This window comes from Dermacentor andersoni, chromosome 7, assembly GCF_023375885.2.
Source record: "Dermacentor andersoni chromosome 7, qqDerAnde1_hic_scaffold, whole genome shotgun sequence".
NCBI classification, from domain to species: Eukaryota; Metazoa; Arthropoda; class Arachnida; order Ixodida; family Ixodidae; genus Dermacentor; species Dermacentor andersoni.
In genome coordinates, this window is record NC_092820.1 from 160,818,355 (window position 1) to 160,879,302 (window position 60,948).

Below are 60,948 nucleotides of genomic sequence, written 5' to 3' on the forward strand. Positions count from 1 at the left end.
AGAGGCTGTTTCAGAGCCGTTCATCTCGTGAGAACTTCTTGTGGAAGTCTGCATTAAACCAACAGCCACGCATCCACACAGGCGGGCGGTCATTTCAGTGCCCTGCATGCCCTCAGCAATCCTCAAAAGTCCTTACTGAAGGACCACGTGTGCATCCACTCAGCGAGAGGCCATGTCAGTGTTCATGTACTCGGATGTACTCATGGAAGTTCGCACTGAACTTCACTTCCACTAATGTGAGAGGCTGTTCAGGGTCCTTCATGTCCTGAGAACTTGTGGAAGTCTGCACTGAACCGACACCTGCTCGTCCACAGTCCGTAGCGAAGGATCACCTGTGTATCCACTCGGGGAGACGCCATGTCAGGGCTCTTCATGTCCTCAGTTACTTGCAGAAGTTCACACTGAACTGACACATGCACAACCCACTTATGCGAGAGACCATTTCAGTGCCACTTCTACCGCCAAACCTTTGGACATAAGAGCCACCTCGATAGGCACCTTGCCACCACAAGTGCACGTGACATGTGCGGTGCAGCAGCGCAGAGTTGTGTGCACTCCTCATTGTTCCTTCTTGCTTTTCATGTTTTCCTTATTTTTGTCATGGAAACTCAGCATGTGTACATGTGTAGTTCTACACTAGGATAAACATAGTAAGTCTTCACTTTTCATTATTATGTTTAAGCTCTTTGTTGCAGACAAGCACTTTTCTGATTGAAGCGTTCAACTGCTCTTTACTTAATCAGTTGTGAGAGTTCGTTTTGTGCACTAAATAAAATTTCGGATTGGATTTTGTTAATTATTGATATTTCAATACTTGCACTAATAGCATGTAATGTTTCATTCGCATTTATTGTGCTGAACACCCAAAAGAGAATTTGAGTGGCTATTTACTATTGCTATGTAATGCAGTTAAAACAACCTTTTCTCAGCAATTGAAAGTATGCAGTTATGTGCTTTTTGATTCCTGCTATGATTCAACTGGTTTCAGTGATACTAAATGTACTGGTATGAAATTTTTTTGCTCGTAAAGATCTGTGCAGACGTTTGAGAACTTTGAAAATTGCTTCATAATAAAACATCGTTCTCATGAATTGAAGGCCCTTTAATTTTTATACATCCTTAGCCCTTTCAGTGTTGTTTCTTCCCCACCCCCCAGATAACATACAATACATGGATAATGGCACATGCACTCTTAGTATGGTCCTCACACTCGTTTTCATTTCTATAACCTACTTAAAAGACATTTGTTAAATGAGAAAGCCAGTCATTCTAGATGCACTGTTTGACCAAGTGGTCACTGGTTGGGTGCATAATAAAAAAGGCAAGCAATGGAGATAAACACGACCTAGTGCTCACCTTAACCGAATGTGTTTGCATGAGAGTCAGCTTAGCTTCCCTCAGCTGTCCAGTCAGGCTATTCATTCTGAACTCAAGTAGATATTTCAAAACCCAGCGATATGGGCATAGCTCACATTTCTGTCATGGGAAACTCAATGTGCAAAGTGCTGATAACATCAATATAAGTTGGACAACTGTGCAATTCACAAAGTGCCATGACTACAGCAGTCCCCATGCAGCCTACTCTGGATCATGTGTAATATAAAAAAAGGGACAAGGTAATCTAGGTAGAGCTTTAAAAAAATTGTCTCGTAGTGCATAGAGGACATGCGCAGTTTTCAGGTGTTAACTAGGGCGATGCAATTCACTGGTGCTGGTATGCGCTATCTCTGGTTGATGCGAGATGTTAGTATGGCCTTGCTGACCCGACCCTGTCCTGCTGCAAATGTATGGCTTGGTACAAGGAATATTCGACAAAAACTGTGCTGGAAATACAGCCACCTTCTCTGGCTCCGGACTCTTCCAGTGCTACACCTGAGCCCATGGAGGTAGGCTTTCGACACTGGTGAGCAGTGCCAGCTGAATCCCAAGGCCTTTTTGACCTGTGAGGTCAAGATCAGCTAGCATAAGTTGAAAATTGTCTGTCCGCGATAGCGGACAGCCGATCTTATACACCCCTGGCATGCGCAGGCCTCTACGAGCCCCGACCCACGGACCAGTCAGAGTTCTAGCTTCGGTGTCCTGGAGACGCTGCCAATAATGCGAAATAATGACATGTTATACTTGGTAAAAAACACGATTGAGTAAATATAATTACTTCCAGCCGCCAACTTGTGATGCTAAGATCAGCACTACAACACCCTGTGACTTGTGCAACGTCAGTCAAAACTTCACTTCTGAAAGTATGTCGGACAGGCTTTCTTGCGCCTGCGGCGCTAGTGCCGAGTCAATCATCATCACCGGCGGCCTTTCACCCACTTGCGTTCAACCGTGGTTACGGTTAACGGTCCAGGCTCTACTGCGGTCGCTACTGCTCCCACAGAAACATCTGTGATGTTATTTACAAATTACAAGGCACATTGCCCCGAGGCGCAAGAAAGCTATGATCCACCATGATTGAGTTAGCACGAGCGCTGCAGGTGCGAGACGGTCCGTCCGACACAGCGGTCGCCAAATCGGCCGTCAGTACCCACTGCTTCACCTATTTTACCACACCAGCAGCCAGCGTCCGAGCGTAAACAAATGACCCCTCTGCAACGCCGGCACGCCTAGGGACAAACACCTGCATAAAAACCTCCTCCGTAGTGCCTAGGCAGTCATATTTCAAGGAGCAAAAGCCCCCAGATTTTCTCTCTCGCGTCCGCTCTTACTAACGCCTGCGCACAAGCAGCTGGTGATCCCTCAAACGAATGTCTCGTCGGCGGGTGCACACCGTGGGCGAGTCAAGATGGCCATGGAGCCATGTACGCCATCTTCCTGCACGTTTCATAATAGAGGCTGCATAATCTGGCAATTGTGGAGTTCACTTTATTAATCAAGGGCAAAAGTTTGTTGACACAGCTGTCTGACATCATACAAAAGAAAAGAAGTTAAGCCTAGAGTTCAAATTTTTGGATTTACGGAGCATGGTATGCACCATACACCGGTGAGTCAGGATGGCACTTTCTAGCTGCTCTTCGTACAAATGCACAGCAAATCTTCTTGTAGACCAAAACTTTCATTGAGGCCTTTTAAGTAAATCAGGGAAAGTACACAAACAGCTGGTACATACATGTCTATTAGTAGAATTAAGGAAAAGCTTTAACTCCAGTTTTAAACGCAGCGGAGAAAAAAATGCTGCCAGAGGTGACTCAAACGTAGCACTGAACCCTGAAAAAAACCAGCTGTGAAAAACACATTTCCCAAATAGCTTACGATTGAGTCGATGACATATGCATGGCTGCACAATGCGGCTGAGGCGGGACCAATTCGCAACAATTACCCCATAGCTCTACTGTCACATCCTTTGGTTTTTCCAAAGTGCTACTTTTCAATTAATTGGTTGCTGCTCATCAACGTGCAGTTTTCGCATAGTGGCAAGAGAACAGGGGCAATAAGGGGGAAAAAAACATTTGATGCACTCACAGGCCAAAAGTTCTCTAGCACACATTAGCACAGCTCGTATGACGTCCCCATCACAAAGCATTTCTTTCTTAACACTTTCTGTGATGGTGCTCAGTTATCGTCCCCCTTCCACCCCCTTCCCGACCCCACCCCCACTGGCAACACAGGGTCACTCAGTCAGTTCACTTCACAAAATTCATCTCAGTCCACATCTTCTCAGTCCTGTAAGGCTAGGAGCCAAAGCTGCGCTAATCCCAGTTGAGCGCCTTTCGAAGACACCTCAGTAGTCTACCAATGCCTTGGACGATGACCACGATGATGACGATGTCGTCGGTGGTCGTGACCGGTAGTAATCTTGCGGTGGAGACCGTGATCTTGATCGGCTTCTGGATAGATAGTAACCGCAACTAGATTAGAAGCAGTATGAAATTTACTGTTTTATGACTTAAAAAAAAAGAACATCACCACCGACCTAATAATGCTTACGTCCACTTTCTAGATTGCAGCCAAATCTTTATCGCTCTTTTAGCTGACATATTAATGGCTATCTCGCTTTGTCTGCATCATTATCTGACTATATAGTATGGTCGAAACCTAGCTTGCAACAAAGCCACTACAACTTGAACAGTTCTGCACAGTCACAAGAGAAGGTACGATAAGATGCATTAGGCCGTCATGTAAACATTAAAATATACTGTAGATGACAACTACATGCCTCTTGCAGCTGCAATCTTATACTAAGTCTTATACTAAGTGGGTGTTTCTTATAAAGGTGCACCGTACTACTGGAGAGGCAGTGCTCCAAATAAAAATCTACAGTCACCACAGATCCACGACTTCCACCCACCTTCGTCGCGAGTAGTAAGCTGGATTTCTTGTGTGCTCTGGAGGGGTGGGCACGTATGACGACTCGCCTGGGGGGCGGGGTTCAGGGCTTAGACTTTGGCTTCGCGAGCGGCTGCCAGAGCGACTGGAGTAGCCGTCACGGCCGTCTCGGCTTCCATCGGGTTCGTAGTCATAGTCGTCCCTTTCCTTGTGCCTCTTCTCCCGTTCCCTAGGTGGCAGCATCGCAAAAACTAAGTCAGCCTGTGGACACAGGCTCACAGTGAAAGCAGCATCATTATGCATCCCAACTGCAGCAAGCTCCAGTTTACTCCAGAAAAAGAATGAAGCTTAACAGAACTCCCTGAAAGTTGAAGGGACACTGACGGGAAATTATCAAGCAGAGTTAGGTCAATAGACTATTCATCTGGAAGTCCATCATCACTTCCTGTGTTACAATATATAAGACTTTGTTATGTCGACAAATGCCACTGAAGGTCCAACTACTGATCCTCAATTTAAATCTCCCATAGCAAATAGCACGAGCTGACAATCGGCCACATGACCTTGCCCTTTGTGGCTCTCTGTGAATCGGCCAGTACCGATGTCATGCGACAGCTACCACAGTCCAAACTACTAGGCAGCACGACTCAGGGTTTCCCATTTTCACCATTTTCTCACTTAGAACTGTTCACGCTACAAATGACTGATTTGTTATTACAGAAGCTTACTCTTTCAATTCAGCTTGACTTAGTAGTTTTCTTAGTATCCTGTTAAGGGCACCAACATGACTGCTGAATTATCAGAATAAGGGGGAACGTGTGGGTACAAACACTGCCAGTGATATAAAGGCCAGGAAACTCTGCCAAAGCAAGTTGCCAATTGCCAAGACATATGTTGATCAGATAAGTAGATATGTGAGGTATGGAAATGTGTGTTGACATAGATCTAATGAATTGACTGATTCTATCCTGCTGATTTTTTCGACAAATGCTATTTCTTACTACTTTCCAGCCACCCAGACAAAATTCCTTCTGATCCATTAAAATACCCAGCACTACCAGTTCCAATTTCCGAGACCTGAGTGGCTTTTTTCCCCACTGTGAATCTCTCCTAACTACAGCTGAAGCTCTAAAGAGAACATGGATCTATATCACCAGTGAACATGGCATATCACATGAAATGAACATGGAAGTCAATTTAAAAATTTTTTCGCTACTATCAGCACGCAATAAATGTATGCTTACAACACATATGTGGATATAAAAACACATTTTTTGGTTGTTGCCTTTGTTATTACTATGTTGCACTATATAACTTGTACGCATCTCCTTTGAAACTGTCATGCTAGTCTGGTCAATGCCCAAATGTTCCTTTTCATGAATCTTCCTATATCAATCATGACACCTAGGCTATATAAATTACATTGAAGTTTGCCTTCAATTGCTTAAACCTATGTATCCTGCCAAGTAGGTGTTTGGAGGTCAGTTCTGGCCATGAAAAACACGAGCACGCGGAAATTGAATATATCTTTCAGTTACTAGCATGCACACAATCTTCTCTATGCCTTCTTTTTGATATGACAGCGACAGAAGTGCATAATTAGGAATGACTGGGCCTTAAAAGTCTGGAAATCATTCACACACGGCTTTTCACTCTCCTACCAGCACCACAGCCCTCGATTTTCCAGAGCAAAAGTGCAGCCAACTACTCAATGGTACTCGAGTGCAGCGTGACAAGCATGTTGTGCAGTCATTCTAGTATGGTGAGGCGACTGCATAATGGTGTATTGCAATATACCGCTCGCCAAGACAATGTCTGCAGAAACAGCAGGCGTTTTTGGGGATGCGTGAAAGTTTTTTCAGAACTTGCAACGCTTCTGCACAGCTGGCATTGTCTCGAGCGCTTCAAAAGCTGTTGCAGGCACTGTTTACAGACTGAAACGTTTTGTTATAATGCACATGAGGTTCGTTCAATTACTAAGGTTCGTTCAATTACTACCATCGTCTGACCAAGCAAGCTCATGGCCAAGCACTGCGGATGTGTTTTTAAAGATGCACTGGAAACAGAAAAAATACACTTGAGCTAAAGTAAAACTAGACTAAATTTGTTGCAAGTGCCAGGCCAATGAATTGGTGGTCCTGCCAAACGCATGACACAGCCTCCGCATAGCATGCACATAGCTGGCCATGGACTTGGCACTCAACCGAAAAGGAGCATGCAACGCTATCCACTAGCATTACACGAAGCACATTAAATAGCAGTGCCATGAATCGTACAGCTTCCTACAAAAATCAATAGAAGGAACTCTGATGCTAATGCCTACGCGAGCTAAAAGTGTGGCAGTCCAGCCAGCACAGGAATGACGGATAGTGTAGGCCGAGATATGCCTGAACTCCATACTTCCAGCTTCAAACAGCCTCGCGGTGTTGCAAATTGCTCATTGTCAACAAAGGTGGTAGCCCATAAATTGTGGAAGACGGTGTACCATTAAAAAACGAAACGAAGAGCCGCAAGAATGTTCGAAGCAACAAGCACGTAGATTATACAAATCTATGTACTACCCCCGTCATTCCCACGGCAGCTTAATGATATCAGTGACAGTGTTCCTTCTAGTTTTTTTTGTCAGAAACTCTACGCCATGTTTAGCCTTTTAACACACAAAAAACACAGCAACAGTATAAAATACATACCGACTGTTTTCATAATCTTGTGGCTCAATGATTTCTTAAGGTGGTTTTTTTACCGTAAATACCATTTTCCTTCTTGCTTGTTCATGTCACAATTTATCAAGTTTGTGCAAATGCACTTGTGCAAGCTTTTTTCTCTGTCCGCTATGTGACGCTCGTGAAAAATACAGTTAACAACCGATTTCCGGACGCCAGATTTTTTGGACATGCCCGATAATTCGGACGGCTTCTCGGCACCACCATTGTACAACACAGAGTCAGCGTGTAAGAGCGTCTAAAATTTCGCACGCTAAACCTTTCACCTACGATTCTTGCTGTGACTGTAGGTCCGAAATGGCATTAATCAAAGCCACCACCGCCGCCATTTTGATTATCTCGCCACTTCGAACCAGTGTTCTCGCACGCTGCAGCCGTAGCCATCGCCGCGGCAATGCTACGCCTAGCTGCTTCGACGTTCGCTATTAAGCTTTTGAGGTTCGGTGCTGTGCTTTTCATTGAAAGAATTCGCCATTGTCTGCAATGGCATCGACTACACCTTTGTAATCCTCGCCCTTGACTTCGAAGCTCGAAAAGCACAACGCGTTAAATAATGCCAGTTCCCGAAAGTCAGCTTCAGCTCCATACAGCAATGCTATGCGGTGAAGCATACCAAGAGTGGAAAGGGACAATTGTCACAGGACGCAGTATGTATACCTTAAATATACACGCGTGTGCCCACCGTCTTCCGTCACAGTACGAACACCGATATGCCTAATGTTAAAGTCTACTAGCAAGTATTCAGAGCTTTCTCGGGAGTGCCTGCGGCGATTTGAGCCCTCCAGGGTAAGAAAGGCATGCATTCATTTTTTCGGAGTGCGAAATTTTTCGGATGCTTTCGCAGCCCCTAGGGAGTGTGAAAAATCGGATATCAACTGTAAATGCATTGTATGTGAAAGCGTTACCAACGTCTTTAATACTGCCTCTGTGTTTTTCGTGCGCTAAAAGGCTAAAATGTAATATTGGCATACCCAAACTTGCATTCTTTCAAGTTATATTTCAATGCCATGATCCATGCGCAGATCTAACGAACCTCATAACAGGCTCGCGTCATAAGCAGAGTTTAAGAAGGAGCCAACAATTTTTTCTAAAGTTTAGGATTCCTTGATATCCTCAAGAACATCAATTTTGAGCCCCCTAAAAGGATGCCCTCTAATGCACCCCTACCCCCTCCTTCGGCAGTGAACGTATGAACTAAAATGCAGGGACGAGATGATGTGGAATGACAGCAGTGGTGGCAGCACGCAGAGAGATGGGGCATGGCTTCTGCACTTGGCACAGAGCTGTGGGCACAATTACCATCTCTGTCATCATTGGATCGGGCCCGTCCAACGGGAGATTTTCGGCGAAGGAGGAGCAGTTCGAGAAAGACGCCGGACCTACCTCTGGCGAAGACGGAGGGCCATTCCCCGCAGTTCCTCAGCCCGATCCTGGTGGAGCAGAGAAAATGGTGGGATGCAAGCATCAGATTAACTGACTGTATCATCGAGCGTCCATACAGGTATGTCGATCAGGCTATCGCGAAGTGCCTGACAGACTGATCAAAATAAATAAATAAATAAATTTTGAGGCGCTTTGTGCCAAAAGCACAACCTGATTATGAGGCACGCCATAGTGGGGGAACTGAAGATTAATTCTCACTATCCAGGGTTCTTTTATGTGCATGTAAATCTAAATGCCCACAAGCATTTCTGCATTTTCCCTCCATCGAAATGCGGCTGCCCCGGCGGGGTAGAACCCGCGACCTTGAGCTTAGCAGCTACCACAGTGGTCAAGTGTCCGACTGGTTGAACTTATAAGACTCGATATAACTGTTTGAACCAACTCCTGGCTTGATAGAGACGCTACTCTCATATGACTAAGCCGCCGAGCATTTCTACGGGGGTTGGTCAGTTGATTGAGCTGAATTGCACAATAGAAACCTTCTTTGATAGGTGGTGTCCAAAACATGATGCCTATTTTGTCATTATTTCCAAAGCCTGTTCTGGCAACCGTTATCCCTGCTAAAGCTGGTAGCAGAGGGCGTCAACAAAGGCAAACAGGCTATGGTGTGTAGTTAGGAGATTCACTGTAGTTTCAGCACAAAAGCCTCAAGAACAACTAGGATTTATTGTGCCTACCCATCCTAGACGTTTTCGAGCAAGTGTTTACGGAGTTTAATCATGACTGACGACTGACCACCATGCCCTTTGACACTGCATAGAAAAGCTCATGGAGGCTGCATCTCGCTCATATAAGTGGGAACAATCACGTTATACAGAAAACCATGGCATCCAAGATTTCAATGCGTCACATTGTATGCAACAGGGGCAAAATTTAGCAATCACAGAGGGCCACGTGTGAAACTATTGCAGGTTTCAGCAAGAAGTTTATCAACGAAATGGCTGCATACTGCTTCCCGACCTTATTCCACAAACAAGCAATTCCTTAACACAATGCCAAACCTTTATTTGACGTTACCAAAACTTGTGACATCACAGGAGGCCGGTGCAGAAACATCTAGGTGGCATCGCCACCCTCCTTTTGTTTATTTTTCATCATTTCTGGCTTGCTGAACTTTCACCTGCAGGAAGAGGCTCACCGATTTCCAACTCCGATAGTAGTACAGTTGAACCCGGTTATATCGAACTTGCAAAAAAACACCTATCAGTTTGATATAAGCCTGCTAAACTGGTCGTCGTAAAGTCACATACGAGCACTTTGTTAATAAAACTAGCTTAGTTCCACATGAAATGGTCCTGTGCCTGCTTGGGCAACTTCGCTGCCCTGCGGCAGCGTGCACTTCTCCACACTGCCTAAGAGTTGGAGCAGCTGAGGCCACAACCTTCCACATTCACGCAGAAGTGCTGGACTAGCGCGAGTGCAAGAATTATCTCGGAGGATGTGGGAAAAGGATCGTCGCTGTTTTCCTCATTGTGCCCGCTTTCACTTGTGCTCGGTACAATGTCGGCAACGTAGTTTTCGTTTTCTGGCTCTCCCGTGGTCCCGGCACCATCATCCGCACTCACAAACTCGTCGCCTGTCGATTTGTCAAATGCTTCCGGAAATTCTGACAGCTAGCTCCAAGCTTCGGCGACACCAGAAATGGCTTCGTCACACTCATAAGCATTTTCAGAGTAATCACAAGGCCCACGGAAGCTGGCAGGTCTGAAGCAGTTTCGTATGAACCACTTGTACACAGCCGCCTTAATGTCTTATACATGGCTGTGCGTACATGTCGGATGCTACAGGCACAGTGTCGTTTGTCCGCCTTAGCACCTAATCTCGCTTTTATTCTTCAAGATTGTGCTGAGAGTGCACCTCAGAATCTTGCACGCCGTGGTGACATCAGACTTCGTACCACGTTCGACTCGATTTATGACTTCGAGCTACATGGGCCTGCCGCTTCGCGCTAGCCATCATGGCAACACTACAGGAGAAGGCCCATAAGTCACAAACACAATGAACGAGAAAAGCAGCGAGGCATCCATCTTGCACAAGGGCACAAGAGCCTCTGATTGGCTGTCTGAGCAAGCGCTACGGGCGGGCCAGGATCACATTTTGCAGGGGGAGTCGCCGACTCACCCGATGCGGTGCGGTCACGGTAGGGAGAGCATGTGGATGGAGACGCGCCGCTGGGCTAAACCAATTTTGGCATGTCGGTGGGTTTCCCCGCCGCCACAAGGGAAAGCGAACTTCCAGGGCCACTTTTGCTCTATACGACGTTCAATATATCGGGAGTCACTGATATTTTTGTTCAATGTAACCGTAAATTTTGCTATATATACTTGTAACTATACCTTGTTCAGAAATTGTTCGATATACAGGATAACTTGATGCAAACGGTTTCGATATAGTCGGGTTCAAATGTATAGTAATCCTACACATCTCAAATTAGTGTGTATCCAGGGTTCTCCCCAGAAGTTTTTGAGGGTTGGACATCTTGTGATCAGAGGGAAGGGAGGTTACACATGCAACTGAGCCTCTGTCTCTCTAGTACTACCATTCTACCATTTTGAATTGTAAATTGCCTAATTTTACATTTTGGATGTATTAACAAAACTAACAAGCCAGCAATGCAGTTTATCGCGGACGCCAAGCTTCACTGGGACAAAGAAATTCACAGCTTGCCGCTGTCAAAAGGTGCCCGAAACACACGCCGGTGCTTCAAATCTGCATGAGGCAATCAGATCGAGCACTTCCTGTGCCCACGTGGCAGCAGTAACGAATTGTGATGCTAGTTTCATCATTTTTTTTCTCTTGCTTTTATTTCTGCACGGCAAAGGCTCTGTGGCTATCTGAAGCCCAGATCACTCCTGTTTAAGAAGAATCCGAAACAGGGGTGTTGCATCACCGGAAAGTTGCACAATCAGTGGGGCGATGGCACCTGCTGATGGACAATTTTCGAACAGACTTTTGTTGACAGCGCACTAAAAAAAAAGTGATCTTTCAACTTTGACATGACTTATCCTTTTAACATTTCCCCACGTGATAAAGGAACAGCCGAGGATCACCCTCCCCCAGAAATAAAGAATATTGACTGGTTAACTGGACCAGTGGGCAACAAGTTGCACATTTCCACCACGACATTTCCAAGCTCTAGCTCAGGAGCTCCTATCTAATAAATGGGAACAGAGAAATAATTTCTTTGGGCAACCAATGCACTGATTTTGATGAGGTTTGCTGCAGTTAAAGGAAAAAGTTAAAATATAGCAACAGTTGGAAGTAGTTTTTCAATAGAGAGTTTTAGAATAGGGGCCCCAAACGTTTTGGGGCCCCAAAGAAATAGCGTCGACGCCACTGCGCATGCGCAATACGCAAACTGCCTTTGGGTTTTGCGTTGGGAACGCTATTTCACCGATTTAGCGGGAGCCCAAATAGCGGCCCCAAAAGTGTTGCGTCGGCAAACATGGCGGCACCCATCGAAGCGACGGCTCTAACCTAGCACCAAAATCGGTTCGATTTGCGGTAATGCGTGAAGTTCGCAAGCTAGGAGAAGTGACTGCGGTTATCACTTTCTCTCATCTAGCATGTGTTATGAAGATTGACTCATTAGACGCCGCTGATATTGAATTCGATTGTGGATTTTATGGCTCGTAGGCCTAACACGGCTAAGCTTGGCTGGTGAAGGCTAGTAAAGTTGGTTTGCTCAAAACTAAGCGCAACTAATTGTTTGCTGTTTACAGAATAACCTCTAAATTGTAATGAAATGCTAATACACGAAAGTCAAAATTATTATTCCTATCATAAAATGGTACATTTTATTTAATTATTTCTAATAGCTTTTCTTTGACGCCGTAAAGGCGCTGTCAGCGCAAGACGCTATCTGCAAACGTAAAACCCTATTCTAAAACTCTTCACTCCTACGTGCCCCAACGCTAACACCCGCAAAGCTCTTTGGGGCCCCAAACTTTTGGGGCCCCTATTCTAAAGCTCTCTAATGGCACTGCAACTCTCCCCACAGAAGACAAAAATAATGACAACCGAAATTTTGGATCCCTTACAGCAGCGTCGTTCAATAATTCCGTCTCCCCCTACACGACCATGTTATTAATGACGCAAAGTGCTTGTAATTAAGCGTCGTGTACGTGCAATGTATTGGCATGGCAAAATATCAATGAATTGATCAAAATCAATAGGAAACCCTTTGCTGGTCTGCAAAAGGCATCAAGATTGCGTTTCTTTGACACAGACCCAAACAATTTTTTTTTGCCAATGTCAGCATGTACGTATAAAAGAATATTGAATATAATGAACCCATCCTCATTTTGACATTGACTTCAGAGTATTGAAGTTCAACTTACCGTATTTACTCGCATAATGATCGCACTTTTCTGTCAAAAAAAAAAATTGACGCAAATTCAGGGATGCGATCTATGCGGGTTAAATTTCCCACAAAGGAATTTTTTTTTTTTCATTTCGCATTTGCTGCGGGATGACAATAGGTCAACAAATAGGCGGCTGCCCCTGTATGTAGTGCGGGGCACGAAAACAAAGGTGGCGGCCGGCGGAGCAAGCCGAACGCGATTTTTATTCTTCTCGTGAGTACATTACGTGCATTGAAACAGTTTCTTCCGTATCAGTAATGAATAATATCATTAATATCGTAAGTTTACAGCAGTAACATAGCCATGTCCACTTTGAGGGGTCAGAAACAGATGGGCGCGTTTAGCTGCCAGTGACATCAGAACACATGGCGGGCATGCTGCGGAAACTGCGGCATTTGTCTTCACTACTATCCTAATACGGCCCGTTTCCGCTAAGGGTGGGCAAATATCTTAGCCATGTTACAAGCGTCGGCGTATGAATAGGGTACACTTCTAACATATCAGTGTAAACGTGGCTGCTATCGTTGCCGCTCACGATTTGTTGCGTGACCACGAGTGCAGACGAGAAGAACCGAAAGGCACTTTTTTTTGTTGTTGTTGTTGACCACAGCCATTATAAAGCCTACACATAATAAAGGCGAGTTTGGTTGTAGCCTTTTTTTTTTTTGTCATAAAAATGCAGAAAGTGATGAAAGGAATGAAATGGGGCATCTGCTTGAGAATGGTTGGTGCATGCAGACACCGCTTGGTTTGTCTTGAAGAGTCGTTCGCGTAGCATTCGACAGATAGCGCGATTATTATTAGCTAGACTTGGCACACGACATATCGCTGCGGCAAGTTCGGGGTGCGATCATTACAAGGAAAATAAAAAAAGAGCAAATTTTGACGACAAAATTCAGGGGTGCGATCATTACGTGAGTGCGATCATTATGCAAATAAGTACGGTACTTGGCATAAAGCTAAGTGGTACAACTAAGCCTGCACATTCAATAGCACACTGTACTCAACTAGGAACGGGAAAACAGCGATAAGACAAGTTGTCTCAGAGCGTGCTCACCCAGCGTTCCTGCTGAATCTTGTCCTGCTTCTCACGCTCAGCCCGCTTGTCGGCCTTGTCTGTGGAGAGGGGAGAAAGTTAAAGAAAAAGGGGAGAAAAACATTAAGTCAGAGGCACGTGACAAGAGGTGTTGTAGCACATAAAACAATGTCTTCAGAGATGCTCACACAAGACCTACACATATGCAGGGTGTTCCAGCTAACATTAGGGAATGCGTTGCAATGAGCGTAGTTATTTCCTTTTTCAGTAACGGGTGTTACACCGTGCAGTTGCATAATCCCGCTGTAGTTTTTTTGTAATACGTTCACTATGAGTAAATCGTGCAGGAAATAATTACACGTCACATACTAGCATGATGAAAACAACGAAATACCATTATTCAGGACACTACAACTTCCCTATTGAAACACACACACACACACTTTATTTATTTATTTGCTTAATCTCTAACTAGCCAAGTAATTATCAATGAAAGCTCGTTAATTTGGAATTTCCTAATTCCATCTGACAATTCGGATTGTTCTGTTGGTCCATGCAAAGTCTTACGCATTTGAATAGAAAAACTCCAAATTCAAACTCCAAGAACTGTGCAACAGTTATTTCGAACAAAGGTTCTCACTCCCACGGGCTGCTCTTCAGGCAAACCTGAGCCAAAGGTGAAATTTCGATGTGTTGCTAGCTACCTTAATTAATATCACGTGCCGTTAAAATGGCGAAGGATGTTGGACACGTGGGAGCACGACATGCATCCCGCCTCCATAGCTCACGGTTCACCTTCGCAAGGTCACCCTCGCACCCACAGCAAGGCACACGAGGTGCATTCTTACCGCACTTGTACTTTATATGGAACCTAGGCTTTTTCTAGCACGCGCTGATCGTGGAGAGATAAGAACTTTTCAATGTGAGCCCAGTGGGGGTGTTAACACGGTTTTGTGTGCCATACCGCACAATCGATCAGGCAGTATATTTAAAGGGGCTCTTTTTAGTTGGAACTTCGTTTTATTAGAATAAATTTCTGGTCCCCTCGACGATATTCTACTATACAAAAAATACTCCTGGTGGTGGAGGACTACTGATGACCGAACACTGTCGATCCCATGCTCATATATACAGTGGAATCTCAATGAACGGAAATCGCTTAAAGGGCCACTGAAAGGGTTCGGACAAATTTTGTAGACTCGTAGGGTACAGCTAAGGTAATCATTCGCACCACAATTTGTGTGAAGCATTTCATATTAAGTAAGCTATGGACGATTACAAGTTGCCTTCCTTCACAATCATGCAATTTCTCCTCAACTGATTTGCCGAGTGATCGGGGCTAAGCTCCACCTTCACTGGCTCTGCGTTATGATGGCCACATCGTGTCATCGACTTCCGGTTCTCTAGGAGCGCGCGCGCGAAGCCTCTCCAAACTTTGTCAGCTGCTTGGCAGTCGACCCCAAGCGAGAGCTATCAAAGCAGTGTCCGTTGCGAGCATTCTGTTGCAGCGGCGGACATGTCTGGTATTCCAGAAACCAGAGGCGAGCTGGGCGTTTCGATTGATGGGTGGAGGCATAAACTCAAGCTGATGAAGGAACTTTAGTGTAGATGAATGTGAGCAGCCTGATCGGTCTGCACAGTCCAGCCACCTGGTGGCACAGAGCTTACCCAGCCAAACACAGAGCTAATATTGCATTAACCAAGTGTAAAACATTTTAAACAATTACAAAAAGAATGTGTTAACGATTACATTCCTGTGAAAAATTTGCACCAGCAGCCAAGAAGAATGCACTTCGTTACTGCTACTGTGTTTGGTTGAGCTCTGTGCCACCAGGTGGCTGCACCATTCACGTTTGCGCTTCTCCTTTACCCGTGAACCGGCTCGGTCAAACGGCCAGGCCTAGCCTCCTTGCACTTGCGTTTACCCGAATACTGGACTCACTAAACGCTCTAGTGGTAGTAATCTACCAGTGTAGAGTGACGACCGCAAACGCGCAAATCCTGGCGCCAATCGAATAGCGACTGTATGATGCACTGCAGCCACTCCTCTCATCTGCTGCCTTGTAGAGAGGGACACGATGTCGCAGCTTGACATTTTGCCAGTCGCTATGTTTGCAGCCTACAACGGAACAAAGGCAAATCACGGTCGAAAAGACTGAGACTGACACTGACTGTGGAGCTCTTGTCAACTCGGAGCACATGGTAACACATGCAGACGACACTTGCTGTGTGCCAGAAGTGCTCAAGTGCAGTGAAGGCAGAGTGCATTCTCTTTCTGTTACTTTCTTTTTACAGAAACAAGTTAAATAACATTCTAATTATTATGAGCAACATTTGTTCACCATAAAGTTGGAAAAATTATTGATGATGTGCCCTGGGCAGCCAATCGAAGAGCTCGCCCTACTAGCATCATTAAGGCAATTCAAGTCAAATGGTTAGGGGCGGCTGAATATTCAGCCGAGCGGTGTGCTGCGATCAGCAGCGATGTAGATTTTCAAAACCTTACAATAAATTACACGCTTTATGTGGAGCACTTAGATGCGCCAATGATCAGACAGACCTACTCCAACGACTCGGTATGTTTGTACAAAATCGTCAAAATCGTTACAGGGTCCCTTTAAACTGAACTGCCTCTGACGGAACACCATCCTCATGGTTGGTTGGCTTTTTATTCATGCAATGCTCAAGCTTTGTCTCTCAGTAAATCAAACTCCTGATAAATGGAACCAATTTCCCTGGACCCTTGAGGTTCCGTTTAAAGAAAGTTTACTGTACTAAGTTTTTTTTTTTTTTTCTTCTTTTTGGGGCTTCCACTAACATTAACTGGGACACCTGTAGATAGATTGATTGATTGATTAATTGATTGATGTTGAAGAAATAAAACAACGCAGAGCACTTACACTGCTTGTTGAGAGCAGCCTGCATCTTTCGCTTGAGCTTCTCCCTCAACGTGAGACCTCCCGTTCCTCCACCAGCTGCTGCACTGGCACCTGCTGGTGTCTAGAAACAAAGAACGAGCCACCAACATTCAGTCAGACAAGAGCACCCACCAGCAACACACACTGCAGTCACTCACGCCGCTGGCACAAGCGCAGAACAAGCCACAAGCTTGAAAGAAGTATGAAAGGACCACCTGAAGCACAATCTTATTTTACCACTAAATACAGCAGCAGCTGTTGCGCAACTTGGCTTTAATGATTTGTTTTTATGTCTAGTAGCAATTGCTTGTCACTATGACTACCTTGTAGCTACAGCAATGTCATGAGCAACTTGAAACCAGGTGCATGTATTTGGGAGTCGGGCATCTCTACTGTTAGCTGCAGCATAGACGTTCCGCTTCATTTGCTTTTATTTCTGCTCCAAAACTGGCTTGCTACAACACATGTATGTGATATGGTTAGAAAGATGCATCTATGTAGTGTGGTTAAACAATTAGATGTAATTTTAGTAAAAACTCACATTAGTATGGTAACAAATCAGTAATTGGTTTGATGAAGTATCTACTAATAAGAACTTGTTTGAGAATATCAAGTACACTACTTCAGACTATGCAAGAAGTTTCCCGTGGTTAAATCAAAATTTTGACATATAGAACTCTGCACAGGATAAATGATACATTGAGCATTACAGAGTTAAATAGATTATCCTGCCTGGCACAATAATACAGCAAGGAAACACAAATGAATTGCACGTTACACAAATCTGATCGTAAACTGGGTTTGAACAGCAATTGAAGTACAGCCCTTCAGTTTCAAAGTGCAAATGGGTCCAAGCTGTCACGTGCAAATGTATAAAGAGACCTGTATTTGCATTGAAAAGATGGTTGTGGCAATTTAAGCCAGGTGTGAGCTTCAATACTACCACTTCACACATTGCAAATATGTACAGTCACAAGGTAAATGTGAAGATATCATCAGCAAAAAAAATTTATTTCTTCAAGCACCATTGCACCAAGTGAATTCTTTTTCAGAGTACTGCATCACTCGAACACGCACATATGGGTTGCATCACGACTTTAGTCTGCATGACTAAGCTCTGAATAAAAAAGGAAGAAGGGACAACCAAGTGTCAATGCTAAAGAAGACAAGGTCAACATACATGCTTGTTCAAATGATTAAATGAATGAATTTTAATTATACGGCTCTATTCGGTCTGTTTTTCATGCTTATTATTATACTTATTTTGTACCATAATCGTACTGCATTTGACAGGTGCCCTCCTTCGCATCGTGCACGGTGGTACAAGTGCATCAAAGCACCCTCCCTCCGCGCCATCTGGCGGAGGACGTAGCAGTTAAGTTAGATGGCACTTGGCGGCAGCACGACAGAGGGTGACAGCGACATCCTGTTTATGACTAATTACAGTCGTTTTTGATTATATGCTCGGTTGCCAATTATTTCTGCGTGTTCTCAGCATGACGAGGCATCTAGTAATGCCATTTTCTTGTTCATATGACATGTACAAGTCACCTAACGGACAATTTTTTTTTCTTGCAGTGGTTACAAGATACCCAGAACCTACATACACCAACTCTATCTTAACTCAACTAAGACCTCGGCTTCAAAAAAATTTATTTCATGCTGGATGGGGTCTCTAAAACCTTTGCTTGCGACTGTACATATTTAGGCATGAAGTACTACCTGCAGTCTTCAGTCTTGTAACGCAAATGGCAAACAGAGGAGTTGAGAGCAAAAATAAAGTTACCCAATAACTAATCAGGTCTTCACACAAACAGGCGAGCACTATTTCTTGAGAAAGAGTTAAGCTGCTTTAGTTTTTTTTCATTGTCCAGGGCACTTGTAAAAGCAACAAGACAGCGTCCGGCGTACATGACATGCCATTTCTTGCTTACCACAACATCTTTCCAGTGGTCAGAAACATACCATTGAACAAACAAATATACACAAGGACATGATGACACACATTAAGAAAGTAAAGATAGCCAAAATGTGACACACAGAGTTCTCCTACCAAGAGGAGGAAAGATACTTCCTTTAGTGACTATCCAAGAAAAACATTTATCTCCCCAAAAAAAGGCTTGAGAAAATGTTTTCACACTGGACGGCAGTTCCACATCAACATCAGCGAGGGCATGGTGAAATTTGTAATGCGGAAATTCAATAACCAAACAAATAAAGTTTTTCATTTTAGAAATGTTAGAAAAAAAATATATCTGAGGGTTTTTTTTCGTAGCGCAGAGGAATGAATCCTGCTGTTTTTGTAAACTTGGTTGTGGGGGAGAGGAGGTAAGTAGAAGAGAAAGTGAGACCAAGAGCTTACTGACTTTGGAGGCAGGACCTGGTTTACCCACAGAGACGTTGGGTCTGCAAGAGGAGAGAGAGGGCAAGAACACTTACTGCAACGAAAGATAATTAATGTCTCACTAAAGTTTGCATTATTTCATCCACACATGCACAGAGATGCTTCACAAGTCGTCACTGACGAATGACAGGGCCATCATTTAGTGCATGATGACATTTAAAGAATTCTTCACAGATGCACGCCAATCCGACAATTGACACATCAAAGACACCAAAGCTATATAAGTGAGCTCTCAACACTTTAGAAATACTAGGGATCTGTCCGCTGGCTCATGACCGCACTCCAACACAGCTGCAGCATAAAGCATGATTAGGGCTAGCTGTTCTTAGCGACGATCCCCCCAATTGCAGCACCATGGCATCAGCTTTCACCATTGCAGCTGTACAACCTCCTAGCTGACCTCCAACATGGATCCTCTATAATGCGACCCAGGAAACAAAATTACTGATTAACAAAAATTGGGTATTACAAGTGGTCCATTTGAATGAGATGTACGCAAAGTAACTTTTATGGCAAATCAGTTCTGTGGAATTCCGCAAGGTGGAGGAAGGTTCATGAAAGGAAAAATTGATTTACACCCGTATGTAGCACGAAGCTACCAAGGAAACCCACTCAGGTTTCACAGAAACAAAGCTTCAATTTTGAAGAAAACTCTCTGGGACCAGGATGAATTTTTCCTCCACTATGAAGCTTTGTAACTGAGGAACCCGTGTGGGTTTCCTTTGTAACTTCATGCTACATACGGGTGGATAGCAATTTTTCCTTTCATAAAGTAACTTTTAGTTTAAAATCATTGATCATTGCATTTTTAATCAAATTTGGGGCTCCAACACCTGTTGTATTGCATTTGTTATCGACATGCACCGTCGCATGTTGGGCTCCGCGACACAAAAAATGTTGCGGAACTGCTCTTAACAGCTTCATTGTAAAATGTGAAGAGCAGCCCTGAAACACCTTTGTTTGTGAAGGTAAGCAACACATTGGAATGAGTGCGTTGCCTTTCAAGGAGTATATTCCCAGGTAAACTTTTTAAGAGGACCTAACCTGAATGAAATTACAAAGGTGAAACGTAGACATAGCCTAACCCCATTTCGTCTCAACTCGCCAATTCATATCGGCTCGGGCGATGCCAACCGCAATGCACCGCCTATTGTTCCTACGAACTACTACTAACGCTGCATTTCTGAAGCGAAAGTGCAGAATTTATATGGTATTTCGTGCATCTAAATGACAAAAGAGCCAAAGAGTGAAAAAAAAGAAGACATTCTCAGTGCAGATTTTAGCAATGCACCAAAGGCTTTTTGATGACGTCAGAGGTAGCTTACGATTCTTTGAATTTCTCATTTCATTTCACAGTCATAATGACGTGAAGTGTGGCCAAGAAGATATTTATAGACCAATTTTTTGCCACCCTGCACAATTGATAACGTAAGGCAGCACCCTCCAAAGATACCATACGCAGGCCTAACTTCAGCATGACAACGCATGGACATTCGCAAAATGTCAGGGAGACAAGATTATCGGTGGCACCAGATTGTCAAGTCATGCCATTAGAGTGGCTGACACTCGCATTTCCAAGATTAGTTTTGCTGTTTGCTTTTCTCCACGTCGAATACCTGTTACAGAATGTTACGGTACCTACAGGAATCACTGAACCAGAAAGGGTTAAACTGCTTTGAGCTATGTTAATGCGCCAGTATAACTCGCCAGTGTAACAGCAATCCATACTGCTGATTTTTCTATTTGTGGTGATCCTCTGTTAACCACTTGATGCCGGCATTCGAGAAAAGCACCTGACAACAACAAAGCAGTTTTGACAGGACAGGTGAGATGCAACAACAACTAAGGCTACTTTGTTCCCTAGAAAATCTGGAAGGGCATGCATGCATATGACCAATGGCTGGCGTCTATGAGCTGTCGCACTGTCGTATGTCATCGCAGACATGGCGCAGAGGGAAAAGGATGCAGGAGCCTAGAAAGTCGTAGGAGCGAGAGCAAACAATCTATTACGCAAGGTTGCAGGCTCTCTGCTGCAAGTGGCAGTGTGGCACTTGGCTTGCATGTTCACAGCAACATTGTCTACAGATCGACGTTTCTGTTTTGTTTTTAACTGTGTTCAAAAAGTGCTTCGTGCGGCTTTAAAACACACACCAATGCATTTCCATAACCGTATTAAACAGAGAGAAGCAATTAGGTCACGCAACTGCACCTAACTCCTTAATACAACAGGTGAAATAAATCATTTCAAATACTAGTCCCTAAAAAGGGTTGAATCATGTGCAGTTGACAGGCAAGCATCACGGAACAAAGGACAGATAAAGCATTTTTTTTTTTCTCTTTTGGTCTTACAATAACAGCTGGTAAAAACCGACATCTGCTTAAGGTTTCGCAGCGACAGCTTAAGAGTGCTTGCGTTGGTTTTCTCAGCGTGTATTAGTGGTACACAGGCAATGGCAGATCATTCAGACACCAATATTTAAGACATCCTTGATTACTTGGACAGCCCCCATGTACAATGGGCATGGAGGAAAGGCTGCACGGCTTATGAAAATTATTGTTTGGGGACAAAATAAACCCCAAAGGGTGTGAACTTTCTTTAGTGTGCTCACAGAATCATTCTTGCAATAACCATCACATCTTTCTTGCCACAGGAGGCCTGCGCTTTGTTTCTGAATGCATGAAATGAATTCAATGAATGCCTTTGAAATGTTCTTAAAATAAGCAACAATTCACCAGACATAGGCACTGCGTTTAACGAAGAAACAGCGGCTTTACTACAGTTCTTGAAGCAAGCAAGTACGCTGCTGGTAGCATTGCCACTTCAGCTCGTGCAGCAACAGCCAACCAAAAGGAGCTTAAGCTTGTCGGTGCACTCAGCCAATAGGAGGTTCGCATTCACCGAAAGCTTTGTCAGGCCAATCCCCCAACAATTTTTTGTTTCTGCTTTCCTTATCCTGTCACTGTAATTGAGGGAGACGAAAACAAAAATGTAAGCTTCAAGCTGTCAGTTGACACCAAGATTCGCGATGCTCGACAGTGTTGGAAAGACAAGACTGCTTCGTGAAATTCAGCATACTTGCTCTGTTTTCGCTGTCTGATCTCGCTTTCGCGCCTAACCTGAAACTGAATGCAAATGCAAATTCACAAGCATGGTGCCATGCACAACATGGAGAAACAGACCTCATGTAGCAATAGAATCAGCATACAGGCCGGCCCATGCTAATTAGGGACAACGATTAACTTAATGCAGCATTACACAGAAGGTCAGTTTTACTAACAGCACATGTCCGATAAATCAGAAAGCAAAAAAAAAAGAGAGGACAAGTGACAATGCCCCTTCCATTACCAGGAGCAGCTCTCTGTTACATTAAAGACTGCAACAACAGATACCTGAGGCTAGCTCACTATCGCCTATCACTACATGAAAAATTACTTTGCAACTGTAATTGGAGGAATCCACCAAGTTTTACCACCTTCTACTACAGGCAGAAGTGCTAAGCTGCAAAGATGCACTAAAATGAGCAAAATCCCTTCTTGCTCATTGATTGGCCACCAACCAGCAAGACACTTTGCAAAAACTCCGGCACAAAAAAATTGCGCCAATTTGTAGAATCATTAGAACAAAGTCTTGACACTGAAAGAAAACTCCGGGTTAGACTGCAAACATGGAGTACACAATCTTTTATCTCTCGTCATTTACTTTCTTATATTTATTTATTGCCCCCCCCCCCCCCCCTAAAAAAAAACAAGGGTGCTTAGGGTTTTTCAAGAGGCGGCCCTGACAGCAGCATCACGATGCAGAGATTCTGTGTACTTTGTGCAATAAACATGATGTCAAAATTTATTGTGCAATTTACGTTCGCACGATACTGCAAGTACTAAGCAAAAAAAAATGAAAAATGCGGCATTACATTTTACTGTAACCATTTCAAGTACTGCCTGATTATCACACAGCCATGAGCGGAGTGTTGCAACCACGGGAATGAAGCTTCGCAACATGCTGGCCACATGGCACCACTACAGCTACCTTGGGAAAGCTGTTAAAACCATACAAGCGAGGGGATAGCCTCCGAGATCAAACCGCACAGATCGCAGAAGGCCTGGGAATGCCATCAAACAGCTCAGCAGGCTCGGCAACCATGGCGTGCCAACTTTATGCAACATTGATGCTCTGCAGCTATACCTATCGGGCATCACCTTGTGACATCATAAAAGAGTGAAATAACTAGTGCCCCAAAAATGCAAGCTGAGGGTTATTCTCATTTAGCTTGTATTTTGAACATTCTGTGACTGATAACTTGGGTTTGCATGCATTGATTATTGTAATCTCTTTTGCTGGTAGTTCTTTTACATGCTAAGAAAAGGCCCAGAGCAAAAATGGTGGCCTTAGAAAAGTGTTGCAGGGCCCCTTAAAAGCACACAGCATAAAAAGGCAAAGTGCAATGCAGAGCAAGGCAGATGAGAGAGACATCACTTCTAAAAATTATTTTCTTGTCTATACAAAAATTGGCAGTTTCACTCAAAGAGCGAAGCATTAAGAGTGACAGCAAAGTTTAGCATTGTGCTCGAACGCTTAGGATGGTGTTCTAACAATACGCGCAGTAAAGAAAATTCAGCGTGAGGACATTGTGAGCACGTTGTTAGCACGCCATTCAAGGAGCTTGAACGCAATCCTAAACCTTGATAATGCTTCACCCATCGCATGCAGCGTAGTTAGGAAAGCCAATATCAGTATTGCAGGCGTAGCACCTCAACGGTGCTCAAGACGAGACCAACGGAAAACTGTTGGCATTTGACAGCACTAAATGAAAAGATTGAAGGGACACTAAAGGCAAATACTAAGTTCGCGTGGACTGTTTATATACCATCCCAGAAATCTCGCAACGCTTGTTTGATGCTAAAAAAAAAGACTTCATTCACGAGAAATTTGGATCTGAAGGGTCCAAATAACTTTTTCGTAATTCAATTATCCCGCCACCTAACTGGTGGAGTGGTGACGTTGCATTCGCCATCACCACCCTTTGCTGCTCTCAGTGAGTAAAACGGCACCCGACAGACGGCGGTACCGAGCCAAGATGCTCCGTGGATTTGCCGCTGCAGCTGCTTTTTGGTCAAGTGGCGTAGACCGTTCAGGCATCCCTCGACATCACATGGAAGCTGAATTCTCTGCTACTTTCAGTTTGTGCTAGTTTCACGAGCCAGCAGAACTAGCGCAGCACTACGCGATAACGATACTGAAACGTGAAAGCGTGGGCAGCACGGAGTTGGGCGAAAGCGAAATCTTTAGACCGCCCGCGTCGTTAACGGTAACTTCAATGAGTTCTTTTTTTTAAGAATGAAATATAACTTGTGGACAAGTAGCACTTTATTTCATCTTATAATACAACACAAGCATGTTTTTTGCAAGGGGTAGTTGAGTACCACTGACAGAATTTAACTGAGGGGTGCTTTTGTCATCAGGAAAGTACTTGAATGCCCTGGGGCAGTCTCTAATCATGTCCTGCATTTACCTCAATTTCTCGATTATTAAGGCTCTGTTCGCGATAATATTGACGCCTTAGCAATTCTCGAGCACTGATCTATTACCTTAGTTGACTTAATATTTGCCTTTAGTGTCCCTTTAGCTGGACGTTTACTGTCCGTTACCCTCATACCAGTATATGCACACAACTGCTCGGTGGAAACGCTAATGTTTATGAGCACAATGATCATGCCTGCAGCGGAAGGCAGAACATTGCTTCCCCGTCTCTGCTGCAGAGCCAATTGAGCGGGAATGACATCCACCTTGCTGCATCGCTTGTGCAGCCTAAAGCACCGCGCATTGCTCGCGTCTCTGAAGACCTAATGTGCTTATCAAACAAGACGCCAGCAATCTCGCCATCCTCACCGTCGCGCACGCAGTAGATAGCACACTCGGCATGCGGGCCTGCGCATGCGCCATCGAAACCAGGACAGCACGGCAACGATATGTACACACCTCAACTGTTTGTATAACTGCTACACAATAAAAAGTGTTAATCTTTCAGAATTAATCATTGTCTTCTTGCCTAAAGAATGCGCTGAATTTGAATAATTTTACTGCACCGCCTCATTACGCAATTTGTGAGATGATTAGGCAGTGAGCCTTTCTGTTTATACATTAAACATTGTTCTTGCACACTTCTTTTCCGAGAAGCAACATTTTTTTTCTGCTCATTCGCACTCATCTCATTCACAAAATGTGTCAGAAAAGAATTTAAAAGAAGTGTACTATGAACAAGCGCAGTAAGCATTGTTGATTTTGTGCCTTTTCTTGCCAGTGTGAACCATTAAAAAGTCATACACTGAGCCATCAGCTCAACAAAGAACGCTTTATCAATCATTCAAGTAAGTGAGCGCAATGCACAACAAATTCTGTACTTTAAAATTTTATTTTACCCCCTTAAAGGAGCATTTTCAACACCTCTGTCAAAACAAAATGGCAGCCAGAGACTGAACAAAGTCAGCCAGAAATAGCTAAATACTGTCATAATAACATCAATCCCACTTTTTTTATAAATAAATCAGCAATGGTTAAGCTCAATGTCTGGCGCGATTGGCAGGAAATAATCCTAATCTAAAAAGTGGCTAGCACCATGTTTTGTACATCAACACCAGCAGGACAATGAAAATTCCTTTCAGACAGGCCAGAATCTTGCCTCTTTTGCCAAAGTTGTGCCACGCTTTGCCAAATGTGAAAGCAAGCTCACCTCACCGCGTCCGCCGACGGCCAGTTGCGGCGAGTGCCGTTGGAGGCACCCGCCGAGCCCTGCTGACCCTTTGACGTCTCACTGCTGGTGCTGTTGCTGCGTGACCGGTTCTTCTTCTTTTCCTCGTCGTCGCTGCTGCTCAGTGACTTTGACCGCGACCGCGACAGGCTGTGACGGTAGTAAGACTTTCGGGGTGGGCTCGGCAGCTTGCGTGGGGCAGGCGGCGGTGACGATCGCGACCGCGACCTTCGCTCCCGCTCATGACCCTTCGGCGACCTCGGAGATGAAGTGGAACGCTTCCGGCCGTGCCCCCAGTGCCTGGACCGCGACCTGTATCGTCGACATCGTAGTTATTCACCAGCCTATTTTCACACCCACTGCAGGACGAAAGTCTCTCCAATTACCTACCCGCGTCTCATACTAGCAAATTCCACATTATACCTGTAAACTTGCCCATTTTGTTACACTAACTGTAGTAAACCCACGTTTTAAGGAAATCAATTATTCAAAATATCGCTTTACTTGTAGTCTTCCATGTTTTTGCGTTTCTATGACTCTCCTTCACCACATCTGCTTTTAACGAAGTACTCCTTATAATGAAGTAAATTTTGTGTACAGGTTACTTTGTTACAATGAAGGTTTAGTGTAGTTCTTTGCCAATCCTGGTCGCGCTTCCTTTTGCTTGGCACTCATTCCTAACTCTTCCAACTCCATTCTGCAACCAGTTGCCTGCCTCGCGTACTACATGGCCTGCCCAACTCCAATGGTCTGTCTTAATCTCAACTGCTTAATCGACTACCTCTGTTTTCTCTCTCATCTACGCCCCTGTCTTACTGCCAAAGTTCGGCTGTAAATTTACATTCCATTTCTCATTATTAGAGACCGGATGTTCACGCACTAAAGAAGTTATGTTTAGGTGCCTATAACAGTCACTGAAGCTGTCATTAAAGGCATATATAGGTGCAAAAAGCTTAGTTTAGGCCTAATTAATATGAACTTCAACTTTGCATCTAAGTATAAATTATGATTTTCTAAGGAACACAGCCTACTAAACACTGGTTTCGTGACATTCAATTTATTTTCTCAATAAAATGGGATGAGGCAAGTTGTGTGGGTTACAATATTTATCTGAAGTAAATCCAGTGTGACTACACACCATGAGAAAAGTTGTGAAAGCAGTGACAAAGAAGCGTCATCTAAAAAATTTCTGGGTTCACATTGTGTCTGGAGAAAAGCAGAAAAGGAGCACTCTCAACATCTACAAAAGTTAGCCGCACATACTTGTACTTCGAAACATTCAATGGTCCACTGCCCTCTTCCGGTCAGAACCTTCGACATATTTGTAGTGAAAGCCAAGAAATTTTGACCGAGACAGGTTGAAGTTTCGAACAAACCCTCAGCAGCAGGTAAATGTAGATTATAGCGAACGTTTCCTGAACGCCCAAAAATTAGCTTTCCATTCCAGGTAAGAGCTGCACCAAAGCAGTCAGCTTTTTCGATTACGTCGGCTAAATATGTGAAGTGAGCAGACAAGTATGCTAGGTCACCTTGAAGTCTATCATTGTGTAGAGCACTTTGAGCCCTTAGAGTATCGAGAATAAGCATATTTAAACAGAACATGCTTACTGCAACAGGGCCAGTGGCGATAGCTCCGAATTTGGTGTGCAACAACCAGGGAGGAGATTTGATGGTAGCGGAATGAAAAGCCAAGCGTGTGCCGACGTTTTCACATGAAATGGGCGGGCAAGTATGGCGAGCGGCTTCGGTTGTCGTCGCACACGCCTTGTGCCTTTTCTTGCTTACATGGGGTCTAGTGACCGGAAAACGTATCATACAGTCACATTTTGGCAATGTACCAAACTTCAGTGCCAAAAAATCGTGTTTTCCGAGAACATTTGAACCGGTAAAAAAGAAGAGTAACTGTATTGGGTTTTTTTTTGTGCTTCATTAGAGAATGTTGGCGCCAGAAAATTGTAGGTAATGGGATCGTATCAACAAGGTTCTACTGCATAAACAGGATAAGACTAGGGTAAAAGATCGAAAAAGACATTTTGAGGCCCTGACAACCCAATACAGTAAAACCTTGTTAAACTGTACCCGCTTAAACAGTAGTTGCAGTGAAGTCAAATCCCCAACTCAGCAGCCATTGAACATAATGCGTTTTGTACCCACATAAAATGTACCAGCTTACTGCGTACGTATCGGTTAAGACGTAGTGCTTCCACTTTTTGTCAAGAAATCATGGCGGTACGGCGGCCTGGCAGAACAACGAGCCTTGGAGATCGGAACGACCTCCAAGCGCAAACGCAGAGGGCGCTTGGAAGGGTGAAGCTACATCAACATCAGCATAATTTCGGCGCCATGCCAGATTTAAAGCGTTGTGGCCCAAGTTGTGGTGTCATGCAAGCTAGGACAAAAACTGGGTGCTCACCATAGAAGAAAAAAAAAAATTTGACATCGTGCTGTCAAACGTGGCACGCAGAAGTCGGTGCTGGCATGCGAGAGGGATCTACCATTGACTATGGTGTGTGGAAATCGGAATGCGAAGGATAAGTCGGTCGGCAATGCTGCTGCGACCATGATAATACGTCAGCTACAAGGTTAGACTTTTCGAGGTTTGACTTTTCGCCATCGTTGCCTCTGTCACTGCCGAAGTGTCGCCTAACGACAGTGATGAGGACGACATGGAAAGCAACGGCCCGAGCTATTTAAGCCTGACACGAGCAGATGCTGCATTTTATGCCAGCCTCGTACGGGTGTTTGCCGAGAAGACGGGGCTGGTGGAAAAGCTCGCTCGTAGCTCGGGCGAGTTTGAGGCTGCTGTTGTCGCTGCTAGCCCGCCGCGGCATCAAACGAAAATAGCATGCTTTTGTCGTGCAAAGTGAATAAATACTGCACGTTTTCTGCTCTTTCATCACACTCTCTCGTAGTTCCGTTTCCAACAGATAAGTGGGCGATGCCACACTATTTCGGTTAAGCGGTACTACCGCTTAGTACATACTTTTTCTGAGCACCAGCCAACTACGGTTTAACGACGTTTCATTGTATAGGCACCAACATCAATGGGCATTTAGAGGCACGATAAAGGTGCCACTCAAATGTTTCCAGATTGATAGTTCACGCTAATGTATTGAATCGGCACAATAAGGATGCAAGAAAAAAGGCATTTTGCCTGAAGTTCTGGTCTCTGCTGATTACACAGTGCTTAGTTCCTTCTCGGGATCTTTTTTTTTCCACTTTCTTCTTTTTTTTTTTCTAGATTTTCATCCCTGGAGTGTGTCAGTTGCACAGATTAGTACAGCTGGCTTTTATTAATTTGACCTTGATGAAGCCAGTGGGATTTACCGAATTATCCAGCAAGTCGAACTATTAAAGACAGAAAAAAAAAGAACATCCAAACACACTGCAACAATGTCTGGCAGTATTCACCCATTTCCAAGGGCTCCTAAATTTAAGGGGAGATGTGGGTCCCAAAACCAACTTTGTTAATTTTAGTGTGAACAGGATGATATTTAACAGTATTGTTCAGCTTTTTCTGCTGATTGCAAATATCTAATTAGATTTTGTATATCTTCATTAGAACAAATGATGCAAATTTTTTAATACAGAAATTCAATCAATTTCTTACGGGACTTTTCAAAAACTTAACTTTGTCAAGAGGAAAAACAAAGTATACGGCCAGAACGCCAGAGAGTAGCTCTAGCCGGTGATGCTATTTTTATTGTTCTCAGTGCAATTATAATGCAAAAATACCAGATGTAAACATAATTTCAATATCTTTGCTAATTTTCATTTGTATTTAGTGGCAATTAAAATTTAGCGGGCAACTTTAGAAATAAATAAATAGCATCACCGGCTAGATCGATTCGACACAAATATATTGATACCAAACATTTTGCTGGTACTTAGAAAGAACATATGAAGATCCCCCGTAAGGCAGTGTGCGGTGTCCAAAAAAATGAAGCTGAGAAAAACGAGTTTGAACTTTCAGTTCACTATAACTTTTAATGGACTAACAATATGGCAATATAAATTGCACCACCATGTAGCCCTGTCTTTCAGCAACAAGTTCATGACATATATATGGCCATTTTGCAAAAATAACATTGAGATATTGGTTGCAAAATCATGCATAGTCACTGAAAGCAATGCCAGAAAGCTAGCACCACGAGCTTCACATTCCTATTTTAGTTCCTTGTTGTACAGAAGGCACACAAATGGCATCCCTATGCAAATAAAGTTGCGCAGAGTTCATGGCCACAACAAAATATGTCCTTTCCACAAAGTTTATGGCTACAACAAAAAATTTTAATCAAATCCCAGTGGTGGTCACCATACTTCAATGGAGCTGAAATGCAAAAAAAGTTCCTGTGCTTGTGTTGTAGCGCTTCCCAAGTGGTCAAAATTGGTCCAGGATCATATCACGGTTTTGGAACGTAAAATCCCAGAACTCAAATTTAAAAAAAAAAATTATCTCTTGCACACACTCACAATTGTGCATTCAGCAAAAGGTCACACCTATACCTATAAAAGCCCAGGACTGTAGGCAGTGTCTGTTGGTGGCTTGTGCCTCTTTGCAAGCTTGTTTATCAAAGCATTTCTGTTTGTGTGATCCTTGTTGGACATGTGAAGCCTCCGACGATCCTTTCGCGCATGCCACACGTGGAGCACTCCAGCACAAGCTTGGCACAGAGCCCGTACTCCTTGGCGGGGTCCTTCGAAAGCATCAGCGTTTTCTTGGCGCACACGGGCCACGGCATAAGTCCAAAAAAGTCTTGCACCACGGATAAATCCACGATCGCAAGTTCCGTTCCGCTGTCGCTGACGTCCTCTTTCGTGTCAACACCCAGCAGCTCAAACTTTCGCTCTGTTGCAGACTGAGACGCCAGGCGCGTTTGCGCCTTATCGGCGATCGCTGCGCGCTTGCTTCTTTCTTCGGTCGTGAAGAAAACGTATCTACACGGTCTGCGCCAACACGCGAGGCGTGAGTGGACGAAGTGTTGATGCTAGACGTACTGGGTTGCAGCTCGGAACTCGATCCGGCAGAATCTTCAGGCAGGCCAGCAGCCGGCAACTCCGGGTACACGACAGGCTTATCCGTCTTCTGTCGCGCATTCCACGGCCGCCTTCGCGCCTTGCCGAACGCTTGACGCGTAGTAGTCTTCATACGACGGTGTCCTCCAGCCATTCGGGCAGCGAAAAAGACACTTTATCGAACGTTGTCGAGCAGCGAGCGGCCGAACGTTCACAGCGGCGCGATGAAACCACACAAACACGCAGCGCGCACGAGAGCGACCAGCCTGTCGGGAACGCGGGAATCGGCACTCAAACGGCGCCAGACCAATAGGAGCGAGGCGCGCGGGGGGCGTGCGTGCTTTGGCCAATCAGCGGCACGGGCGCATCCTTCAGAAATGACGCGATAGCGTCGGTTCCTCCTCACCTACGCCATATTGAACTGGCGCAAAATACGCACAAAGGAAGCAGCTTCCAAACAAGCTCAAAATGGCGCCCGCCGGCCAACGCGTTCGCAAATGACGACGGCGCGAAGTTCGAACATTTTTGGCGATTTTTTGCTAATTCCGCGGCCACCCTGGCCCGTGTAACTGTGTTTTTTTATTATTTTCCGATTAAATTTAGGTTCTAGATTTCGCGGAGGGATTCTTGAATGTATAAACGTAGCGAAAACGCACTTTTCCAAAAATCGACTTTTTTGCGATTTTTTGACATTTCAAGACCCGCGTCTCCCCTTAACACGCATCCAGTTTTTATGTGTTCATAGCAGAAAACAATGCGCACATAAATCTTCCACGCCCGCAACTTTATAACGTAAAAAAAAAATAGTACGTCTCCGATTCTGGCAATCGGAAATTACATGAATACTGCAGTAGTAACTTTACAGAACAGAAATCTACACTACATATATATCATTGCCAATCTCAGCTTTTTATTGCTGTGTACTGACAACGACATGTTGCTCTCCTTTTGGTCCATTCGCTTGATAGTTCGTTTTTCTCAAACTGCTCCACAACAATCGTGAACAGCATGGTGGTCAACGCCCAGGTTAACCACTTCGCAAGTTGGTGACACATTCAGGTCTCCTGGGACACATTCAAGTCTTCGGAGTGTCCAAAGCATAAGATGCGACACTGCTGTCACTGGCCTAGCACGTAAAATAGCTATCCTTAGAATGAGCCTTTGCAGTGAACGCCAGAAGGCGGCGCACCGTCGTCGTCACTTTGGTGCATGAAACCTTGTTCTGCCACCATATTGTGACGACAATGGTAATGATGCTGGGTCTGATGGTAGGCTACTGCCAATGCTGTGACAGCGCCCTAGGCTTGTGAGAATTGGCATTTTCGACAGAAGACAATGTATCTTTGACACACTGTTCTCTGAACGCCAACGAGACGGATGCTGCAATCACTGCGGCCACCACTGTGCATGCTTGCTGACCAGTCAAGTTTTAAGTTTTCTGGCGAAGGCAAATTTCATGATCGAAATAACGAAGCTTTTGGCCCACAAAGAAATGTACCAACACCGGCCTGGAACCTCGGTGATGATCAAACAAACTGAAAAAATCATACTAGCCGGAGTCGAATTAACAGGAGTCTACTGTTTTAATTCGATAGACCCATTTGCACACTTCTCAAGGGCAACAATCAAATCAGTACATCCTATCAGAAGAAGTATGGCAAACTCTCAAACCTTGAACGACTGCGTGATGAAGTCCAGCGGCCCCGATGACGTGGCGAGCTCAGTCGCAGTGACCGGGATCGCCGCCTGGAACCTCGCCTGGAACGGTACGATGCGCGGCCTCGGCTACGGCTTCTGCGGCGAACCCTGCCGCCAGACGACGACCTACAAAGAAATAATGAGGATACCAGATAAACAGCAACAAACTCAGTACAGCTCATTTTACTTCATTGATCTCAAAAGCAGGGGTGTGCAAAAATTCAAAGTTTCGAATAATGAATAGACTATTGTCAAATTTAATTCAGTCTTCAAATCCAAGTCACTATTCATAAATGCAAATATCTTTTGAATTCTTTTGAAATATTTCACGTCAACTGCACCCTAATTAACATAAAGTAGGAGCAGAAATGCAGTAGATTTTCACTGCCGTGGGCATAGTATAGACATAACACATGGCAACTCGTGTAGTGTAGCTGGCTACGTCACTTACGTAGTCATACTTTATAGGCTGTACAGCGATCATTCGCACTCTTCAAGAGCCCTGCGCATTGAAGAAACTACTTCTTCGCTTTTAATGCTCCATTTCTGTTTTTAACTTTCCTGACCTCACCTATACCCATCGATAGGCCATTATTGATGGTTCGAACTTCAAATTGCGTCACGATCGGGGCACTTTGGTATAGCTAGCATCATCCAGCACATAAAAGAGGGACTATTTTTCCAGTTTCACTTTCGTGTAATTTTATTTCACTGTGGGGGGATTTTTAATGCGACTTTTGGTTGGCCGTGACAAGCGCTCGTAGCTTCCAACACGGTGTTGACGTCAAGCGCAGATGCGCTTTGGAAACAGTGAATTTCGACGGATTCCGATGAGTCTGCGTCATAATCTCTTGATTGTGGTGGCGGCACACATTTGGAAGATGATTTTGAATCATTGGACTTCAGCACAGACGGCGAAAGTGTGTCGAATAGCTACGAGAACGTCAACAGGTATCCGCGGACAGGTTTCGTTTTCTACTCTGAGGCGTTTCGTCGCTGCCACACTCAGATCTAAAGATATCCGGCGTGTTCTAAAGGTCACTGTTCTTATCTGCAGAGTGCCAACGTCGTTTGAGCAAAACCACTTGCCAGTGGCGGAGCAAAGAGTAAGTTGTGCGCAAGAAAGCGGCCAGCAGAGGACCTTGGCATTGCAAAATTATTTCGCTCTGCAGCGCCGTGTGGTGGTTCATAAAAGGCACCACACGAGCGCGACAGCCACTGGGCCTAACATTTTGCTTTATATGTCAAGAACTTCTACAGATAGAAAGCTTACATTTACAGGAAAGTTGTATACAGCCTTTCTTGTTTAAAAAGTATATTTCAAATTTTTTTAATGTTCTCTTGGTGCAAAGCAGCATCTATGTTTCTACGGAGTTTTCTCGTTTCCGTAACATAGCCTTTTATTAAATAAATTTTTGAATTGTTAATAAATGTTCGCTCGAAAATAATACCATTAGAAAGCACATTCATTTCTTCTACAAATTGATACCATACATCTTAATATCAAGCATTTGCTGTAGCAGTAAAAAAAAAAGATATCATTTACTAGACTACCCAAGAACTGCCTAATTTCCCGAGGAGAGGAAAGTGTTAATAAACAACGCTTTATAACATACTACATAGTGACAGAAGGTGCTAACCTTACGAACACTAGGATGTTAACCTCGTTTTATATGAATTTTGATAACAGCTATTCATCACTCGAAAACTATTCGATATTCGATTCGCTTCTGCTACTGTTGACACGACACACACATATAACGCTAAAAGTGCATCTGCAAAAGTGGACAGGCGCGCACATAGTTTCCAAGACAAGCAACTGTTTTAAAACTAGAAAACGTTTGCAAGGCGTACAAATAAAAGTTCCACTTATTTCATCTATGAGCAAAACAAATAAGGTTATAAGAAAAATTTATCATTTCCATATGCATTTTCTGAATAACCGTGGATACAGTTGCACAGACATTTCAAGAAGGAGAAAGGAGGGAGTGCACATGATGGTGTGCCCTGCCCCCCCCCATCACCCATTAACCAAAACATGTAGTTAACCAGGGTCGAATTAATGAGCGTCTACAGTACTTCATGTGCAAAAGAAAAACCATAAACCGGCATGAAAATCATTAGCACATTCTAACAGACCAGGAAAAGCTCTACGAGGGTGACCACTTTCATTAAAACTCAAACAAGTATTAAAGAAAATGCTTTCTCGAGTAGCGTCTCCCCTTAATGCTTCTGAACTTGGAGTTCAAAACTTGATGACCGTCGCTCTATAAACTCCACACGTACCTGGAACTTGAGGAACGCCTTCTGGACGACAGACGCCCTCGGCTCGAACCGTGAGATGAGCCAGCATGACGATCCCTAGACCTGCAACAAAAGTCAGCATCGTTCACACATCTGCCAACCTGTGAACTCGAAGATTTTAGGGGTGTGCAAATACTCCAATATTCAATTTCGAATCAAATAATGGACGTTCTAATAATTGGATTCGCGAATCGAATATTCGCAGGTTCACGATAGTGTTGGCTCTCTTCACAATATAGTCATCCCATCGTCCCACTACGTGCAACACTTTCAGCCGTTGGAGCATAGTGGATCCAATAGCGTGGCTGGCTTCGCTTCGTAGCCCCAATGAGAAGATACTGTTGACACAGCATGAAACTGCATCTTTCCTCACTGACTCAATTTTACTATGATGCATTCCTTTCTCTTCAAATTTGCTTTTTCCAATTTCCAGATAATTTGGAAGACGTTGCAGCTCCTTCCATGTAAGAGAAATCCATTGGCGACTGCACTTACTTGCATAAAAGGTGAAACTTCAATAGAATGAAATTTCAATACCATACACTCCCATTAATTTGACTCTGGTAAGTTCGATTTTTCGGTTCCAATCCTGACCAAAGGTCCCAGCTGGTGCCCATGCATGCATTTCTATGGGCCAAACTTTAGTTACAGTGGAATCTCGATAAACGGAAATTGCTTAAACGTAATTGTCCCTTAAATAGAACACCATCCTCAAGGTTGGTTGGTTTTGTATTCATGCAATTATATTCAGCTCTGTCTCTCAGTAAATGAAACTCCTGATAAACAGAACCCATTTCCCTGGTCCCTTGAGGCTTCGTTTAAAGAGAGTCCACTGCATTCCAATCCAAAAATTGGCCTTTGGTGGATAATCCGAACTTGAGTCGGCACGCAAGCGCCTGAACCCTATGGTGACTCAAATAGCGACCTCTTCGGTGGCAGTGACCGTCTTGGTGGAGCTTAGGGCACAGAGAATGCATTTAGCATACGCCATCTCAGTCAAGAATGCCTACCCTAGGAAATTTCCAAGTAAGAACCGTAGCTCACAATGTCTCATTTTACACAATTCTAATGCTTGCCTTTTTTTTCTGGCAATTTGGGTTGAAAATTGCCTGCTCGGTGCAATCGGATACGAAACCAAAACCGCCATCGCAGTGCTTGCATGTAATACAAATGTAATGCGATGAAGCTCGCTTTAGAAAACTGGCTGCTATTGTGCAATAGCACCTATTTTTCTTGCTAAAAAATTGGGTGCACATTAGAGTTCTACTTTGTTCAGGAGCTTCAATGTGATTTCTACGTTAGTTTTCTGCTTTAGACACGTAAAAAAAAAATTATGGGGTTTTACGTGCCAAAGTCACTTTCTGATTATGAGGCACGCCGTAGTGGAGGACTCCGCAAATTTCGACCACCTGGGGTTCCTTAACGTGCACCTAAATCTACGTACACAGGTGTTTTTGCATTTCGCCCCCATCGAAATGTGGCCGCCGTGACCGGGATTCGATCCCGCGACCTCGTGCTCAGCAGCCCAACACCATAGCCACTGAGCAACCACGGTGGGTTGCTTTAGACACATAGAATGTGGGTGCGCATTTGAGTCGGGCACGTGTTAGATTCTGGCAAATGCTGCCAAATGAATAAGTGGTGTGTTTTGACGTTTTTAATGCATTGTGTTTAATTCGACCTGCTGGACAATTCAACCAATATTGTCGGTTCCGTTTGGGTCAAATTAACGGAAGTCAGCTGCATAACGGATCAGATTGCCAGTTTGCCAACTTCACTATATCAAAGTCTGTAGTGGTCTTTAATTCTTTCTCAGTCTATAGCAACCTGGACTACACTAATTTCCACATGTCAAGTGGAATCAAGTCTCTTTGTTTAAGGTGCGTCCCTGTTAGCAACACAGCAACTCGCCACGCGCCTTTTGGAGTTCGCGGACCAGGCGAGATCTGCCTGTCACACAGTACAGAGGATCTTCCAGCAGCACAGTGACGTGGGCACTCAGCGACAGAGGAGTGGTTGCGGCTACGCTCACCACCGCTGATCGCTTTCCACCGATATCGTCACTAAGATTTGTGACGATTGGTTTGAATGTTTGTCCCCTCTGTTTTTGTGCAACCCTGTTATAACAATTATCAGTTATAACAATGGGATTTTTATTAGCACATGAATATGTGCAAAGGTGGGTTGGACTGTATGCGTCCTATACCATAAAATCCCGCGCAAGCGCCCCCACCCGTGCAACTGCCCCCCTGCCCCCCCCCCCCCCCTAACTTCACTGCTAATTTCAAGTTTCCACACCGTTCTGGGAAAGCCTCCCCCTCTCCCCGCTCAGGAGACGGGGGGAGTGGGGAGGGGGGGGAGGCTTTTCGCACATCATCTGGACAAAACTGGCCTGCCAAATCCAGTTCACGAAAGAAAGTGTCTGCGGCTTGTCTCTTTGTTTAAGGTGTGTCCCTGTTAGCAACACAGCAACTCGCCAGGCGCCTTTTGGAGTTCGCGGACCAGGCGAGATCTGCCTATCACACAGTACAGAGGATCTTCCAGCAGCACAGTGACGTGGGCACTCAGCGACACAGGAGTGGTTGCGGCTACGCTCACCACCGCTGATCGCTTTCCACCGATATCGTCACTAAGATTTGTCCGGCTCGCTTCAAATTTGTAGAAGGCGCTTCAGAATGAACCGCCGACGCTCCCAAGCAGCTATGTTTTGCTACCGTTGTTGCAGCTTCACCCTTTTCTTGCAATAAATTCACACGAAGAAGAAAAGATGCCGATATCTGCGGAGATACCAGCTGCAATGCAAGCATGGCCAATCCGCGGTTCACTGTCCGCCGTCGGTAGCCATGCACTACAGCTGAGCTCGACTTGTTTTGAGTGATGAACAGCAATAACAAATATTTCGCTTAATAACGTTCCTGTTCAATAAAATTTTAAATCCATGCCCACGCCATTTTTTTTTTTGGAAGAGAGAGAGGTAAATTTTGTTGTCGCCATCTTGAATTTTGGTGCCGTTCCAGGACTGAACCCCCCTCCCTCCCACACACTTTGCCAGTAACCACGACTTGCTTGAGGGGGGACGCTTGCTCGGAATTTTACAGCAATTCAAATTAACACTCATCCCTTTGCGTCACAAGATATGGCATAATTATTACATGGAAGGGGTCACAGATCTGAACCTATTTACCATAGAGCAAGAGGACTGACATGTTTCTGCGACCACCAGCCTCCACACACTTGCGCTAACGGCCAAAAGCGCCACACATGGCATACTAGTGGCACAAAGAAGCACAATAATAAGTGATTTGGTGTAACCCTTACATCAGCTAGTTCCAGGTGTAATACGAGTATATGAAGTGGTTATTCAGCAGAAATCGTGGGACGCACAGAAAAGTGAAAATAACAGCACTGCAAAACACGCAGAGTAAAACATTTATGACCACGCTACAGTAATACCTCGTTAACTTGAAGTAGTAAAAACCGGAAAAAATTTTCGAGATAAGTGGATTTTCTAGACAAGTAATGTTGCGGAAGTTGCAGCGAAAATTCGAGTTCTTTCTAAAAAATTCCCAACTACTGACCAGCTTTTCAACAAGAGCTTCTAAACTGCCTCTTCGTAAAGGTTTCAAAGAAAGAAAAACATACCAGAGATATCAACCACCTCCATTTTGCGGCACTGCCATTTTATTCAGCACAGGAAAACTGCGTAAGGCTGGTCTGCTTTGTGGTAGCACTTGGACCTAGAAAGGCATCCTCGAGCTGCTTCAAACATCGCATGAGCCGATCGTTACCGCCGCTGCACTCAACTTTATTTCACAGCAAGCGAAGCATGTTTCTTGTTTTAGCTGATGTAGGCACCTCTCTATGTCCTTCCATCGTTGTCAACCCCTTCATCTGTAGCCGTCCCAGCGATTTCGGCTTCAGTAAGTCCATGCCGCATGCGTTGCTTAGAATGTAATTAAAACGGAAATCAAACCTCTGACGGCAAATCACATGCGTTCCATAAAGCAAACAAAACGAACAGCGTCAAACGTGTGTCAAATGCGTGCTGCCACTACGCACGTCAATCCCATCACATGACATGCCACATGGTTGCTTGACAAAGTTGTTATGCCACTAGGTTCAACTTGGCATTCGGGGGAAACGTCCGCTTTGTGGCAGGCGCAGCAGCCTCATGCGAAGCGTGTTAACATTCTGGCGGTAAAGTTGTTCCACTCTCAGACAAGATTTCGAGATATCCGCAATTTGGCCCAAAAATACTTCCGAGATAAAGGGCAATAAATACATGGCACGTATGGGAAATGGTTCGGTGCCGCGGAAAATTTTAACTTAGCCAATTTTTCTAGATGTGCGAGTTCGAGTTAACGAGGTATTACTGTACTTGTGTGGCTTACGCAACATTGCCTGCTTAGTACAAAACAAAGTACAGCCCCACATGATGCTCCACTCCGTAAACCCCTTAGCAACCGAACAAGTCAAGCCCAAACGGACCTTCCTAACCTCGAACGGTCTCGTGACCTTCGCCTGGAGAAGCCGCCACTTCCACGACCACCGTCACACCTGGAGGACGCTGCGGCAGCCCTGCTTCCCGACGACGAAGTTCCACCGCCGGCACCAGCTGTTGAAGGTCCGCCAGCTTTCGCATGGCCTTTCTTGGCGGCGCCATCATCGTCGTCGGACCCTTCATCACCAAAGCTTGTGATGAAGGTGATCTCACCCATGTTCTGGGGAGATCTAGATCGTGACCGGGAACTTGACTGGGCTCTGAGGAGACCAAAAGAAAAGAAAAAAATATTTTTGGCAATTCCAAGTGACTCAGTAAAGTGGAAAGTATGCAGAAGCCTTCAAGACCACTTGCAACGAAACCTTCACTTGGCTATATTCGCAAATGTGAATAACACTGAGAACACTTTGACAGAGCCCTTAAAGGGCTCCTCACCAGGCCCCATAGCAAATTTTGGTTATAAGGTGGAAGTTGTTACGTGTTCTCAAGGAGCGTTCTGCCGCAAAAATTTTTCAAATCAGCTCATTAATAGCCGAGATAGAATTATTTCAGAGCCATGAACCCATATTTCAGGAGGCGAGCTCCACTGCCAAGTGAGACTCTCTCCACTTGCCCAGTCTAGCCTCGGCAAGTGAAATTCCTTCCCCGCATTCTCCCACAGCAAACCTCGAGGATTGCCTGACATACATCACGAGCCCCGCCTTCATTATATTTCTCTCTCGCTTTTTTACGGCGCGGCGCATTTCCGCTGACGGCATCGCACGCGAGCTGTTGTGATTGTCTTGTTTCGCGCAGCACCCGAGCACACCTGACTAGCGGCATAAGTCAGTGCTACACGAACACCGAGGCGGATACAAGCGGATCACAGAGCATGATCCCGCGCTGGAACACGGAAGAAAATGACATAGTTTCAGTGTCTGCGTGCGCGACTGCACGACGTGGGATCAAGCAGATGAAACGGAAGTAGATCTCTCTTGCTGCGGTGCGAAGTAAAAAAAAAAAAACATGCAGACATTCGGTTTGGGTGTTTTATTATTTCTCTAAGCTTTAATTTGTCGACTCTAGCAACATATTACACAAATAACAGATGTTGGCTTGAATAGTTCTCGAAGTCTTGTGTTACCTCAAGCAACGTCACAGTAAAAACATGTGTACATAGGCGCACTAACGCATGTACGTCATCCTCCGGCTTGGAGCACGGTGGCCGTGAGGAGAAGGGAAAACAGCATTTCGTTTGAAATTTCAGACCTTTCTGCGGGGCGTAGCAATGTACTACTTTGCAGCCACGATCATTGTCACGCCTTGTATGCCCTGCGCTTGTCAGCTCAAAACGGCCAGACCTGGTGAGGGGCCCTTTAAAGGGCTACTAAATCATTCTCAGCTCGAAATTTTGTTATACAGCGACAGCTGTGCACGTCTACAATGAACATAGAGCCAATAAGGCTTCCACTGAGAGCTAGTTGTTACATCACTCAGTAAATTGTGCACACGTTCCCGTGTCCTTTTCATCATCTTTTGTTCGATATACCAGCGTAGTAAATCAAACAACATACAGCCATGAGAATTTTCCTAAACGATGCCATAATAGGAAAGTTACTGGGGCTCAATAAACGACACTGTGGCCACGGCAGCTTATCATTTTCACTACCTTTATCATGGGCACTTTCTTCTCTTTGCCATATATACTTCTATATGCTCAGTCTTACCAAGTATGTGCCATACAGCAAAAACTACATCTCACGTCAGCAGAGCAACACATGAGACCAAAAGATTTGCTCCACCTCTGTCCACCCCCGATCGTCCTCCGTGTGACGTCGACTGACTAGAAGCTTCAAGGAATGAACAATGGCACACAATGGACGAGCACCCATCTCTGTTCTCAGAACACACAGCCAGCTCTCAACCCCCTGGCTCTCGTTCCTCATCGGTTGGCCAATCCACAGCTTTTACCTTGATGAATTCATGCACATGATCGTCACAGCATCTTGTACACAATGCGTGTTTATTTAAAGTGCGTTAAAAATGTCGGAGGTTGTTTAGGTGCCCTTCAGGCTTAGTACACACTTGTTTGTGCTGTCACGTCGACAAGTGAGCAATACCACTCGCCTAAAGTTCTGCGTCACGCGAGCACTGCCATTGTTTGCGGGCACACTTTCTGCCCACCCTTGTCAGCGAGATGAGCGAGTTGAGTTTACACAGCACGACTGTGTGTGTGTAACATATTGGCATGAATGCAGTGTATTCAGGCACAGCTTCAGCGCCCATCTGATTGGCTGGCAGCGAACACCGGAATCAATCTCACAGCGATTAGCTGGACAGTGGAACCTTACACTGAAGCAACCATTGGAGATGTAGATTTTGTTCATCCTATTACCCCAGTGAGAGTAAGCCCTTTGGGCTGGTAATTGGGTAGTTTTTCTAAATACAGTCGCCGACCGATTTTCCGGACTCCAAAAATTCGGACATGCCCGATTATTCGGTCAGCTTCGCGGCACCGCCATTCTCCCCATAGACCATAATGTATAACAACTGCCGAAAGTTCGGACGCTCTGCAACCCCTCGTCTGATTTTTCGGACACTTCTTGAGCCAACTCGTTCGAGGGCATCATGCACCAACTCTGACCGCGGCGCATAGTTCGACTTGCTGAACGCCATTTTTGTTTTGAACGGAGCCTCCTTGCTGCCCCACGAAGTGGCGCTACTGGAGATCCCCGCTCATCATCATCTTTTCTGCCTTGTTCGATAGAGTGGTCGTACAGTAGTTCCGGTTTCAGCTTAGTAAGCCATGTCAAGACAATCCAGCAGCTGATTTCTTTCTTTCGCGCACGACGCTGCGAGTAGCACGTTTTTCGTTTGTGCGACTGGTGTCGGCACGGTGGTGTTTGCGTTGTGTGCTGTGTCGAGGTTTCGGTGATCCAACGTGGCGTACGGAAACAACGCGTCAAGTGTCTAATGGCGCCGACAGTGCCCGCGCAGACTGCGCTGGGGAATGCCGGCAAGCGGGTGCCGGGAGGCCTATGATTTGTCGCCTTCCGATGTGCTCCCTACTGACGCGGAAAATATTCTGCCGAGACCTGCGCAGTGGTTGCATTGTGATTCCGGACACCGTCTCATTTGACAGTTTCACAAGTGCTGACACTGCTGTACTGACATGCGCAGAACTCGACGACGGCGAGATCGTTCGTCAGGTTTCTGCTGCTCCGCCGGACGATGACTCCGAGTCGGAAGATGACGCACCATGTGCTACGCTGCCGTCGCATGCGGAGCGTGCACAAGCAGTGACTGCTTTCAGCTGCCTATAGTGACCGTACGACCCTCTCCGAGATTCAGGCTTATCTGATTGCGCGTAAACGGGACAGCGTGCAACGGCGCACTCACGATTTCTTCAAGCCTACTGCCGAGCCCGAATAAGTGCGTGGAAATAAAGGATTTCATTTTTTTTTCTTAATCTGCTTTTTCGGACACCTGTTTATTCGGACATCTCCGCAGTCCCCGTGAGGTCCGAATAAACGGTCGGCGACTGTACCAGCATTTCAACAGCCCCACAGTAGATGGTGCAAGAGCACCTGACAGTACGATGTGCAAGACAGATATGCAATTCTCCAAACACCCCACACCAGCTAGTGCTTGTATAAAATGTGCATTTAAGCTCTTTGGTAAAGGGAGCACTAACTCTTTACAGAGTTTTGAGCAGTTATGGAGTCTAACACTTCAGTCACCACTGTTCAACAAGTACTAACACCTATTTGCCTATCTGATTACCAGTAATTTGCATTTCTGTGTAAATCACTTGAAAAATATACAAGATTTTTTGGGTGCTTAGAATCGGAGGTATTCGAGGACAACTAGAGGACCCAATCAATTAGCTGGCTATCAATGCGCCATTCAAAGTTTTATCCTTCGTAATCACATTTCTCTGTCGGTAGTGCAAGTCCCTACCTGAACGGCTTGTACGTTGGGCTGGCTCTGGCTGCATAGCTGCAAGAAATGAAGGAGACACGTGTCAACAACAATTAATGCACATGCATCCGTGTGCGTCGACAATTTTATGAGGGAATTTCTTTTTGTGCTCCACATGCACAGGGGAAAAAAAAAACTAAACCTTGAGAGAAAGACGGCGAAAAAATTCCAAACCGACCTTGGTGGGCTGGTGACCTTACGATTCTTGAGTTTCTTCTCTCGCAGAGCCCGCCTCTCCCGGCGCGACTTCCGACCCTGCAACCATTGTGACTAAGAGTTAAATTCAATAGCAGCATGTCGCAACAGGCTACACCTACAACTGCCACGTAATGATGATGAGAGTGGAGCACTACAGTCCAATCTCAATATAACAAACACAGATATAGTAAATTATTGAATATAACAAAGAAAATCCAACATGTTTCTTGTTGATATCAGCATGTAATGAGTGCTTATAACAAATATCTGATATGACAAAGTATTGTGTCAGAAGAGACTTCGTTATAATATGGTTAGACTGTATTAGTCTTGTTGGTACTGCATTCTTGTGCCTACAGCACACACAGATGACAATGCAACAATGAAATGTGGTGCCCCATTCCATTATTTGGCGATTCAAATGTTTGCGTTCTAGCCATAAGAAGGAACAGCCAACGTGTGGCAGTCAAAAGCCAGCCAGCATGAGATTGCAGCTTGATGAGAATGCTCGCTTATCATGCTTATCAGGTTGGCACGAGGGCGAGACGTAAATACCACGCCACTCGTGGGCATCTGCTGAAGGTTCGGCGACAATTGCACTCTTCCACAGCTGAGTTTCAGTTATTGAAGTGAATTTGTCCGTAATTCATTACACTGCAGAAAGTAGCAGCATCGCCTTTTGGATGCCTGGAAGCAGTTATGCTCGGATGACTGGCTTCAAATACTGCATTAGGATCAATCGTCTCAACTCTGTGCCTAGCATGCTATTTTGGCATAGTGCCAGCAACACCACTGTGCATAAATGCTGATGTGTCGAGTGCCGACACACATGAAAGTGACAGAGAATATTACTGGTGTCATTTTGAAAAGGCTTCACGTGGTCTATGTGCAGCGAACGGGACTCAATTTTCGCGATTTTGCTTATCTCGAAACAACACTTAACTTTAAATCCTTTTTCCAGGTTTCTACAACTTCAGGTTAATGGGCATTTACTGCACACTCGACAGGACCAATCTAATTATTTAAAAAAATTAACTGCTTTCAGCCTTTCCAAAAACTCAAGCTAGAAAACAGAGCAGTCGCACCGCTAGGCCGAACTGTCTAACACCCGCAGGAGCACAATTTGTCCCATGAAAACTCCCACGGTGCCTCACCGAGTACATGGCTTTCTCTTCTTCGAGCTCCCTAGCTTGCTTCAGTCTTTCCTGCTCCTCCTTGTCCAGGTGAAGGTACCTTCACAAAAACACCGACAACAACAAGACAATTGCAATAAAATGCAAACTCCAGCTAACATGGACAACAGAAAACTACAGAAGTTTCGGAGTACCACCTCCAGAGCAGCATTTTCAGAACACTTCATTGGCCGACCAAGAGAACTAATTGAGCTGAGGACCTCCACAGAGCAGCTAGCAGTACTCTAACAAAAAAAAAATGTCAGATAACCAGAGACTCCATCATCATCAGCCACATGAAGTCTGCGGTGGGTTGAAAGCCCTCTCCAGCAATCACCAGTCAATCCACAGTTCCGTGTCAGCAGACTCCACTCATGCCCGCAATTCCCCTAATCCACTTACCAGTTACTCCTTCAGCCATTCTCTACTGCACTACCCTTCCCTTGGCACCTATTTTGTTAATCGAACTGACCACCAGTTACCTGCCCTTACACATCACATGAGCTGCGTAACTGCTCTAGGTCACCTTGGTGTCAGCTATAATATCAGCGACCTAACCTACCCAAGTGTACGTAACAGGGGCACCCTGACCTAAGCTTGTTAAAGACTGAGTTTCAAATCAAATGTTCAAATTGCAGTCAAAAACTGCTAAATCTCCATTAACAAAGTATTTCACCAGACAAGCACTCCAGAGAGGCCCAAACAAAACAGTATAATACTACTGCCAACTACAGTGAAACCTTGTTAATTCGGATTTCAGGGGACCAAAAAAAAAATGTCCTAATTAACCATATGTCGAACTATTGAGGGTATCAAGAAAACAGTAAACATATGCATACTACATCAACACACTTTTATTTACCGAATGACTCAGCAAATCCTGTTTCTATTTTGCACAATTGCAGTGCGGAAGCTGAGATTCTCATCTCGCGACTGATTATCGCTCGCAGCAGCGAAGGCCTCGTGACTTCCTTCACAGCGCGGCCAGGCCGCGTGTCTTAATCCGAGATGCTTTTCACTACCGCGCGCACATCCAGATTCTTTTTCGCCAGTGTTGCCAGGTCACCACCCATTGCGATGTAGACGGTGCTCTTCATCCTCGACAGCTTTGCACCGAGTAAAAATGAAACTAGTTTCTGGCAACCATTGCGGACAAAACCGGAGTCGCTATCAACGCGATCATGGCGACCATGCAATCATGAAGGCAGGCGACCGAGGTGCTAGGTGCAGCAGTAAATGCAAGAATAAAGGCTTTTAAAGGCACAAATAGGCACGAAGCGTTCTGGTGCTGCCGTCATTCACGTACGATTTCCACTGATGACTATGGCGATGTAACTCCACCGCTTCGTTTCGGTAGACGCTAACGCTGTTTTTGCTCTTTTGCGTTACACATTTGCGGCACTCCGCACCTGCCGAGCTTGCCGAGAGTTGTACAATAACCGATGTGCGGCCACATACGTTCAAATTAACGAGAGTTTCATTTCATTTCATTTCATTTCACAGAGGACGAGTTCAAATTATCTGATTTTCCAAATTAATAAGGGTCCAATTAATGAGGTTTTGCTGTAGTGCTGTCACATCAAGGCAACGAATGTGATTTTACCACCTAAAAAAGCAGCAGTGTCACTTACGAAATGAAATCCGTGGACTCCATGCCATAGGCGTGCGACTGGTCGTTCATCTCCCGTGCCTGCTCAATGGTGAGTTCGTTCACGTCAACAGTCACATCTGGTAAAAGAAAAGAGAATAAACAATTGGCTAATTGCCCCAATTTTACATACCACATAACAGCTGGGTTATGCATAACCACTGTAGTAGCAGTTGAATAAATTCGACCAGCTGCGATTTTATTATGTGCATCAAAGTCTAAACAAGCATTTTCACAGTTCACCCCCCCCCCCGTCAAAATACAGCTGCCGACACATTTGGAACCGAGCCGGCACCCTTGTGCTAAAAGCACAGCAAAATGCAATAGCTGCAGAAGGTCATGACACTTGAAATCAAATTATGGGCTTAACATCATGAAATAACAAACACAATAAAAATATTCATGGCAGCAGCTGAATCATCGTAACTGCAGCTTCTGCCAACAGTGTTACTAGCTGATCAGCCTACTAAGACTCTGTTTTTGTTTTAAAGGGGTCCTGAACCCCTCTCGGGCTTGGTTAAAAGACAGTCCATGGATAGCATATGCTGCTGTAAACATTTCAGCCATGTTTTGCAGTCATGCGCAGTGCATGGAGTTCGCAAGTGAAGCGCGAGGTCAACTTTCTCCTAAATGCTCTCCTTTCAACAGAAGCCTGCTCCTCACTCTTTTCCGCACATTTACTGTAGATTCGCACATGCAGTTGCTATTAGCCAATAGCTGAGACGACGTCAATCAAGAAGAGTGTTTGGATCAGTGCACTTCTTCCTACTGTTACTGTGTATATCCATTGACAAAGTTTCATAAACAGGCTGAAGTAAGTGAAAATCTGTTCTCAAATTTTGATAATACTTACTTCCAGAAGAAACTGACTATCGTCTGCGCACGTACATACAAGAGGACAGTGATGTAAGGAGCTGACAATTTATACAGAACTTTACCTAGCCTTATTGGGACACAGTCCAGCAGAGGTATAACAGACACACAAGTAGAACACGAACATGAATGCTAGCATTTCCTCATTTGTGTTCTCGTTGTGTGTTTATTATACCTCTGCAGGGCCGTATCCAAATAATGCTACTCTAACTAGCCCCAATGCAAGCCTTAATCTAGCCAGGTCACAAAAGATAACTAGTAATCGCACCAAGATCAATATCACTGAGGTCCTCTTTATCTTCTTCCTCTTCTGGCTCATCATTCTGATTGGACGACGTCGAGGGAGCAGGTGTGCTGTCCTCATACGTGTAGCCAATCGCCGCCTTCTTCTCAGCAAGCCTGGACAAACAACGAGTTCATTCACTCATTACAACACATAAGTCTACAGATGAGTGCCTCAGATTTATAAGACTGAAAACTGTAACATCAGTAAAAGTTGCCACGGAACTGACTGACTGACTGAAGCAGCAGCAATAAAGAGCACTAGACAAAGACGGTTGGAATGTCGCAAAGGTGCTTGTGCCACGAACGCTGGTGATGCATCAGAGTTGGTCGTGACATGACCAACTCTGACGCATCATGAAAGTGCTCATTTGCTAGAACTGTCACTGATGACACCCCCACTCTGACTTGTCACAAATGTCACTGGTGGCACATTAGCATTGGTACTTACGTGTCGAACTCTGACGTGTCAAAAAAGGTGTTTGTGCCATGAATGTCACTGGTGACACATCAGAGTTTGGGTAACACATGACCAACTGAAAAGCGCTGATGTGTCACAAATGTCACTAGTGACACATCAGAGTTTACCACAAATCCTCCTGCTCCCCCCCCCCCTTTTTTTTTACTATGCTGTACAAAAACCACCAAATTCATCCACTGTTCACATCTGAATCTGCGTTGGTAGTATAGCTACCAGAGAAAACCAACATGCACCAAATAAAATGTTACACATATGATGGTGGGTAGGCTAGATACTGCCATGAAAGTCACCCTAACATCATTCAGTAGTTCACAACCGCACAAGCTTTAAAATATTAAATGACATTCGAATATAACAGCAAAATCAACATTTTGCATGCGGAAGCAAGCTTCACACTGTTTAAAACACTAACTTGATACAATATCAAAGATACTTGCGATGATGACTTTCCCAGTATCGTCACTACAAAAACTGAGTCTTTTAAGGGAGACAATACCCTTAAAAACATTGATCTTATTTTATTTGTGATTACACATTTACGAAACCTCATTTAATATCTGAATTCTGATGTATTTCTTTATTCATTTTGATGTACAATATGCCATTCTCAAGGTATTAAAAGATATGTGTTCTTGGCATGGAAGTGCCTTTCCTGCCAACAACAATGTGGAATTTAGAGTGTGTGCAACAAAAACAAAAATGACTTTCGTGTCATTCAGGACCAATGCCATCGGACCAACATACAAAAACCCTTTTACGATTGCAATTTCTTTGTGGCAATTCAGAAAAAGTAATCTATCTCAGAAACAGTTCTGCCTTGCAAATGTTAATCCTTTAAACAACGATTTACGGCATCAGTAGTACAACTAGAGATATCATGATTTAAAACAGAGAAGTCATCACAATTAGTGAAATTGGCCCGTCAAACATCACCAAAAATCCAAGTTTCATCCTGTAAAGATTTACGAACAAACAGTTCCTCAGCTCATGCACACAAGCATCTCTAACTGAAATAGAATGCATTCTTCACTACCGGAATTCAAACCCACAACCTAGCCCCCCAGCAGCAGGGCGCCACAGTCGTCACAGCCAACGCGGCGTTGCGCAAAGTCAACGAAACGAGACACACTTTTTTTTTTCCTCCTCCGTGGTGCCAACAGGCTTCCCGACAGGGCCATAGCGTTCCTCCAAGAAGATCTGATGCAAGAACTTGTCCTCTGACACTGCACAATCACACGACATGCAGAGAAGGGGGTCACGGTTTCACACGTAGAAGGCATGTGCGACAGAAACTCGAGGAAACTGTTGTACCGGACGGTGGACCTCTTGTTAAAGGGACGTTAAAAGAAGAAGACAAGTCAAGCCTGATTAATAAATTGCACTTCTACAATCCTCAAAATGTTGCTCGTACCACAAGAGAAGGCATCACTGGCCAAACAAAGCTGCAAAAACGATAGACTGGCGAGGGCGCCGTCTCAAAGTTCCTGCGCCAGCTTGCTGTGACATGATTGACTTTGATGGTGTCTGCTGTGGACTAGTTAATTTGTTTAGTAAACTAGTTGTTTAGTTAATTTATTCAGTAACTACTGAACTTGGCAAGTTTTGAAAACTTTGAATACACCACAATGGCTCCAATAAAAGCAAATACTTTGAAATCCGTAATGTCATATTAACTGGTACCAGAGTTTCGGCACAAAATTGGTATGAAAGTTCCACCTTCAATGTATTGTAATATAGACGACCTCTTGCTGAGGAACTACTGAGAACAGAGTCCTAAAAAATACTTTATCGATCTGAACTGATTCAATGGTTGTTTTCGTGTTCCCTTTAAATCGGGCATCAGGCGGCATTGTTTTCTGCTCAATCTTGTCCCATCCTTCAATGTCACGGCTAGGTATTGATGAAACGACAGTACACCCTTTAGGGTTTAACCTAGCTATGTAACAGTTACTGTCTTCACCCTGCATGCGCTTTTCTGAACACTGAGTCTTTAGTACTTTCCTGTCAAGATACCATGTGTTTCTGAGCATCTCACACCTTCCCGACAGAAAAGTAAGGGGCAAAGAATGCTCAACAAAGGGAACAGACCATATTTGCTCGATTTAAATGCAACCTGACAATTATAATTAATCTCTTCCTCTATCCCTGTTCTACTGCTCTCCCATCGTTAACATTATGGACACAGACATACATAACACTTCCAACAGGAAAATACTAAGCACTCAAAGGTGACACTTCTGATGAGAAAATACCAAGCACACAAAGTAATATAAAATGTACACCAAGACTGACGGCCAAAATTGTTACTTTGGGAAGATTACACCCAAAAATATGCACATATATTGAAGAGTCAGCAATCATGCATTTCTAGACACCAGTGATGGGGCTGGCACACCTATATCTGTGGTGTCGTGTCATTTTACACAGGTTAAATTTTGATCACCCCTAAGTCCAACACAACTCAGGAGCAAGGTATATAACTGGTGGCTTACCTCCTAGGAAATCATTCTGAACAAGCGTGCGATAGCGCTCATAGTTGATCTGCCTCTCTTCTTCCTTTTGCTCTTCGGTCAGCCTGTTTTGAAGATGGGCACGCCAATGTGAATGTCCCAAATGGTAACAAATGTGACAATTACCCTTGCAAGCCTTGTAATAATGTCCCACCTGACATTAAAATACCTTCGTTACACCTAATTTCATTGGAAGTCTATACACCCTGATGGCAGCCAAAAATATATGCAATCAGAATTATGCAAAAGAAATTGTGCATCATGCATCTACGCATCGAACTTGCAAAAGCACAACCCTTCCAAAGGGCCAGAAAAGGGCTTGCTGTCGTTTATTGATGGCCCGTGGGCCGTGTGCCATGTGGCATGTGGACTACACCAAATTACTACAAATGCACTCTGCATCATCGTAAATACGCAACTCTGTGACCTATGTGATTGCAGGAGATCAGCACGATGGCTTGCCAGCTGCGAGTCAAACCAAGCCACGTGACATAACACATATGCATTTCCAGAATGTGCAGTTCCGAGTTAGTCTTCTTGAGTATTTTTGGCATTTTTGCCATCATAATGCTGAATGATCAAATATTCACTTCACTACAACTGAGGTTGTACCGGGTTCACTGTAGCAATGGAATAAACATTGAAAGCTATGGCAAGCCAAATTTTAGCTTTACTTCATCATATCCGATAATTCATTATATCCATATTCTTACGACAAGATTCAACTGTACCTCATAATATCTAACATTTTGTTATATCCACATCTGCAACGTCAAGGATTGACTGTAGTATACTATATTCAATCATTCGTTATATACAAGGTTTGACTAGTCACTAGCTTTGCCTCAGTAAGCCTTCACTCAAGTTAGTTATACATGACTGCCACCATGGGAAAGCAAAGGTGCAGGCTTACTCTGGGCCATCATCAGAGTGCTTGAACTCTGGTATTGTGTCCAGGTGGGCGCGGACATCAAATCGGTCGATCATCACGTCCCGATTTCCCTGCCATGGCATCCTGCAGTCGCACAAGTATTCATCAACAACTAGTGGCTACAGTGGGAACTAGCAAAAGGAAGCCACCCCTTGCTTCATGTCAACATCGGTGGTGGTCAAAGGTATCAGCACGCCAACAAACATGCAGGTTAGAAGGAAACATTCTTTCAGCTTTTACAGTAATTTTTCAGCAGACTCCCTACTGCCACTTGAAGGGTTATCAAATGCCGAAAGCTTACATGGTAACATACTCTGACGTTGGAACAGTGATTAGATTTTGATGTGCATTGTAGCATGCGCCTCAGTTCAAAGTAGAAACGTTACAAGAGTAGACAACTGGAGTAAGACAGACTAAAATAAAAGAAAAATTAAGAACATTGCCCCTGCTTCGATTTACATCTGCCCTTTCTACACACATGCCTTTCACACTGTTCCTGCACCAGTATGGTCAACCAACCAGCCGATATTCCTACGTTATTAGGCGCCTAAGTAGCTGCTTGAAAGTCTGCATGAACAAGTGCAACACTGGACGAGCATGCCTGCCACTGTCCAGTACACGGGCCAGTATGGGGCAATTGGTTCTTTGATGACTTACATAGTGACTGGGCTGTCAGCAGCTTGCGCAATTGCCAGGTCGATGTGTATCTTGCAACGCCGCCCATGAAGCTGAAGGAACTGGGCCGGGTCTTGCTTCTACAAGAGCATTCAGGAAAGTCCCGGATCGTATTTTTACGTACAAAAGCACAGGGTGGCATACTCGTTCCTCTGTGTACTCATACCCACTCACATTCATTTCACAGTTAGTATATATGTATGTGTATACGAGTGTGTGTGCGAGTACGACTGTGTGAGTATCGGTAAGTGTGAGTGGATGTAGGTCATTCATTTCACAGTTAGTATATATGTATGTGTTATGTGTATGCGAGTATGAGTGCTGCTAAGTGTAAGTGCGTTTCCTGAAAAAAATATTGGTGAGTGAGTGTGGATGATTTAATCCTGCCAACCTATCTACAGAAGTACATAGGTTGGCATAGGAAACAATTGCACATATACCTATTCTATGAAACACAGTGTGTACTTCAATGCAATGCTTTCGGCGAAATGGATTAATATGGCCCCATTCATCTCCGCCAGTCAATATCACCTACACAAAGTACAGTGCCCAAAAAGTGAAACAAGGAACAGTTCCGAAACCACTTCAATGCCTTGTTTCACTTCCGAGTTCACCTACATTTGTTCTAAAACTACTTAAATATGTTCTTTCACTTAGAAGTTCACCTGCACTTGTAATTACGGTTTAATTCAGACTCCAAAATGTACATTTCGGGCTACTTCATGCTTAGAAATCAGCCACAGAGCGATAGCCCATCGCAATTCCATGTAACTATGCATAAAAGACATTCACTGCTGTTCACATTTCAATTCAGACTCCAAAATGTACATTTCGGGCTACTTCATGCTTAGAAATCAGCCACAGAGCGATAGCCCATCGCAATTCCATGTAACTATGCATAAAAGACATTCACTGCTGTTCACATTTCAATTTTTGAGCACTGTATACATGAGCCTTGTCAATGTACTATCCATGTACCAAACCACCATGCTTACAGCTCCCATATACTAACACCGGTGTTCCCTCTAACAATATTCTTAAACTGTGATGACAGCAGTTTGGTAAACACTCAAAAGGGGTGAGCACAAGCACCAAAACCAATGCCATGGCCTTCTTTTACATCTTTCACTGGGGGACATCTTTGTCCCTACAAAATAAATATAGGCAGAGGCACTCACAATTCGCTCGTAAAACTCCTTCCGGCGCTCGGCCCGCTTCTTGAGGTCGACAAGCATGCCCCGTATCTTGCGCTCCTGCTTCCTTGCCTCATGCCACATATTGTCGCGCGACGAGCGAGACGGGAAGAACATGTCCTTCGTCGACGTCGTTTCACAGTGGCCCTGCTGCGACGGAAGCCGCCAGACGGTGCACACACATCGAAGACAAAAAGAGGGAACGCCACGCCTGCGTAAACAAGACGCAGCAAGAAAATTACTGGCGGTCCAAAGCACTTGTTTGATTCAATGTACAGCGAAGCTTTCTCAAATCGTTTCAATTAAATGCTGTGCAAAGAGCAAGTGTACTTCACAACTTGTGTAAGCATTTACCAGTGCTACAGCTGTGTGGGAGACATGCCTCGCCCCTTCAACATCGACTCAGCGAGACACTGACGCCAAACCCGGAGCAAGAGGCAATGTGGCTAAATCCACATGCTACAGCTTAGTGACTACATTGCGATAACCACATCACACTTATCAGGAGTGCACAGCTTTTAGGATCAGTTAGCGCCAGAAACCACATTAAAACTCTTGCAAAAGACACACATGGACTGTGCTGGGATCGGGCTACAAAGCCGCCATGTTTGATTGCACTGCCTCCGGGATCCGCCCAGTTTCAATTACACCATGTTCAGGATTGGTCCAGTTTACTCAGTGGGAAACAAAATACTGACCAGCCATGCCAAACTACAGGGAGTTTGGCAAAAAAAAAGCTCCGCTCTAAAAAAAAAGAAACATCAGGACAGCTCGTTCAGTGCACACAAACTTGCACAATGACAGCTGAACACGCGGTTAACATGTCCTCCTAGGACCTTGTGCCTATCCTTGTGGACGTTGGCTTTTATCCTGCTCAAAACAACCTGAAGTGCGTGGAGTGCCTCTCCATGATCACTGCAGGAACTAATGCGGCGCTGCAAAATGACTTAAGAGGTGGTGCGTGTGCTTGGAACGCCTGACCAGTTTTAGATGGCTTCGCTTTAACAGAAAAGGATTAAATGAGTACCGACATATTTTGCGAGTTGCAGAAACCCAATTAGACGCTTCTCACACGTGAAAGTGCTTAATTAATAATTTAGTCCTTAGCTTCGTATTCACACTTCGCATGTATGAAGGTTGGGAAACACAAGGTGCATTGATGTAATAGCCAAGGGTTTTATGAATCATATAGCAAGGAGAGGTCATAGAAAGAAAACCTGCACTTGCCAATTCAAAATTTCATACGGGTGGCTTGATCACAAAACGAAACTGCAACAGCGATAATATATGCACTTGACGTAACACGTTTGAATAGATATCAGAGCGAGGTACATGTATAGTATATATTACTAGAGGTATATTATTAGATATATTAATTTGACACTAAAGTTGGTGTCAGTGTCAGACCCAACATCATGTGACAGTACTGCGACGTCATGACACGGAACAAAATTTGCTGTTGTCATGTATGAAAAAGGTTAGCTATTGATGGTGTTGCTCATTAAAAAAAACAGTACTGCATGCATTTTTGCCGGCTTTGCTCGTGTGTGGCAGCCAAAGCAATCACTGGAATGGAATGAGTCAGCGTATCAAAACATTGACGCATCTGCCATTTGGGCACCATTACCGAAACCAATTTGTAGAAGCAATTATTATTGGAAATTATTTATGAAGCTTTTGCCCTTGCCAGTGTTTTTCTTGGTGTCTAGAAGGTTTGAACTGTCCCTTAAAGGAGCCCTGCAATGCTTTGTTTTTTCAAGCCACCGGATTTGTTCTAGATCCATTTTCTCAGCATATGAAAGTATAAAGCACAAAAGGAATCATGATAATTAACACACACAAACCCAAGTTATCGGTCAGCAAAAATTCCAAAATACATACAAAGTGAGGATTACTCTCAACTCAAGTTTTCGCAGCTCTAGATGCGATATTTCCCTTTCCCATAACATCATATGGTGACACCAATGGCAGCAGGGCATTAGCGGAAATCAGCGTGCCACGGTTGCCAAGCCTGCTTAGGCAGCACGAAGTCTGATCTCAGAGGCCATGGCATCACTTTTATGGTTACAACAGCATCAGCAAGGCAGTCATTGGCACATCAAAGTGCTCGGCATATTGGTGCATAGTTCCCATGATTGCAACACCTCACCCGCGGCTGTGCGATACTTAAAACAGGTTTAAAACATAGTGCTGTAGTTTTTTTCCCACAGTACTCACAATATCATGCCAACGCAAATTGCACACTATATTTTTAACCAACGATCATTGCATCGCTCTTTCAGGTCATGTCTCATCTACAAAGAAGACAAAATAGCTGTTCAACAAGCTTTTCCCAGCATGTTGCTGGGCCTTTTGATGCAAGGAAATGACAAGTCAAAAAGTTATATTCCCATATTCACTTCAGGCACTATGTAGCCAATTGTGCATGTCAGGAGTGCACCAAAAGCAGATTTTTCTAAAGTATGTAATTTTAAATTGAAAATGAAATACTTTTGATGAGTGAAACCACATGGCCAGGCCATTCCAAGTGTAGCACAAATGACTAGTGAAGTTTTTAGACATACGAAGGTTTTGCAAATCACAAGTTACAATACAAAGAGACCGCCCACACAAATAGTAAGTCTATCTCACAGAATAGTCACCTCTTCAAGGCTATAATAATCACAAAGTGAATGAACTCGTGCAATTCCAAGAGGATCATTGAGTATACTGCAGATTAGTTTCGTCGTTAAGGCTACGTAACAGTAAAGTGTCTGTACTCGTACAATTCAAAAGAACCACTGTCACCACTTTGCCTTTGCTCTAAGACTAGTGGGCCATATACATGGTTCACAAGAACCTGGGCGAACTACTGCACTAGATAAGAGTTACAAGGCAGAAAATAAACCTGCATTTTACCCATGTCCATAATAATACCCTGAATGAGAAATCACTATAGAAACAGGCCAACTACAATATGGCCACAAAAAGAGCAGTAACACTAGAGAAGCTACCACTGCTTGCACTGATTATGTCATAATCATAAAGACTTGAGCAGAACGTCTAACCTCAGAGCAGACACAGGTCAATCCGAATTTGTTACCCTAGTCCACTGTAGCATATACTAAAGGAGCGCTGACATGACATGGCTTCACAAGTCCTAGAGACCCTATAAAAGAACACCACTAGGAGGAAGAGTCATAAATAATTTACATTATTGTTTATACAAACAAGTTTCAGCACTCGGGAGGTCGACGTGTGATGACATCATGATATGATACTGCTGGCGTGCTATACCCATTCCTGTTATCGACGGAAGCTGCACACACAGCACTCTTATCTGTGTTTGGATAAGCGATGTCATCACATTTCACCTTGTTGCTACAAGACTTCAGTAAGTGCTTACGACATCAGTACTTTTGCTGTCATTACATTACAATAAAGTCCATGAAAACAGGTCGGTATTTCAAAACCAAGTTTAGTGAAATTAAGTTTGCTTACATTTCCCAACATTCATACTTTCTAGGCACCAGCCTTTTACATGAAACAGGCATGCGGTAGTTTCTACAAGTAAAAAAATACATGGTAGTACACATTTCACTGTGTACTTGTCGCACATGTGAACTTAGGCATGTATCACACGAGATGCTAGTACGTTATGTATTACAATATGTTTGTTCATATAATATTTTTGTGTCACTTGATTTTTACTACACAAGCTATCTGTGCATATCAAGCATTGTGTGTCGTCAGTGAGCAGACTCCATGCTATGTCGAATTTTGTCCGCTTTCATTCCCCTTCCTCCCCTTATTGTTTCTACATTTCAATTAAACTTAACAATGAATTTACCCTATGCTTTCTCCGGCTTCACTTCCTCCCATTTCATATCAATGTGAATAACAAAAAATCAGACCCATTGAATATCCTCATCTATCTCACACTATGTATATGAATTTTCTGCACTGTGTCACGGTACAAAAAAGTGGCTTTTAGTGCAATAACCTTTCCTCTATAAGGGAAATAAGACTTGTTCAAGTATTGTGCGCACAAGTGGCACTCGCTTCCGACAATGCCACTTGGGCACTGGAATATAATTATGCATGTGAGATGTTAACATGCATCGTCAACAGGCTCTGACATGCCAAAAGCACAGTGAACCACCAAAAGTGCTAAAAGTTATAACTGCAAATAGCTGACCGTGCTCGACCGGGTTCAAATTTCTCCATAGCGATTGGCACATTTGCGTAAGCTATGGATGGGGGGGGCCAATCGAGATCGAGAAATTCGATCCCGACCGGGCTTTGGGGCCATCAGTTACATGTCACACTGCGCACTTTCGATCGCGATCGAGAGTCGCCGTGTCACCGGTATTGCGCAGTGCCGAAAACTGTTACAAAGGACAATGCGCAACAATGAGACGTGAGCAAGAAAACGCTAAAACCTGCACAGTTAAACCTTGGCAATGTTACATTTAAATCAGCCTTTAGAACATTAGGAACTTGTGAAAGCGTGATGCAAAAGAACAAATGTGTAGTACGCAGCGGAAGACGACGACAACATGCTCGCATATGCCAGCATTATCCTATCGTCTTCATATTTTCCCTTTCACCTAACGCACACAATGCCGTTCAGCGTTTTAACGAAACGATACGCAAGTTGGTATACGCAAGTTGGTGGTTTTCCACGGAAAGCAAACAACGCGCTTCTAACGCAGGAGCAACCCAATCTGTTTTCCGACAACAATCGTTCGAATACTCAATGATTTGGCAGAGCGTAACGAAGACCAATGCGAAGACACGCATCAGTCAACCTGGCGTTCTGAGTGTCCACAGACGTGCTTTCAGAACAGAACGCTTGAAGATGCCTTTACAGACTGACAATAAAGCACGAGCTAAGTCGAATTCGCACGGATACGTCCACTGCCGATAACGGAAGTCGCTAACAAATTAACTTGAGGCGAAGCACAAACAAGGCACGCAGGACAACAGAAGGGAACGAAGACACAGCGCACCTTCGTTCCCTTCTGTTGTCCTACGTGCCTTTCTTGCGCTTTGCCTCTAGTTATGCAGTACCAACTAGCCCACCAGTCCATTCTCTTGAAATTAATTTCGATACATCGTAGTAGTTTCTACATCGTTCTGAAAGAGGGGATAACTACAGCGCGAACAGCACAGACAATCTTAACGGTACCCGACTTGTTCCTAAGCCTTACGATAGCAGTCTAGCAGGCAGCATCTCCGGCTTCGCCGTTAACGCATATTCCAAACATTAATGATCAAGCGTGTCGTGCTCTCACCTGGGTAACTTTAACGAGCGGCTTGGGTGAACAGTGGGAACGCATAAACCATCATCGCGCTCTCAGACTAATTATTAACTCATAGAATGAACATGCCATGCGTAAGCCCGGCCACCCGGTTGTCTGCGATCCGCACTGAAACCGTAGAGCACAAAATTAGGGGTGAGTGTCACAGCATGTATGCATTCTAGGCAATTCTAAGCCCAAGTTGGTATCAATATTTAAAATTTAACAGTCGCTGCGTTACTTGTGAGAAAAAAACACAACAAAAAACGATAAAAATTACAAAAAAATGATGAAAAACATTTGTATTTATTAACAAAAGATGGCGCGCGCATTTGTCTGTGGTCTTTTAGTCTCTTCATGTGCAATCTTGCTCTGGCGTCTTTTTACTCTACTTTTCTCGTTGCAACTAGTTGCATCTATATTATGTAGTGTGGTACGATGATAGTAGCGACCATTCGTCGTCCACGCTTTTTATTTATCGTACTCTTTCTTTTCTTTTTTGTGGTATTAAGTATTTTTGAATTGTTCGCATTAGCGAATGAGAGCACGGGTGTGAAATCAAATGTGTTATAATGCGGAGTGCCCCACGTGCAGTGCTGAAGACTAGCAAAACATAATTTATGAGACATAAGTTGGCGTATGCGCAAGACACGAGGGTAGGGAGATAAACATGAATTACAAGGCAAGTACATGTAGTCGTCCCGTTAAATTCGATCCCTTGCGGGACCGCGTTTTAGTCGAATTATCCGAAAGTCCAATGAACAAACAGCGCCAAAATGAACAGATTCAAACTTATTTATTGCTTGAAATAGTCTGTCGGCATTGGCAGACTATATTTCAATACAGTATTACAGTAATTACACACGTCGTCTTTGGTTGCCCACAGAACTCAACACATATATCGTTGGCGTAAACGTCGCAAAATCCTCAATCACGTTGTCCACCGCTCACAACTGTCAGAATCGGGAGGTGTTTTTTTCACTCCGGCGACGGCAGCGCATGCCGCGATCTGAGCGTGGTGGCTACGGAGTAGCGCCGAAGGCTGATAGCTTCGTGTGCGCTGTGTGTTCAATTGCCGTTAAGCGAATATTTACATGTCTATGCGGCTGGTAAAACTATTATCCTTACTCTGTATATCTGTCTAATAATTTGCTATCGCAATCGATACTTCAACTTTCAAGCGAAAAAAAGAAGGATATCCCAAAATATTGTGTTTAAACCTTTTTTTTTTTTTTCTTGCTCAAACCTATATAAAGTTGTCCTCCCAGAGGCTTTGTCTCTCTATGTCCTCGTGACAGATTTACGTTATCTCTTAAGTCCTAGTTACAAGGCTACACCGTAAAAAAAAATTGACAAAACAAACAAAAGAATCTCTATTTACTTCAGAAAATTTCTTTTTTCAATGGGAGAAACAGAGATTATTCTGTTTTTAATCAATTTTTCTGTATATGGCTCAAAGACAGAACTTTTCTTGATTTTAACAGAAATGGTTCCGATACGGTATACTGAAAATTGTGTCATCAATGCTGTAAACGAAATGACATTTGTTCGTCTCTTAATTATATCCTCAATTACCATGTGTCTGCAGCTTCACTAGCCACCCAAGTATAGGCAGATAGATTTCGTATGCGTGAGCCGATTGGTCTTATAGCTTCTGAACAAGATAGAGCTGCTCAGAGCATGCCCGCGACCGGGCCGGTGGGCTAGACCTGCCGGTCCCGACGTGGGACTAGCCGGGTGCGCGACGAGTTCGCGTCCTCGCCGGACCTACAATAAAGTTTATTCACTCACTCACTCATGGCTGCACACATTCGTATAGTAGATAGTCGGATGAACAACGTTTATAGGTACTATAAACGTTGTTTATAGTATATATATATATATATATATATATATATATATATATATATATATATATATATATATATATATATATATATATATATATATAGCGTGCTCATAAGTACATGCATGGATGATCTGTTACTACCGCATCCCAGCATTTGACTCTTTGGTACTATAGTAATTCTTAAACTCTTAAAAAAGTTTGCACCCTTTGGTGCTTGTCTTGTCCCACAACAATAATCGTCTTCTAATCGCATGCGCGTTATCAGCGTGACATAGCATTCTCGACAGGAATGTTGCAATGGGGTCATGCGAATGGTCTTCGCCCTGCAGTGGCATATGGACGTAGAATAGGTTGCTGCGACTGATGATGATGCTAATGAGAAACATACAAGTCACCAGCCACCATAGAGTTTCTCACTATATTCCAGCCACCTCATTCTTACGCGTCCGGAGATTTACACTGATGACCCGTGCCC

At 44.2% G+C, this 60,948-nt stretch overlaps 2 protein-coding genes across 6 annotated transcripts in view; one reads left to right on the forward strand and one right to left on the reverse strand.

Moving 5' to 3' along the window:
- Positions 1–1,091, forward strand: part of LOC126533323 (uncharacterized) — a 17,790-nt gene extending 16,699 nt beyond the window's left edge. For all 3 annotated transcript variants that reach the window (XM_055071885.2, XM_055071883.1, XM_055071884.1), the window contains one exon: positions 1–1,091. This exon is cut by the window's left edge and continues 1,898 nt beyond it. The gene's annotated coding sequence lies outside the window, so the exon portion shown is untranslated.
- Positions 1,092–2,845: 1,754 nt separating this feature from the next.
- LOC126533178 (uncharacterized) lies at positions 2,846–58,771 on the reverse strand. Of its 3 annotated transcripts, none has more exons than XM_055071882.2 (21): positions 58,619–58,770; positions 53,328–53,553; positions 52,132–52,229; positions 51,457–51,558; positions 50,526–50,608; positions 49,163–49,256; positions 47,539–47,669; positions 46,381–46,477; positions 44,732–44,810; positions 43,558–43,634; positions 43,359–43,397; positions 39,416–39,679; positions 34,901–34,981; positions 32,588–32,740; positions 25,883–26,212; positions 19,117–19,156; positions 16,733–16,832; positions 13,854–13,912; positions 8,373–8,419; positions 4,289–4,495; positions 2,846–3,827 (listed from the first exon to the last, which is right to left on the reverse strand). In XM_055071882.2, the coding sequence occupies exons 2-21, from the start codon at positions 53,457–53,459 to the stop codon at positions 3,722–3,724; spliced, it is 2,319 nt and encodes a 772-aa protein (XP_054927857.1). In that variant the 5' UTR covers positions 53,460–53,553; positions 58,619–58,770; the 3' UTR covers positions 2,846–3,721. The 3 variants fall into 3 exon arrangements, with proteins under 3 accessions (XP_054927857.1, XP_050036403.1, XP_050036404.1); XM_050180446.3 differs by having other exon boundaries at positions 39,407–39,679; XM_050180447.3 differs by lacking the exons at positions 2,846–3,827; positions 4,289–4,495 and having other exon boundaries at positions 8,368–8,419; positions 19,113–19,156; positions 39,407–39,679; positions 58,619–58,771.
- Positions 58,772–60,948: the final 2,177 nt, after the last annotated feature.

Bases quoted from the DNA above. Each gene is read 5' to 3' on its own strand.
- LOC126533178 (XM_050180446.3), bottom strand. From the start codon at position 53,459: ATGTTCTTCCCGTCTCGCTCGTCGCGCGACAATATGTGGCATGAGGCA. The intron at 44,811-46,380 runs GTAAGTGACACT...GTTTTTGTGAAG, and splicing joins GAGTCCACGGATTTCATTTC to GTACCTTCACCTGGACAAGG. The intron at 13,913-16,732 runs GTAAGTGCTCTG...CCCTCTCCACAG, and splicing joins GGCTGCTCTCAACAAGCAGT to ACAAGGCCGACAAGCGGGCT.